The 72,089-nt window shown below is 41.9% G+C and overlaps 1 protein-coding gene across 4 annotated transcripts; it reads right to left on the bottom strand.

Moving 5' to 3' along the window:
• Positions 1 to 4,676: 4,676 nt before the first annotated feature.
• On the bottom strand, positions 4,677 to 49,326 carry LOC148038372 (CLP protease regulatory subunit CLPX1, mitochondrial-like). Of its 4 annotated transcripts, none has more exons than XM_087671230.1 (16): positions 48,976 to 49,326; positions 47,744 to 48,817; positions 46,632 to 46,711; positions 46,428 to 46,534; positions 46,251 to 46,330; positions 46,090 to 46,140; positions 45,756 to 45,830; positions 8,135 to 8,212; positions 7,003 to 7,059; positions 6,621 to 6,691; positions 6,426 to 6,525; positions 6,216 to 6,320; positions 6,063 to 6,125; positions 5,835 to 5,957; positions 5,565 to 5,723; positions 4,677 to 5,183 (listed from the first exon to the last, which is right to left on the bottom strand). In XM_087671230.1, exons 2-16 carry the CDS (start codon positions 48,665 to 48,667, stop codon positions 5,121 to 5,123), a joined length of 2,136 nt encoding a protein of 711 aa, XP_087527356.1. In that variant the 5' UTR covers positions 48,668 to 48,817; positions 48,976 to 49,326; the 3' UTR covers positions 4,677 to 5,120. The 4 variants fall into 4 exon arrangements, with proteins under 4 accessions (XP_087527356.1, XP_087527365.1, XP_087527340.1 ...); XM_087671239.1 differs by having other exon boundaries at positions 46,428 to 46,531; positions 47,744 to 48,822; XM_087671214.1 differs by having other exon boundaries at positions 47,744 to 48,822.
• Positions 49,327 to 72,089: the final 22,763 nt, after the last annotated feature.

A 72,089-nucleotide genomic window follows, 5' to 3' on the forward strand; every position in this document is an offset into this window, starting at 1 on the left:
ACACGAATATGATGATTTGTACTACTTCTCCTTGTTAGTACTTCGCTTTTCATAAGACACATTATCCTGCTTCACCATTGTCTTATGAAATGCAAATATGGTAACTTGCACCACTTTTGATTCTTTAGTGTTTCTCATTTCATAAGACACATTGTCCTTCCTCACCATTGTCTCATGAAACACAAATATGGTAGCTTACACCACTTTTACTTCTTTAGTATTTCACTTTTCATAAGACAGTGTAAAACAACAACCTTGAAACTTTATCCAAAGCTTAAATGGGTCATGTTTACAGTTGTTTTTAGGGTTTTTGGGCCTATTGAGCTCAAATGGGAACAAAATCACCAAATTCTTAAGTCTTAAGAATTTTCTGTATGGATTTGAATTTGTAAAGTAGTAATGGGATACTATAGATCCAAAAAAAATTTCCATCATTTACATTGCATTTTTGGCAGAGCAATCAATGAAAATGGATCTAATAAGAGCTTCCAACTTGTTTTAATTGTTTTATAAATCAATGTTAGCATGGTAGGACAAAATATAAATCATTTTTAGCATGGTAAGGACAAAATCAACTAATAGGAGATAAAGTATAATCCTAGATAACTATATTAGAATATTTATCATGCCTCAAAGCTGGCCAAACTTTCTAGGCCAAGCAATGTTATTTCATTAATTCGTTGAAGGAATCCCATGGAAATCTCAAGGTGTAAGTACAATGATTCAAGGCTTCTTTCATCATTTAAACTTTTGCTACTTGTAAAATAATTTAGATTTTTTAAGTTTTACTATCGAACCATATAGTTATCAATTGCATCCAACCACAACAAGAGAAAGATAATCAAGGCAAGAACAAGATTTAAAAAGATATTAAAAATGATGTTGACCAAAGAGATAAAGAGACCATGGAGAGTGTGAAAATGGAGAGCAACTGAATATTCTCAACACCTGTGGCAACTAAAGCACCAAAGAAAGCCTAAAGAACTCCTAAAAAGGATGTCTCTTTTAGGAAAATTCCTCATAAAAAGCAATAACTTTTTTGTATTACCTTGTAAATACTTTTGTATGTAATTATGATGAAAGCACAAAGATTTGCTTCAATATCAATACTTGAAAATGTATTGAAAGTAAAGAAAGATTTACTTCGATAAATTTATATTGTATACTCTTCTTCTCCTCTTCTTTGATACTTGCAAAAATTTTTAACACAAATGTTTGCCATTAAAGAAGTTAAATCAAATATGATTCCATTTCTCATCATTTTGAAATTAATTAAACACTAGTATGAGTGTGGTCTAAGAGCTTGGATGCCTTGTTGAACGTCGAACATCTTCATCCATGGCTGAGAGAGAGAGAGAGAGAGAGAGAGAGAGAGAGAGAGAGAGAGGGGGGGGGAGGGCGCGCAAGCCAAATAAGGAGGGAAAAGGGCAAATGGAAAGTTTAAAACACCCAACTTTTTGTGATTTGAATTTAGATTTAATATGATTATCCTGCAATCATGATCATGGCAGTAATGTGAAGTGGACAAGACCCTTTATATCTTTTAAGAAAATATTTTTTTTCTTTTTTAAAAATAGGGATTCTGTTATGGAGGCTTTACTCCTATTGGTCTAGAACACGCTCTCTCTACGTCCTAAAAGGAATTTTTGGGACCCCAAAACTCCCTAATGATAGGTTGGGTGCACTTTTAATGTATAGGGAATTCAAGGAAATGATCAATGTATTACTAATAATATTTGCGCCATGTAAGGGTGGGCTCACTCATAATCAAATTGTTGTGCATTTTGCACTTTGCTTAGGTGGATCTAACATATAGAATGCTACCTTTTGTGTTTACATAGTGCTATTAAGAGTACCCATGCAAAATGAAGCATCATGTTGTCATTAAAAAGAAATTTGTATATAATCACTCATTTTATAGTATGTTTACAAAACAGTAGACAATACACACACGCTAACCATAGTGCACACATCCAATAATCATAATACATATCTTACATCCATAAAATTTATACATAAGTAGTAAACTTCCCTAAATAACAAACTTGCAATATCTTAGCTATTAGTACACTAAGATATCTAATGAAATTTTGGGGGCTTTTTAAATGTGTTATAGGGTTAATTTGATGGGGGAGAGAGAGAGAGAGATGTGTTATAGGGCTAATAGAGAGGACTATTGTCTTGGAAATATGGTGCAAAAATAGAATGTGTTAATAGAAGACAAGAACAAGACTAGTTATTTCAGTTTCTCAAGTCAAATTGTGTACATGGAGAGAGAGACAAAGAGATTGTGTTGAATGTATGGCACAAACATGAAATGTGTCAAAAATAATGAGAACAAGAGAAGTTGTCAAATTGCATACATGTGGGTTGGGGGGGGGGGGAGGTAATTCATCTGCACCCGTCACTCACTCAGCACGGCACAAAAAGGTAACACGACATGTAAGAGCAAGGTATACTCTTGTATTATTCAATCAAAGAAATGGTACAACACAGGCACATCCCAAGACTACACCCTCGTAATGCCGCACATAAGAGGGTTCACCACTGGGTATAGGGAATCACACGTAGAGTGGAAACCAAGCAGGACTCATAGTCACTACTCCTTGTATAGGTGTTTCTGGTAGCAACACCATAGTATGGCTACAAAACCCCAAGAGGAAGTGAGGGAGATTTCAAATATTTCTTTGCATATATATCCTTTGGACATCATCATCATCATCAATTTTTGTATATTCCACCATAACAAAGAAGGTATCTTCATCTCATTTTGATAGATGGCAAGGTGCTAGTATAGAGAATCTATAATGCTTCACATGTGATAGGGGATTTCAAATATTGCATTCTCTCTTCTTTGCATATATATCATTTGTACATCATCATCGTCAACTTTTATATATTCCACCATAACAAAGAAGATATATTCATCTCATTTTGGTAAATGACAAGGTGCTAATGTAGAGAATCTATAGTGCTTTGCATGTATAATAACGTCTAACTCTATTTTCACCATATCGCACATGATATATTATTGGCATTTGCCTAGATTAAGAATCATCAACAGATTATACATATTACCACTCAAAGCACAATATCACCACATGCAAAGTGTCTCTATAAAGGGGATGAGTTGCATGTGGGGCAAACAATCTCCCACCAAATATCATTACCAAAGTGCAAAGAAGTTTATCAATTGACAAATATCCTATCGACACAACATAGGCATGTCGTGCTTTGGTGCACACACAAACACATTATACTTTGTAATTAACAAATACCCCACTTACACAAAACAAACACATTGTACTTTCATACACATTACAAGCTCATGTCTAGAAATAAACATAGTCATGTACATGACTTTGCAAGAGAGCCAAATAATTGACATACATTCATAAGAAAGAAAAAGATTGTTTCTAGGCCTTGACGAGGGTTTTTTGTGAATCAAATATTAACATTGGAGGAGGGAATAGTCTCTAACTTTGTGAAGGAAGAAGCTCTCTTTCGTTAGGATAATTTTATATACTTAAATCACCTTAAGTGAATCTTGATAAAGTATTGGAGTTATAAACGAAGTGGCTACATGTTTTTGCATTCTTAATATGCTTCAATACACCACCAACATAACAAAGAGAGATGTAGGCCTATCTTTGCTCTTCAAGAATGATCATTTATACCAATTGAATCATCATATGGACTAGTGTTTCAATTACAAACAATACAAGAGCATGAGCCACATATGCCCATACTATGTATTAACAAATGTTTTTGCATGCATCTCATCCCTCCCTTATGTGGGCTTTGTAACAATGTTTTAGTCTTTTATATTTTAATAATTGTCTAGAATAATCCATTTGCTATTTATTGATCTTTTAGTATGGTACATAACCATGACTATGTATTTCGCATATATAGTTCCTTCATTTCTGCTTTACATGTGGAGGTCTTGTTTCATCTTCTTGTAGTTTTACTAATTTCCTTCTTTCACTTAATACTTTATTGTGTTTCATATTACTTCCTCAAATTACCACATACAATCAAAATTAATTTAAACTCTATATTGAAACACTAAAAGATGAATCTTATGCTTATAGACGCAATCAATGAGAGGATATGCATCAAGTTCTGTAGATCCCAATCAAAATTAATGGAAAGACACCTTAATCTGCATAGGATTTGCAATCATGCTCAAACAAAGTATGTCTTAGCTAAGGATGTCAAAATCGTTTTTATAGTCAAAATAATCATTTTGATATTCCAGAGGTTCCTCTTGCATTTAGACCAAACAAGGCACCAAAAACAAATCAATGAGTTACACTAGTTACAAGATATGGTGGATTAGAATCAAACATACTCGTTTACAACTGTATGTGTAGGTGTTTTGGAGTTGGAGTCAGCGTGCACGGGATTGTGGCCATGCACAAGCACGTAATTGGGCATGCAGGAAGGCTCGAGTCAGGTGTGTGTCAATATCTATCTATTGAAATGGTGGTTTAAACTATCAAATTTAATTAAAGTTGAATAAGAAAACTTTTTTTCCTACTAGGTTACTAGTTTTTCTTAATTCCCCCCAACAAAAAGTAGCCATAAGCCTGCAGCATAACAAAAATTCCAAATACCACAGACACTTGTGGTGTGACTATCAATGTTGTGAGCTCAAAACCAAACTCAAGTACTTGTAACTTTAAAAAATAGCGTCTCTTTGAGTAATATTAATATGACATAGTTTCATCAAAAGCAAAGCTCATGTCAAGAACCAAGAAAACTGATGGTTTTACATGAAAGAATTGAAGCCCATGAAACAGGAAAGAGGAAAGAGCAAAAGAAGAATTTCTGTACATGATTAACGAGTTAATGTGCTACTTTAATGTACAGAAAGGGTAGGTGGCTTTCAACTCTATGAGGCTGCCACATATTATGAGGAATGAATCGACAATGAGTTCATTTAACTTTTGCACATGCTTTCGTGCAAATATAAAGCCTCAAAGGGCAAGCTTTGCCACCTCACCATGCTTTTAAGACTTTTGACTGTACAAGGTGTGCAATTAAGTGCCAAGCACCTAAAAATCGCTTGTATCGGGCCAAATTACACCTGGCTTAGGTACAATTCTTAGGACACATTACATGCTTGCAGCTCGTGCTGGAAGATCGGACTCAATCTCTGTGTCTGCATCTTCAGAAACCTGACCAGAAAACTAAAATAATTAATATGGGGCCACTTCCGTACCAGCACCATAAAGTGTATGCTTGGATGCTCTCTAAGCTGTCAAAATCCACTACTTTGGAAGTCATGGGCAGATAGTTGATTTTATTGACTTGATTTCAAGTTCCAAATCATAATGAAAGCGGCCCCTAACAGAAACCAAGAAATCGTACAAAACATACAAGCAAAATCCCAAAATGCATCCTGAACCATGTTCCAGCAAGAAAAGCATGAAATGAACTCTCAACAAGCGCATGGCTTTGAGGACTACTACAAGTTTCCGACCAAGAGGAGATACAGAAACAATAAAAAAGTTGTCATTTTGTTGTATGATTCACATTAGCATACATCTTGGACATACCTGCGCATTTTTCTGTCTCTGTGCGCACAGGTATCGTTCAAAGGCCCCATGCCCTCGCAAGATCTTCGCCCCCGTTCCTTGGCCATCTGGAGGCCCCACCGACTCCTCATCTACAACCACTGCATCTACTTTATCTACACCACTTGTCACATCAGGAACCTGTATCACCAAAATTTGAAGTCTCTTATGTCGCAAGCCTACAAGGTGCAAATACTTTAGACTTGCAAAAAAGTAGCCGAAATGCTTCAGGGCAAGCACTAAATAGATCACCTCATACATAGCCTCAATCAGAAGCTGTTCCAAAATCGAGCGAAGTCCTCTAGCACCAGTGCTCTTAGCCATTGCCTTCTGTGCTATTTTTCGTAGCGCTCCCTCAGTATAGTGTAGCTTTACCTGTGCACAACGTTCTTAAAACATTTACAATCGTCGAAAAAAAATATGCAATCCAATAATTCATGCAACCAAATGCTGTATATCTGAGTGCTCATGATGCCTCACATGGTTCATTGAGAACATCTTCTTGTACTGTTTGCCAAGAGCATTTCGAGGTTCTGTCAAAACCTGCATTTCATATAAGACAACTAGCATTAAATCACTTGACAATGTGCACAAGCAATACAAGATCCATTTGTATCTAAGTCATCTATATACCTGTACTAATTGATCTTCATTTAAGGCCGCCAGACTGACAAGAACAGGGAACCTGCCAATGAACTCTGGTATCAATCCATATGCAATTAGATCACCACTTTCGACCTGAAACAACCAGTAAACCATAATTAAAGGGAAGCAAACACAAACCCAAAGAAAGCAGGTACAGGGTCAAGCAACTGAATTAGGCTAAGGATAGATTTAGCACACCGATTCAAGCAATGAAGATGTTAATGCAGCATTTGTATGACCACTTGTCCTCATGTTAGCCCGTACAGGAGCTCCAAAACCAATTGAAGAAGCTTGTTTCCTGTTACACCATGAGGCAATTTAAGAAAAGCACAAAGTTCACATTCACATAATCCAAGCAGGGATGTGAAGGACATAAAACTTAAGAGTGTTTACCTTTCAGCAATAGTCTTTTCAAGATCTACAAAAGCTCCTCCACAAATGAAAAGAATGTCCTTTGTGTCTATCTGGATGAAAAAAAATGATGTCTCATCCATGACTCACATGACTTTCTTACAGGTAAAAGACTCGATAACTCTCTTGATATGTAGCCTACATTTGGATTATTAAACTATTCTGCATTGGTATTGTGCAGTGGACATTAACATTGTCTTGGCTTTATACTCATGAAATAGCTAGGTATTAAGAGCCTGATCCAAGTTACACACGAAACTAAACACTTGAAGAATTGTGATGCTACAGTGAGAAAACTGAGATGAAGGACAAGGCAACACGCATTTGATGTAATTACAGTTAAGGTGAAAAATGTTGCACAAACCTGAATATAGTCTCCCCTTGGATGTTTGCGCACCCCTTTCTCTGGCACATTTACAACCTGCATCATTCGCCACATCTCATCAATGCCAAGTAACAAAGCACATTCTGATCATTTGCACCAATCACTACTACCCAGAAAACAAGGTTAATCACATGACCAACCATGAGTTATTACCAACTTTCATATCTATCTACTGATTCCCTGTTTGTGATCCTTGTAATCTCACAGATGTAACTTCAGGATTCAACTTAGTCCTGACCACCCCCACTGAGCCAAAGAGCTTGTCCATACTTAAAGCCACCATCCACACTGGCAGAAACATAGAACAGAGCCAACGTGCTTGTCCAGGCACACATAGCTATCCACACTGGCAGGACCATATAATGGAACAACTCCGACACCATAAAAGACATCAATAGAGCCACAGACTGCAGCACCGTAGTATGAAATGTCTGGAGACTGGCATACTGAACCAAGGATCAAGAGAGATCTCTTCCTTGGAAGGGGTCCCATTGGAGCTCCTTTTTTGAACTTTTGGTCAAGGATTTTGAGTTAATGAATAGAAATATTTACGAAGGGCCGTCTGGCCAACCAGGCAATATCAAAGACAGGTCAGAAACAAAATACAAAGGGGTTTGCTTGTGGCCATTCTAGTGGGTGGCTCTAGCCCCTTTTCACTAACCATGATCTACTGCAGCTCTTGCCCAAGGGTCAAAAGTGTGTTGTTTGTGTATGGTGGTCCCCAGATCACATGCTCTCCACTCCCAAAAGTTACAAATCTGACCCAAGTGGCTGCTGTGCCCGCGTGCTCTAGTAAACCTTCATCTTGGTCCCTTTTTGTTGCAGCCAACTAGTCGCTCAAGCTCACAATGCCCAGTTCCCAACCTCAATAAGCACATGTGATGAACAAACAGGACTTGCACGCTCTAAGCATCTACTTCAGTCGAGGAACATGAAAGATAGGACGGATGAACCTTCACATTGGGAGGCAAGTCTAGCTTGTAAGCCTACCTCACTGACCCAATTCTTCAAAATCCTAAATTTTATTGAAGTCCTGAATACAACTAAATCCCATCACAGAAGTCAACTAGAAAGATTTCAAATACAGATAAAGCTTTCAAGTAGAACTTACCGTGCCCTCCAGCATTTTTAACAACGCTTGCTGAACACCTTCTCCAGAAACATCCCGACTGATATTGACACTTTCCGCCTAAACAAAATGAGAGACAAAAAAAGACACATTTCAACATCACAAGTGAAATCAAACTAAGAATCCAAATTCCACTTATGCATACTTCTATCCAGCCCTGGAACATGATAGACAATGCATGTTCCTTTGGCATTAGAATGAGACCCATAACAATAAACTCTCACATTTAGATCTATTTCAACAAGGACCCAAGCAAATGAAAGACAACATAATTTCAATATAATACACCTATGGTTACAAAGAGAGATTATAAAAAGACAATCCCAGCTTAGAATGCATACACTACAGAAACAACGGCCATTCAACTTTCCTAATTCCCCCAATCTCACATTTACCACATATACAAACCCCTGATTCTCATAATCCAATTGTTTGTTTAAACTCATAAACTGGCCAAAGGAGAGCTTTGTCAAATTTTATATGACATCTGGCACAACCTATCCCTTGAGCTACCTCAAGACCGATATGAACACATTCAATAAAACAGAGCTAGGGTTAGGTCTATCCAAAAGTGAGCATAAGCGTAATGTGTGAGAGAGAGTGTGTATTGTACTTAAAGCCTTGGATAATGTGAGCTATGGAATTTGTGTATTCTCTCTCTTTCCCTCCCCCTCCTCGATGTTGCAACAAATTCCTCCAACCTCACATGTTACACCTATATGAACTCCCAATTCTCATCATCCAATAGTTTGTATAAACTCATAAACTAGCCAACGGAGGGCTTTGTCAAATCTTGTATGACATTTCGCATAGCCTATCCCTTGAGTTGTCTCACAACAGACTGTAAGATCTTGATCTAAGTTCATTTGCTGTCAATTAGTCAAAGATCTTAATTGCCAACCACATGTGAAATGTGAATCAACATTTCACAAATTTTTAACCAATCACATATAGGACTTTTAATTAAAACACCTAAATTCTCATACCCCTAGCTCTAGGCATGGTGACTATTGTATTATCAGTGATGGACATGGGCATTGAACATGATAATGATGGACATGGGCATTGAACAAAGTATAGACCTTGAAGCAAAAACACAAGACCAAAAATTTGAGTTCAGAACCTTGGAAAAGGTAAATTTCTAGGGTAAGTTTGGCAGTGTGACCTTAACCTATTGAACTGTGTTTCAAGGCAGCCTAATACTTTTGATGCAGCTCGTGGGGATTTCTAGCCTCAAATGTATTCAAGAGGTTGAACGATGCCAATTTCAGCTCGCTTTTTTTTCATAATGGGTAATTTATACTAATTACGAAAAAAAGTACAAGAAAACAAGATTACAAAACGTAGTGTGGCACTAGGCCATCATATAGGAACCAAGTACAATGGATTCATAGGCACAAAATGACGAATGTGCAAGAGGCACCACAGGACCAGATACACAAACATGCTCAAGAGTGCTGACAAGATTTTGCTACATGGGCCAGGGCTTTTGCTGCTAGTGTCTCCAAAACAACATCTTCAAGGAAGTCTCCTAGCACCGCAAAAGGGTTAGGCCTCTAAGGTGCAGCTCATGAGCACGAAGGTTCATCTGCAGAGTGAGAAGTAGAACCTGCATATGTGCAGTCCCATGGAGTAATGACGCGACCAACAGCATCAAAAGCTAGCTAGGCTAGAGGGTCACAAGCATGCCGTTGCTGTTGCTGTCGTTTCGTGGGTGCAGATCCTTGGGGGTGGTAGGGACTCTAGTGATCGGTGCATCCAATGATTTATCTCAACGAGGTGATAAAGTACGAAGGAGGTTTGGCAATGAAGAAGGGTTTGCAAAAGCTGAAGGCACACAACTCTCCTTGGCTTTTCCTTTGTTGTGGTGGGCTTCCGTCCATCGCTATGTCTCTAGAAAGGAGGAGCCGCTACTTGGGTTTAGAATGGATAGGTTGAGTCATCTATTGCTTAGCAAGATGAGGGGGCACATTTTGATCTTGGTCCATAAGGCTAGTCCACCAAGGTACTATTTCAATCAGGACATTCTGCCAAGAAGTGAGCCAACTGACCACATGAAAAGCAAAAGCAATGTCCAGCAAAGGTACCCCACTTGAGCTATCACCCTCAACCTTGTGTATAGGTTGGGTCATGAGCCAATCGATGGAAGCCACTCTATAGAAATAATCGATCAATCCTCTGGTACCAAGCTCTAGGAGCCTACTTCAAACCATAGAGGGCATTCCATAATCTATGGACATGATCCTCCTTCCCCTACACAAGAAAACCTAGAGGTTGTATAACATAAATCTCCTCCTTAAGGACACCATTCAAAAATTCAAACTTTATGTCCAACTAATAAACAAGGCAATAGTGGTAGGCTACAATAGCCAAATAGCCCGAATAGTAGACATCCGAGCCATAGGTGCAAAAGTCTCAAAATAGTCCAAACCCTTCGCAACAAGCCTAGCTTTATCCTTGTCCAAGGAACCATTTGAAAGGTACTTAGTCTTATAACCCCACTTCACACCTACCACCTTCTGCTTCGGCAAAACGCAAGACCAATTTCCAAGTCTAGTTTTGCTCAATGGAATCAAGCTCCCCCTACATGGCCTGCCGCTAAATATCATAAGCAAAAGCCTCCTCAATCGTAGTAGACTAACTATCATGAAAAATCTGTAACATAAGCGCATAGTTCACATAGAGTAAGCTATTCCATTGGGCCCATAAGCGAGCTAATCTGCATGGACCAGTAGGAGAAGCAAGAAAGTGAAAAAAAACTTGAATCCTATATTAGTTGTTGGTACCAGAGAGGAATCCAAATAGGCACATCATGCTACAAGGGAGACTATGTAGCCTCCGCTACCTGCAATGCAACAGTTTGTGGAAGGGACTTGCCCTTGCCAAGGAAAGGTAAATCCTCCTCGTCTGAAGAAGGCTCCCCCTCTGACGGTTGAGCATCCCTTAAACGCTCCAAAGGGAAGGCTGAAATGGTGGAAGAACTCGATGACAAAGAAGTAGTCGATCCATCAAAGGTGGTAGGAAAGCTAGGATAGAGGGTGAAGATTCAAGGAGGAGGGGGAGGAGTCGAAGATAAAGAAGGGATACTATGAGGAAACCTAGAAGTGTTGGGAATAAAGGGTCATCGCGCCTTTTATGGTGTTCGGTGTACACGCACCCTTACAAATGTACTATATATATATATATGTGTGTGTGTGTGTGTATAATCAAAAACCTAAAGTGGTACACTTCAAGATTGTACCCACATCGAGTCTTGTGCTCTCCCTCCCTCCCTCCCTCCCTCCCTCCCTCTGTGCACTCACTCGCTCTCACTATGCAAACCATAGCATTGCATGTCTCGATCCTTGCACACACTGCTTATAAACTGGTATCAGAGCTACAACATAGGTATGCACAGTTCCCGAGGCATGTCATAGGTTAGATTGTGCAGAGAACAGCTTTTTAGCCCAGCTCGACAGTCCATTGCAACAGGTGTCCGTCAAACCACGCAAGCGCAAGTCATCGGCTAGTTGCACGTCACGTCTTCAACCGGTGTGAGTTGCGACAGTCAACTGTGATAGGCAGGCGATGGCTTGGACAGGCGACGAGATCTACAATTGACTACAAGCGTGAGCAGGCGATGAGTTGTTCAAGTGACGTGAACGACAGGCTAGACAGGTCAGGTGGCATGAGCGATGGGCTAGCGGAGATCACACCTGGTCAACGGCATCACGATTCAACAGTCCTTTTTCATCTTTTTTTTTTTCAAATTCCCACTGACAGGTGTTTGCATGTGAGCCCAATGTGAAATTTTGAGCCAAAATTTTGGGGCTTTCCTCGAACTTGGGAATTTCGATGCAAAACAAGACAATTTGATTCAAAAATTGCAAGTTTGGTACACATTTGCCCATGAAATTTGGGGCTTTCACATTTTAGTGAAATTTTATTAATTTTCACTTAAATTTGTGCACATTGGACCCAATAAAATTGGGGCTTTTGCAATTTCCTAGAATATGCACTTGGGTAAATGTATTGATGTAATTTGGGCAGATTTGCCTTTGAAAATTTGGGGCTTTTGATCGCAATCGTCAAATTTGTGCCCAAGAATGCATTTGGAGCAAAAATTGCAATAGAATTTTGGGGATTTCACATGCGATTGGTGCATTAGTCTATAAATCTTGCTATAATTGATTGTGAAGTGCAGTAGCAGATATTCTCTAATTTTGAAAATCAATTTGCAAATCTGCAATTTCTTGATTTTCATTGCTGGTTGGTACTTGCAGTGTACCGTGGTCATTTGTGTGACATTTGGGCTTGCATTTGCTGATGTTTGAGTCAATATAGTGCTGCGAATCATGGCTGGAAGGAGTGACAGCAGCAACCTTTTGCACATCAAGAAGCTTGAGGATGCACACAATTTTGCAATATGGCAAAAACGATGTTACAATATCTTGGTGCAAAAGAAACAGGTGAAGCCCATCAAAATGAAGGGAATAAGACCAGCAAGTATGGAACAAGAAAAGTGGGATGATTTGGATGGGCTTGCACGCTCTACCATAGAGCTCTCAGTGTCAGACAACTTGCTATTTAACACAGAAGCTGAATTTTGCATATGAAATGTGGCAATTGAGGAATTGTATGCTCAGAAAAGTGCAGCCAGCAAGGTTTATTGGCTAAAAAAGTTGATGGAATCTTGCCACTTTCTTTGGAGTCTGTGCCTGTTGTCAGTGGCCAGACAAACATAATACAGCAAGCTGTTGCTACACCATATGCACCTAAACAGCAGGGTGTTAATGATAGTTTGCCAAATGCAATGGAAGATGCAATATAGCATGAAAGGGCTATTGTAAATGCAGCAAAAACAGTCCTAAGATGGCCATTACAAACTCTCCGAGAGAGTAAATTGGATGCTCCTTTACCTCAATGCACTAGAAGGGCTATGCACCTAAACAACAGGGTGTTAATGATAGTTTGCCAAATGCAATGGAAGATGCAATATAGCATGAAAGGGCTGTTGTAAATGCAGCAAAAACAGTCCTGAGATGGCCATTACAAACTCTCCGAGAGAGTAAATTGGATGCTCCTTTACCTCAATGCACTAGAAGGGCTGCTAGACATGCAGCACACGATGCAGGGGGAGCCCATTTGGCTGATTTTACAAAAGTAGATGATTATGATGAGCATGTATTTATGAGCTCACTGTTGGATGATGATGAGCCTACTTCCTTGGACGAAGCTTAGCAAGATGTACATTGGATGTGTCACGGGGACGTGAAATTTTGAGATGCTTTAATCTTGCTAGTAACATTTGATTAAGTTATTAATCAAATGTGCAAGGTTGTTTAGCACATGTGATGCACATGGCAATTATTTCATAGGAACGAGCCAAGGATCCCGAGGATGCAGTGAGTGTTAAAGGCAAAAGTTGTGTTAAGTTATGCCAACTAGATTTTGGTGGTCAGTTGGTGCCAGGTTGGACCCTAGGACAATTGTTTGGCCATTAAGTGTCAATGGTGACACTAGGGACTAGCATTAATTAATTAATTAATGCTAGTCTAAGGGTCAACAGAGGTTGGGAACCACTCCAAGTTGCAAATGGCCTAGCCAATTTCATTATGGATGGGTATGTTTAATTTTGGGCAGGGTCAAAACTAAAATTAATTTCCAAAATTAATTAATTCTGAAAAATGAATTTAATGGCTGAAAATGCATTAGGAAAGTTGCCACTTGGCAAAACTTTCCCATGCAACTAGGGAGAAGGCTGTTAGAGGGTGGTGGAAGCTGAATTGCAGCCATTCTGAGCTTGGTGGAGGGAGAGGAGGTAATCAGATTTGGCTTTGAGAGGCAACGACGACTGATCGCGCACCGCAACAGGACAAGGAGCAGCAGGTTTTCTCTTCCGCCTCAAGAGAGGCGGCGGTAGGAGAGGAGGACTCGCCAGCCAAGCTAGTGTTTTACCCCCCTTTTGAAGCTGCTGGTGCCATCAGATTTGTTATCGGAGCTATGAACCAAAAGATACATTTCAGCTGATTTTCTCTCTCTCCATAGCATTCTCTCATCTCCTCCAGTCTATGCTCAAGCATTCTCAATAATTCTCAGCCATTGGTACCAAAGTACAGCCAAATTTAGTGGACAGCAGAGAGTTTACTGCTGTGAACCCTAAATTACAGCAGTAATTAGGGTTTAGCAGCCACCTTGGGACCCATGCCATCAATCAAAGGCATTGCACACTGAAATCAGCATCGGAAATTCATGGAATTGTGAGGATTTCAAATGCTAGCCCATCTATTGTGAATTTGGGGCAGCATTTCACCAGTTGGGATTCCATTAGAGCAAGTCCTGGGTGAAAATCAAGGGGCAATTTGCCCGAATGCTTTGCTGATTATTGGAACAGCAAGGGGCTTTTGAATCAGCCAAGGAGATTGTGAAATCTCGGCTTGTAATTTATCCATCAGCAATTGAAATTAAAGAAATACCGAAAGGGGCGCCAGTTTTGGGGCCAACAGGGTGTCCACTATCCAAGTTTATGAAAGTGAAGTGAGCATTTCAGTTTATGTTCATTTGCTAATTGCTGTAATTAAGTACTTAATCAGGTTAAACCACCCTATCCGAGAAGGAAGGCTAGTTTCAAGATGCAAGACATGCAGGATGAGTTAGACTTTATTGCCATTAACTCTACATGGGATCTTGTGGATTTACCACTTGGCAAGAAAGCCATTGGCACAAAATGGGTTTTTTAACTCAAATGCAAAGCTGATGGTACCATTGACAAGTACAAAGCATGATTGGTAGCAAAAGGCTATGCACTGAAGAAGGGCATAGATTATGAAGAGACTATTGCTCCTACATTTCATATGAGTACGGTGAGGTATGTAATTGCTATGGCTGCAAATTATGGTTGGAAGGTACATCAGTTGGGCATTAAGACAACATTCTCGAATGGAGATTTGCATAAGGATGTTTATGTGTCACAACATCCTTTGTGATTAAGGGGAAGGAGCATGTGGTATGCGAGCTAAACAAAGCTCTTTATGGTCTCAAACAAGCTCCTCATGCATGGTACTCTAAAACTGATGCACATTTGGCCAGAAAAGGATTCAAAAACAATCCAACTGCTCCCACTCTATACATTAAGAATGAAGGGGGGGCTTACTGATTATCATTCTTTATGTAGATAGCATGTTACTCACTAGACCTTCAAAAGCAAAAATTGCAGGTTTCAAGGCTGAATTAAAACATGCATTTGCTATGTCAGATATGGGCTGTCTACACTATTACTTGGGGATTCGGTTCACCAAAAATCAGCATGGTATCATCATGCCACAATCACAATATGTGGATAAACTATTACATAGGTCTAATATGCAAGATTGCAAATTATGTGCACTCCTATAGAGCCAGGCTTACAACTATCTATACATGATGGTGAAGAGACGTCTGATGTTGCAAATTACAGCCACACTGTTGGCTATCTTATTTATCTTTGCAACACATGCCCTAACATTCAGTATGCAGTATCTGAGGTGAGCAAGTATATCCACAGCCCACGGATTATGCATTGGCAAGCTATTAAGCAAACCTTCAAATACTTGCAACGTACTCAGTCACATGCATTATTATTTCCCAGGGGGGGAGACTTGCAATTACAAGCTTATAGTGATTCAGATTGGGTTGGTGATGCAGACACTAGGCAGTCTACTAGTGAACATTGTTTCTTTTTGGGCCATTAATGCATTTCATGGCTAAGCAAGAAACAACCTACAATGGTTACCTCGTCCTGTGAGGCTGATATAGGGCAGCCTTCACAACAACAGGGGAATGTGTATGGTCGTGTAGATTGTTGGCTGATCTACATTTACCATTGGAGGGTCCTACACCCATTCTTTCTGACAGTGAGAGTGCTATTGCAGTGGCACAAAATCCTATGTTTCATGCTTGCACAAAACATATTGAGGTGCATTACCGTTATGTCAAAGAGAGATGCTATGTAGGAGAGATCAGCTTGATGTATGTTCCTACATAGGAAAATGTTGCAAACATTTTCACCAAGGCACTACCTCGTGAGAAGTTTGAGGCTTTTCGCAAGTCCTTAACTTGCTACCCTTTGGTGATTGATCATTCATGTACTCAGCTTGATGTATATTCCTACACAGGAAAATGTTGTGAACATTTTCACCGAGGCACTATCTCGTGAGAAGTTTGAGGCTTTTCGCAAGTCCTTAAGCTTGCTACCCTTTGGTGATTGATCATTCCTATACTTTACCACATTGGCACTGCAAGGGGATGTTAGAACATGCCAATTCTATGGGCAATGCCCAATGTTTTAGTCTTTAGTTTTTTTTCAGTTCTTAGTGTGAACACAACTAAAGTTCAAGTTGTATCACCACTCTTAGAGTTAGAGTCAATTAACTCTAGTTGAGTTAGAGCTAGGTCTATCTTAAACCTATCTTGTACCTTTCATTCTCATTCTTTTAGTTCAGCAAGTACACTCTACTTTTTCACTCCAGCACACACTCACTATCTCTCTTTTCTCTTCTCCATAACTGGCTATCATTTTCCAATAGTGAGCGTGTAAAGCCTACCCTCTTGGAATCTTGTCCAAAGAATGGCATCTGTAGAAGCATCCTCAATTGGCACTACATCCTATGTAAAGACCACGCAGGTACCAAGCCATGTAAAACCATGAACAAACAAGAGGTTAAAACCTAAATTTGGTACATAGAGAACTTTGGCCAAAGAAGACTACTTGTCTAGCAATAAAGGAATAGTTCCCACTCCTCGAATAGAAACAATAGAGTTGTCACGAATAGTAACAGTGCACCCTCTCGCACTTAGATCCTAAAGCCAATCCTATCTATAGGTCATGTGACAAGAGGCCCCATTGTCCACGAGCCATTCTCCTGAGCAAAAGAAGCAAGAGTGGTATCCTCCTCGGCAAAGACCTACATGAAGACAGACTTTGTCATAATGGGGATGGCCTTTGTATTCTTCAAATCCTTCTCCTTTGTCTTCAAAGGGGGTTACTTTTGCCGACACTTCTCCTGATGCCCTTCCCAAAGCATGGACACTCCTCTCATAAGAGTGTCTCACAGGTCCTCGATGTAATAAGGCTAGTGTAGAAGACGTCGAATTGAGGATATGGTAGCTGAGTCAAAAGAATCATACCCGTGTCTTTAGAGGATATCGTCAAACCAAGAGAGGCAAGCTCACCCCTCATGTCCTCCATCTTAGTGATGTGCTCCTTCATAGAGGAGGAATCATCAAGATTGAGCATCCGTAACTTCTTCTCAAGGGAAATCTTATGAACAAACATCTTCTGTTAATACAAAGACACAAGCTTCTTCTACACTTCTGCCGCAGTCTTCAACCTACGAACATGCACAAGGACAAAATCTTGCAAACTTGTAAAGCGAAAGGAGCTGGCTTCGCAATTGAGTCGATCCCACAAGGCCTGCACACACGGTCCATAAAAGTCCCATCCACTGGATCCTCCTTAGGACGAGGGACAAAATCAAAAACAAGGGCCCAAAGATCGAAGGTGTCGAGTATGCACTCCACCTTACATGTACACAAGGAATAGATCGAACCATCCGGTTTGTCTTCTTTGGGTAATGAAGGTAAGACAGACACCTGCACTGAGGGTATCAAGGAGAGCATTTTCACTTCCAATGGAGCCCTTTGTGTTGACAGATGAATAAAAGAGGGACAGGTGCAAATGGGAGTCTTCGATCAAAAAGTGAAGGAGCACCTCCTCTAAGTCATCAAAGGCTGTAAACGAATAAGACATCTTTGATCCTGCAATCACCTAGAAAGCTGCATTTGGATAGAAACAGCATGATAAACAGAAAGCAATCAACTACAATGTCTGCAAATATGCTACTTGTTCTCTCGGAAGAAGGGGAAGCATCCAAAGAAGAAGAAGAAGGACAAATCCAAGAAGGACAAAGAAAAGGAATCAAATTGTCCTATCTATGGCAGGACAAGTCATTAGAAGAAGGATTGCCCCGACAAGGAGAAGAATGACAAAGAGAAGGAGGAGAAATCTTCGAAGGATTCCGCCTTAATGGCTACTCCCTCATTAGCTACTTTTCTCCACTTAGAGTTGGTTGAGGATTCGACCCTAACAACTTCTGATGCTGCACTGACAGCCCCATACACTCGGGAGTGAATTGTTGACAGTGGTTCCTCATGGCACATGACTCCTTCTTCATCAAGTATTGCTCATTTGCGGCCGTCGCATGGCCGGATTCTCATTGGCGATAGTTTGTCTATTTCTATATGGGGACGAGAAGACAAGCATCTTATTCCAAATGGGCGAGGTGGTGCCCATACACTCGAGTGCTTTATGTGCTAGCCTTGGGATACCATCTACTTTCGCTGCACAAGGTGCCCTTGGCCTCTTGGTCGAATTTGATGTGGATTCTTTTCCAATTCTTGATCGTGGATCGAGACAAGTCCTTTCTTCAAGTTATGAGGACAATGGAGTCTATAATTTGCGGTCTTCTTCTGCCTTGACTTCTCTTCTTCTTACCTCCCAAACTCAATCCGAGCTTTAGTATGCTCGATTTGGTCACCTCAACTATGATTACCTTCGGAAGGCATCAAAGGGGCAGCTTGTTCAAGGTTTGCCGAATATTGTGGTGAGCCAACAACCTTGTGTATCATGCATCCATGGGAAGTAGACTCGTGATGTTGTTCCCAACAAGGCTTCGAGGAGGTCTTCAGTAACCTCGGAGCTTGTTTCTACCAATCTTTTTGGACCGATGAGGACGGAGTCCCTTAGAGGGAGCTTGTATTTCATGCTCATTGTGGATGATTACAACAGAATGACATGGGCTTATTTCTTGAGGCTAAAGCCGAAGGATTTCTCCAACTTTAAAAATTGAATGATCTTTGAGGAAAACCGATCGGGCCGAAAACTGAAGACCTTACAATCAAATAAGGGCGGAGAATTTGTCTCTAAAGAGCTTGCTCGTTTTTGTGCAGAGCGTAGTATTCACCAAGAGTTTGCCAATACAAACACACCTTAGGAGAATGGCATATTGGAGCAGAAGAATCACAGTGTGATCGAGATGACCCGTACCATAATGGAGCACCGTCAGACACCTCAGTGCCTATGGGCTAAGACTGTGGCTACTGCACTTCGCATCCTTAATTAATCCCCTACTTTCGTTGTTGTTGGGATGACCCCTTATTTGGGTCTAAGCTATCATTTTGTGTCACTCAAGATTGTGTTTATGAGTCCAAGTTAATCTGTCTTAGAACCTAGTTCATTTGAGTTACAATTATTTATCTCAATCATGTTTTATGTTTATAACCTCCGTCCGCCATAGCTAGCATAGCTCTAGATCCATATTTCTCAACATGGTATTAGAGCCATGGCTGAGCTAGGTAGCTAGTGGTGTGATTTCTTCTTCTTTGCAAGCTCTACGATTTGTCCCTCTTTCATTCTTCTCCTTGTACAAGTCCACTTCCATTCCAATCTCTCAAGCCATCCAACATCAAGTGTGTATACGAAGCGAAGAAGCTCAAGGAAGGAGGTACTGTTGGACAAGCTCAAGGAAGAAGGTGCTACTCAAGGCAATCAAGAAGCTTTGTTTGGTCTTCACCTTGAAGATATTGAAATTTCTTATCATTTCCATTTTCCCAAGCTATCATTTGAAAGGAGTAGAAGAAGGATGCAGCTATTTAAGGTCAGTTCAAGGTTCTTGATAGTGTGTCCTTGAGGTTTGGCAAAAAGCAGCTTGGCTCATCTAGCAGGGGGCCTTCTTGTTCAAAGAAGCAAGGGGTCAGCTTTCTGGTCTGAGACAAAGAGAGAAGAGAAAAAACAAGCAGTTTTGGGAAGAGCTCAAGGCTCTAAGTTTCAATGCGTGGTAATCAAGTCTGAAGCATCTCTGAAACAAGCAGAGAAAAGAGAGGATACATGATATCTTCCAAGGTTCTTCGCATCTCTTGCGCTCGTAGCTCAGCAGTACACTTGTACAAAACCAACTTAGTTGCCTCTGTGGAAGCCTTTCCCTGACCATTGGTGGCAGCCTCTCTTGCTTCTGCCAGACTCTCTAGTTGTTGTTCGGCACATGCACAGAAGAGACGGGGATGGCTCTACAATATCTCTATGAGAAACTGACCATTGGGTGACTCGGGCCGCAAGGGAGCAATAGGTTTGCTACTGCCTTGGGTGGTGGAGTGGTAGAATAAGAGCTCAAAGCTCCAAGCTCCAAAACTATACGTCTGTTGTAAGAGGCGGTACCTGTGAAATCAGACCAAGAGGAGAAGACGAAAAAACGGCACAGCGTTGTTAACAAGGAGCTCACAATTAGTTAACTAATAAACCTTAGTACTAAGGTTTTAATAAGCCTCTACTAAAATATCCCCTTTCACATTGCTTCTCTATCTTATAAACCCTTTCACGCCTATTTCACTCAAACTGGTTTAATTTCCAAAGCTAAGTTCATTGTGCACATCCTCATAAGCATTCCCTTGATCAAATCCAATGCCAATATAATGTCAAGCCATGAGCCAAAGTCACATGAAATCCCAAAATTCTATGTATCCAAGGCTAATGTAGTGGTGTGCTATCAAGTCATGTATTTTAGAAAGCCAAAAAGATATTCAAAAGAAAAATGCATCCATCTTATATGCTCAAAGCTATGTAATGACCTCACAAGACCAAATGGGATTCCAAAAACTATGTATCCCAAGTATCTTATCAAAGAAGTAAAGAGTTTCCAGAATGAAGAACAAAACAAAGATAAGGAGCATGAAGACCAACAAAGAATGAAGACTGGAGCAAAAGGCCGAGGCCGAGGATTCAACTCCAACAACAAAGATCGGATGATATGTCATTATTGTGGTAAGACTAGCCATATAGCCAATGAATGTTTTCACAAGAAAAGTGCCCAACAGATGCAAGATAATCACCATCGGAATCCGTTCATGAATGAAAGAGAAGAAGAAAAAGATGCTTCCGCCATCAATAACAACTCTGGCAAATTGTTTTGAAGAAATTATCTTTCCCATAATGGATTTTCTTTCCCTTAGTGGATTTGGTTTGTAGAATAAAACCCTTGCCAAAGATGTAAAGTTTCAAGCTTTAACTTAACTAGGCTGCCTATGAGCTAGTCTCTCGGGCCATGTCATCATGCAGGGGGAGCAAAAGCCAACAAGTGTAGGAACTCATCGTTTGAGAGGGGGTGTTGAGAATAGCAAATGATGCCTAATAGAGACTGGATGTGTGCCCAAAAGAGACTTGTCCATAAGTGGCTTTGTATGGAAGATAGACATATGATGTATGCATGTACTATCCAAAAAGCTATATAAGCATGTACTTAACACACATTTCAAAAATATAGTACTATCATTCTATGTCACTCAAGATTGTGTTTATGAGTCCAAGTTAATCTATCTTGGAACCTAATTCACTTGAGTTACAATTCTTTATCTCAATCATGTTTTATGTTTATAATCTCCGCCCGCCATAGCTAGCATAGCTCTAGATCCGTGTTCCTCAACATTGAGGACTCTTTAGATGAGGAGCTTGGTTCTCAACCACCACTTTCACCGATTGCTCCCCCGCCAATGGTGGACCGTCCAAAACCTTTAGCAGATGGAAAAAGACGAGACAAGATCCGGCCTCCTCATTGGGCTCATAATACTTTTCATGATGCAAGGATTGAAGGGGTCCCTAAGGAGTGGCAACCGCACAAGATGGCCCGCAACGTTCTCAAAAAAATCAAGCACATCACATTTAGCTTGTTTATACTAATTACTATTTGATGACTCGAATCATGCAAGATTGGGAACCCACCTCCGTAAAGGAGGCTTTACAGCATGATCATTGGCAAAAAGCGATGGCGCAATAGCTAGAGTCGATTGAAAGGAATGGCACTTGGTATCTTCTGTCAAAGCCTCCCCATAAAAAGATCATTGGAGTTAAAATGGGTCTTCAAGACCAAGAACTGCAGTGATGGCACGTTGGACAAGCACAAGACCCGGCTTATTTCTAAAGATTTTGCACAACGCCCAAGCATTGATTTCCATGATACTTTTGCCCCTAAAACTCTGATGGCTACTATTCGTGCAGTTATTGCTTTGGCTAACCATAGGAGATCGCCGTTCTATCAACTCAATGCAAAGTCTGCCTTCTTAAATGGGAAGTTGAAGGGGGAGATCTATGTTGAGCAGCCTCCAAGCTTCGATTCTTCTGATGGTAAGGTGTATAGGTTGAGAAAGGGTCTCTATGGCCTTAAGTAGGCTCCTCGTGCTTGGAATGAGAAAATTGACTCGTTCGTTCGGGAAAATTTGGGGTATCGGCATTTGAAAGCCAACCTCCAGCTTTATGTCCACACCTTAGGTGGAGGTCGTATGTTGTTTGTCCTTTATGTGGACGACTTGATTGTGACTCAGATAGTCGAGCAAATAAAGGCAGCACTTCATGAGAAGTTTAAGATGACAGATATGGGGCTTCTTCACTTTTTTCTAGGCCACGAGATCTATCAGACTCCAAGGGGAATCTTTATTTCCTAGCAGCAATATGTACAGGAGCTCTTGACTATGTGTTAGATGGAGGGATGCAAGTCACTTATGACTCCAATGGACCCGATTTGAAAGTCTACCGCTCATTTTGATTCTCCCCTAGCGGATGCTACCCATTATAGACAATTGGTTGGCTTCTTAATTTGTCTTATTAATACTCATGTTCACTTATGTTATATTGTAGGTATGCTGGCTGGTTTCATGAGTGAACCCAAGATGGTGAATTGGCAAGCTGCTCACAGGATTTTGTGGTTCCTACGAGGAACTCCATATCTTGGGATCTATTATTGAATAGGTTCTAGTGCTACAAACTTGGTCTTTACAGGATGAAGTGATTTCAATTGGGTTGGCGATGTGGATCATTGAAGGTCCACAACAGGTTATTGCCTTACCTTGGGTACTGGCGATGTTTCATGGAGCAGCAAGAAACAACCCACGGTTGCCCTATCTTCGATTGAGGCACAATATCGTGTGGCGTCTTCTACTACATGTGAGATAGTGTGGCTTCGCAAGCTCTTGGAGGAGCTTGGTTGCCCGCAGAGAGGTTCTATTGTTCTACAGTGCGACAATGAGAGTTGCATTGCCTTGGCCAAGAACCCTATGATTCATGCTCAAACGAAGCATATTGAGATCCAATACCATTTCATTCAAGAGAAGATTCTGGATGAGACTATTTCCCTGGACTATTGCAAGACAAAGGACAATCTTGCAAACTTGTTTACCAAGGCACTTCTCAAGCTTTACTTCACCAGATCTCTTAGCCTTTTTCCATGTCTAAGATCTAAGAGGGGGTGTTAAAGCTAGACATTTCCTGGACAAGCAAGAGCATCAAGAGTAACAGGTATAGCATGCGACAAGTACAACAGGAAAGTGACACATGGCAGCTCATGTGGCAGGCAACGTGTGACAGCTAACGTGGCAGGTTGGAGTCGATCAATTTTGCTGACCAATCGGCTGCATTTAATGCACTTGACCTACTATTTTTGCTATTTTTTATGGCCTATTTATTAGCCTCGTTTTTTGCAATCTTGGTCAGTTGTGCTCCTAGTTTTCAGGCTACAGACCATGGAGACTACCCTGGGGTTCACAAAGATTGAGATCTTCGAGGTGGAGACATACGCAAACATTCTCTCTACACTCATGTATATTTCTACATCCTTATACAACATGCTTCACTACAGATTTTTTGCCTCTCTCTCTCTCTCTCTCTCTCTCTCTCCCCACTCTTTGTCCTGGTCATTCACTTCTGCATTGCTTCACTTTGACAATTCTAAGCATTAAATGTTTAATTTCTCTAGCCCCAATAACACCACAAGTCACCCATAGACACCTATCTACCATAACTAATCAAAACTTCAACCAATGTCCCTATTGCCCAAGCGAGGGTTTTTTACTGTCACTATATCCCACTCACATGTGCGTAACTTAATTGTGTCGAAGCAAGAAGTTAAAAATTAGCGTCCCTATGACATTTGCCCATGCTGAAGGTGGTTGTCACAAACAAGCCCTTCCCTCACCCACGATGTCTTGTTGAGTTGGATACGCACATTGATAGCACCAATCGCTTGCCCATGAACCTTGTGCCTTGCGCCTTACACCCTGTGTTATGCTTGCAAGCCTTTGTTCTGCCTTGTAATATACTCTCGCGCCCTCAAGAGGGGCCCTTCGTTTTTAGCCCCTTGTCACTTGTTTCCTCGTGCCGTATCATGATACGCTTCCGCATGCTTGTGGGCACACCGATATGTGGGTGATTCCCCTTGACGCGGGCTTCACAAGGTGGGTCTCCCCTGTTGTACTAAGAATTGCTCTTAACAACTTAAACAGCCCCAAAACATGCTTATTTTAGCCAAAACCCTAAAACGGGAAGCAGATCGAGAGAGTTAAGTGGGAGAGTGTTGGGTGTAAAGGCCCTTCGCTACACTTCCCGTGTATATATTTTACTTGTACATGTGACCGCACTCTTGCGGGTATAAATGTACCGTACCCTAAAACATAAATACATTCTTTCATTCTTTGTGTGTGCCACACTGGTACACACCCAACTCAAGTCTCTACTCTCTCTGCACTCTCTACTGCTGAACACACTCCATTCTCGCTGCGCACACCACTTGGGCATTTTCGCTTTCCTTCAAACTAGTATCAGAGCTTCAGCTAAGGTGTGCGCGCTTCCCTGAGCCTGTGCGAGACATCGCCAACGCTTCGCTCGTGAGAAATCAGCAAGTCGTCATCTCTATTGGTCAGGCGAGAGCACACGCGAAACAAGCGACAGCGCTGCATGCTCGTTTTTGCTCAATCTGTAACCAGACAGGTCAGGCGCAGCCATTCCAGGTCAGCACAGGTCAGGTCGTCATCTTTCCAGGTCACGTTTCTGTTTAGGATAGTCAGGCGACAGTGTTTAGGTCACATTTTACACAGGCGACAGTTGGACAGACAGTCGCTAGGTCAGAAACAGGTCAGCGTGGACAGGCGACAGCCAAATCTGCTCAGCGACAGTCAGGCGACAGCTGACATGGTCAACATTGACAGGCGGCAGTTTGTTTCTGATCAGCGTGATCAATCGACAGATCACGACAATCATTTTTGCAATTTTTTGTCACTAGTCACATTAAAACAGGCCCCAATTCGCGCGCGCAAGCACAATTCTCAGATTTGTGCAGATTTGAGCCAGAAAATTTGGGGCTTTTCCAGATTTAGTGCTGTTCATGCATAATACTGACATCTGCGTCAAAATTGCAGACATTGTGCGCTTTTGAGTAAAATTTCTCAACATTGGACCCATAAAATTTGGGCCTTTTGCTGTATTGGTGAAATTTTGCTCAGCTAAGTCAGATTGGTTGACATACGTGCACACTTGGACCCGGAAAATTTGGGGCTTTTGCAAAATTTTATGAAATTTTGCTGAATTTGCCCGTTTTATGCTTCGGGAACATGTATTAATGCAATTGGGGCAGATTTATTGCAGAAAATTTGGGGCTTTTCACATTAGTGATGTATTTTGAGCCAATTTGTGCTTTGACGGTGGAATTACAGCAAATTCACTGCTAAGTGGGAGAAATTTGGACTTGGGATGTATCAAATGTTATGAAAAGGCAGCTTCTCTTGGTACATGTATTGCTAAATGCTCATTTTGCAGTGAAACAGTGGCACATACAGCACTCGGGTTATTGCATTTGGGCATTACGGTGATGTATTATTGAAGTGGGAGCTGTCTTGTATGCATATGTATCAAATTTGCTTTGTGTATATGCTGTAATCAGCCCTTTGGACTGAAATTATCTGCTTCTTGGGCACACTTTGAAGTGCAAGTTTGTGTATTTGCTGTTATATACAGCAACCTTGCTATTGGCTGATTGCATTCAGCATTCTATTGTAGAAATTTATTGCTGAAAAATGGCTGGAACTGCATCCACTATTGACACAAAGAATCTTTTTGAGATTCGCAAATTTGATGGCAATGGCTTTGATCTTTGGAAAGATCGTATACAGGGTATCCTTTTTCTGAAGGATTGTGAAGATGCTTTGGCACAACAAAAACCTGCTGCTTTGTCAGATGAAGATTGGGCTAAAATGAATAAAAAGGCCATTACTTACATCAAAATAGCAGTTACTGATGATATCTTGGTTGATATCAAGGGACTCAACAATGCATATGCAGTTTGGGAGAAACTCAAGGCTACGTATGAGAATACTACTCCTGTTAATCAGATCCATCTCATGCGAAAGTTAGTCAACTTAAAACTTGATGAGTTTAAGCCCACCTCAGAGCATTTGGCTGCATTTACAGGTATTTTGAGTCAGTTACAGGATGCAGGCTTCAAAAGGATGCAGGCTTGCCGGCTTTTGATCCTAAGCTAAATGCTATCTTCTTGCTCATGACTTTGCCAGATTCATGGGAAGCATTGGTTGTGTCATTGAGCAACAACCCCAACTTGACATTTGATGGTGTACGTGGTTCTATCCTCAATGAGGAGATTAGACACAAGTCTAGTGGGGAAAACAGTGGATCAGCCTATAATGTTAGAGGACGGACTGAAAAGAAGTCAAATGCTGCAAATAAGAATAAAATCACAGCAAAAGCAAAGAAAAACAGCAGGATGTCACTTGCTATCAGTATGGACGCAAAGGGCATAAAAAACCCGATTGCAGGTACTAAAAGAAGGAGCAAGAACGCAAAAAGCAGGCTAATGCAAAAGGCAAAAAGAATGAGAAGGATAGCAGCTCTACCCCTAAAGAAACAGAAAAGACAAATATAGTATCTAGTGTTGTCATTGAAGAGATAGAAGAAGATAAAGATGCTGATTTGCTAGTTGCATCTTCAAATCCACATGCTATGACAGTGGAAGACATGTATATCACTAAAAGGAATGTGATAGATGCCTTGTTATCTGCTCATGATGGTTTGTCACAATCGTGGATTGTTGACAGTGGTGCCTCATTTCATGTAACTCCATCTCTGGAGTGTTTTTCTACTTATGTAGCAGGTAACCTTGGGAAAGTTTACCTAGGGAATAATCATGCATGTGATATTGAAGGAGTGGGCACCATACACCTGGCTCTTGAAAATGGCCAGGAATTGATTCTTCATGATGTTAGGTATGTACCTGGCATTAAGAAGAGCTTGCTTTCTGTTGATCAATTAGATAGCAAGGGTTTTACTACACTACCTTTGGTGGTGGAATGTGAAAAATACAGAAAGGATCTATGCTAGTCACTAGAGGTGGTAAAAAGGGAACTTTGTATTATCTTCATTGCAAGGCACTTCCTGGAAAGTTTGTTGCAGTTGCAGAAGTACAGTCACACATGGAGCTATGGCATAAGCGTTTTGGACACACGAGCCAAAAGGGTTTGGATGCACTTTCTTCACTTGGAAGAATTGATGTGAAAAACTCAAAGCTTGACTTTTGTGATGACTGTGTCTTTGGAAAACATGTAAAGAGTTCATACTCTCATGGAGCCTCTAGGAAGGCATGTATATTGGATTTAGTCCATTCCGATGTATGTACCATGTCAATAAAAACTCATAGTGGTTTCCGTTATTTTGTGTCTTTTATTGATGACCACTCTAGAAAGCTATGGGTTTATTTGCTTAAGCAGAAAAGTGAGGCATTGGATGCTTTTAAAAGGTTTTATGCATTTGTTAGTACTCAAAAGGGCTTAAAACTGAAATGCATAAGAACAAATAATGGGGGAGAGTACGTATCTAAACAATTTAATAGTTTTTGTGATGAAAATGGGATTAAATGAGAGCTTATAGCCCCTTATAATCCATCATCTAATGGTGTGGCTAAGCGAATGAATCGCACTTTATGTGAGAAGATTCGGTACATGCTGTCCACATCTAATCTCCCGCAATTGTTTTGGGGAGAGGCACTTAAAACCGCGATGCATATTTGCAACCGATCTCCACATCGTGCACTTGATAATGGCACCCCTAAAGAGGTTTGGTCTGGCAAACCTGCTTCATATGACCACTTAAGGGTTTTTGGTTGCGAATGCTATGTACATGTGCCTACTGATAGCAGAACCAAACTTGACATGAAATCCCTCAAAGGCATTTTCATGGGTTATGGAGATGATGGTGAAATGGGTTATAGAGTTTGGGTTCCAAGCATGAAAAAGGTGCTACGCAGCCGAGATGTGGTATTTAATGAATCAAAGCTGCTGAAAAATGCCACGTCTAGTGATATAGACAAAAGGAAAGTGAAATTTCAGCATGATCAGCCACTTAAACAGCCATCAGCCACTGAAAATTCAGCTCCATTTGAAGCTGGTTATGATAATCAGCGTGTCATTATTGAGCCAGATGCAAATGGGCAGCAAAGGGATACCGAAAATCAGTTTGGGCAACAAAATCAACATGCTGAACATCAATTACAGCAGCCTGAAAATTTATTACAGCAACCTGAAAATGCAGTTCAACAGCCAAATAATGAGGTCATTGACATTCCTTTGGATGTAGATCCATTGCCTGATAACACAGATCATTGGGCGAGAAGGTCTACATGTGTCAGGAGACCCATACAGAGGTTTGATCCCTCTTTGGACTGCATTTTACTCACAGATGAGGGTGAGCCTCTTACATATAAAGAGGCATTGTCATGTGAGTTAAAGAAAAAGTGGAAGCAAGCTACGCAGGAAGAAATGAAGTCATTGTATCAGAATGATACTTGGGATTTGGCTTCATTGCCCAAAGATAGAAAAGCTATTCCTAACAAGTGGGTCTACAAAATCAAATGAGTGGATGGCAAACCCAAATACAAAGCCAAGCTTGTGGCTAAGGGTTATACTCAGAAAGAGGGGATTGACTTTCAAGAAGTCTTTTCACCTATTGTCAAAATGACCACTCTTCGGGTATTGTTTGCTATTGTTGCATCTATGGATCTTGAACTTGATCAGATGGATGTTAGAACTGCATTCCTGCATGGTGATTTAGAAGAAGAGCTGTATATGAAACAGACAAAGGGCTTTGTTATGCCAAGAAAGGAGCATTTGGTGTGCAAGCTTAAGAGAAGCTTGTATGGTTTAAAACAGGCTCCTAGACAGTGGTATAAGAAGTTTGATGCCTTCATAGTCTCACATGGGTTTAAAAGAAGCAATGCAGATCGACTTATTTTAGCCAAAACCCTAAAACGGGGAGCGGATCGAGAGAGGTAAGTGGGAGAGTGTTGGGTGTAAAGGCCCTTCGCTACACTTCCCGTGTATATATTTTACTTGTACATGTGACCGCACTCTTGCGGGTGTAAATGTACCGTACCCTAAAACATAAATACATTCTTTCATTCTTTGTGTGTGCCACACTGGTACACACCCAACTCAAGTCTCTACTCTCTCTGCACTCTCTACTGCTGAACACACTCCATTCTTGCTGCGCACACCACTTGGGCATTTTCGCTTTCCTTCAGAGAGGATCTAGAACCCTAATTTTCTATAAATTGGCAGCCAGCCCTGCAACTCGTTTTTGCAAGTTTCAAGTGTTATCAGCTTGCTGCCCACACCCCGTTCGCGGAGGACATCTCAGCCCTTACTGTCCATCACTATTCCCTATAGTCTAGCGCCTGTTTCCAGCCCTCCACATGCTGATTACTGCTGTTTCTGCCTGGTGACTTACTGCTGATTATCTGCATTGCTGTTGTACAGCCTGCCACGTCAGCAAACTACTGCGTTTGCAGGCCCCAGCTGCCGCCTTGACAGTTTTCTCTCTCCTACTTCAGTCGCTGCAGTTTTTCTCTCTCCTGCAGGCTGTCCTGCCTGCGTTTTTAGTCTTTCTCTCTCCTGCAAGCTGTCTTGCCTGCGTTTTTAGTCTTTCTCTCACCTGCTGCCTGCGTTTTTAGTCTTTCTCTCTCCTCACTATTGTCTGCATCAGATCCAGCTTCTCACTACTGCGTTTGCTGGTGTTCGACATCCGGAGGCTGCCTTGCTGTGTTTCGGGATCCGTTCGGAGTACGACACACTCTCCAGCTCATTACCCCTGCCCTAATCCTTGAGATACAGGAGTTCGAGGTTCAGTATTCATTCACTGCATAGTGTGCTTGCTGCATGAGCATCGTATTATTAGTAGTCATATCATTTCATTTATTCACTGTGTTCATTGTCTCTGAGTTACCCTAACCCTAACCCTAACTGTGTTCTTTTATCAATCTGTGCTTTGTCGTACGGTTTCTGTTTATGCTTCTGTGTTAGGGTATTTTCTTTATATGGTATCAGAGCCTAGTGCTCTCTGAGAAACCTAGGCCTTTGATCTGAGAGCTCTTCGCAAGAAGCAAGAACAATAGTAGGTTCAAATGACTTCGAACATATCAACACCGATTCTATCTCCAGAACAGCCTATGCCGATAACCGAGCAAGAGTGGGCCGATCAGGTTGCTCCACAAAGTTTCGACATGGTGGAAAACACATCTAAGTACATGGAAGAAAAGATAGGCAAGCTGACCTCTGAAGAATATAAACTGATCATAGCGTATGGACAAAAGAAGATTGAGGAGCCCTACCAAAGGATTGCCCTTCAAGAAAAGCTTCTGAATGAAGGTATGCATGATTTTCATTCTTCAGATGTTGCGCGTAAGTCTGATGATATTGCAAGGCCGTCAAGACCTCCATCAGGGATGGGTCCCCCTCTTGGAAAGTAAGATCCGGAGTATTTTCCATTTTTTCAGACTCTTCCGTCCTCTCTGGTGCAAGGTACTTTTGATTCATCTTTTGTGCCTTCTTCTTTTACCTCTTTTGTTTTGCAATATACTAATAGAGATCATGTGGAAAAAAGAGTCCAGTCTGTTGACTACGAAAAAGGTCCTCTTGAGGACCAATTCTTGTATGTTAACACACGTCGCGGGGATTATAAGAAAAAGTCAGGTACCTCTTATTCTACCCTTCCTTCTTTTCCGTCTACTTCACATAATCAGAATGAATTTGGTGTTTCTTTCACTTCATTACATGGTCATCATCACCTTACAGTTTCATTTTCAATCTTTAAATTATAAAAATGAGCAAAAAAAATATGCACCTCATACACCTCACTTTCAAAACCCACCCATCCCACCACATTCTTCCGCTGCTTCACCACTTCCATTTACACCATTTACATTTCCATTTCAGACACCTCATGTCGCACTGCACATCACATCGGGGAGTTATGAAAACATAGGCACATCCTTTAGGACCTCATTCTTCCCTCAACCGAGTGGTATTCCACCTCTCTTATACACACTTTCGGGATCATTGCAGCCTGGGTATCCCACTCAGTCTCTCCCGAGTGTGGATCAGTTGCCTCCACAATTTGCCTCCATGGCATTGCCTAGTGGACCTTCTGGTTAAACTGCTGTGTCCTAGCCTCACTTTGGACAAGGCTACCGTGTCCCAATGTCTCCACCTACACCGGCACCTTATGGAAACATTCATGTTCCAGTGTCTCCGCATCAATCAACACTCATTGGACACTCACAGCCTACTTCTGCCTACCCACCTCTCCCCCCTCCCTCTTACTCTTATCAGATACACCCACCTCCACCATCTTTCCCACCATCATCTTACACCACCTACTCGACACCTCATGGTTCTAGCTCATCTTCTGCCAAGAATTCATTTAATGACAAGACTCGTTTTAACAGGTCAAATTTTACTACTTGGTCGAATTTGATGAGACACGTACTTGACTCACAGAACCTATGGGATCTTGTACAGGGGTTGGAACCCCAACCCGATCCTGCATTTGTTCCATACGAGGTCATCAGCTCAGGGAAGGCTAGGAATGTCTCCGCTATTGTCGAGCTTATGCAGGGCTTATTGCCTGAGTTTCATTCTCAGCTTTAGCATTTTGACTTAGCGTCACGGCAATGGGCACGCTTGACTGACCGCTATGCGGCTAGCAATAGAACCCGTCGTATTAATCTTGATCATGAGCTTCAGCTTTTCAAAATCACTGACTGGGATAACTTGAAAGTCAAGTTGGCTGAGTATTAGCATCTCCTCGCTGAATTCTCCACTACGGGGACTTCCAAGTCCTCTGACGATCAGGTCACATTGTTCCTAAATAAACTCCCCAAGAAATACTTCAATTTGGTGGAAGGAATAGTTTCAAAGCCTACCATCCCTACATTCTATGAATTTGAGTGTCAATTGTTGCATTACCACGGTTGTTTGATCAGTTTCATATGAATTCCTCTTCAGAGGAGGCTCTTATTGCTCGTTCTCAGAAAGGGCAACAAGGGAAGGGCAAACCCAACCAAACCTCCACTCAAAATCAAAATCAAACTCAATAGCTAAATCAATCTGAGGTTTCTCAAGGAAACTCCCAGTCACAACTTAAACCAGGGTCGCAGAATGTACCTAAAAAGAATAGGTATTGTAAACATTGTCAAAAGACTGGCCATTTTGACGAGAAGTGTCGATCAAAGGCACGATGCATAGCACCAAAACCTAAGTCTTAGACCCCCGCCCCTCAGTCGGGCAACCCCCAACAGGGGAGGCAAGGTGATGGCAAGGGGCAGTTTAAAGGTCAGACTCACACTGGCACCGCACAGCCATCTCAACCGACAACATTCTCAACTCCAGAGGGCTTATCTGACTGGTCTGCAGATGCCCACATCGTCTCCGTAGAGGCATCCGATGCGAGTCTCATTCACATCTGTGAGTTGCCTCCTGACGAGGTTACTGCAGAGACCCACTCGTCACAGCGAGCACTTCAGCTCCAGTTTGGATTGTGGACAGTGTAGCTACACATCACATGACTCCTATAGAGGACGTTTTCCGTACCCAAGCCCCTGCAGCTGGGCGGGTCTATGTAGGAAACAACTCCTTGGTCAAGATTCAGACTCAAGGTTGCGTCAATTTTGCCACTGAGAAGGGTCCGGATCTGGCTTCGCTGGACAATGTATATCATGTCCCTCAGCTTGGGGTGAACTTGTTATCTGTTCAGCAGCTTTGCCAGTTGGGGCGAGCAGTTTTCTTTACAACGACAACAATCGAGGTCCTTGACTCTCACACTAGTTTAGTGATTGCTCACAGTAAGGCACAGCCTAATGGCCCATATCACATGTCTCACTTTCTCACCGAGCCAACTCCAAGGGCTCTGTGTTCCATAGCTTCCAGGCCTTAGCTACATCTCAGGAGCCTATGCACAATGAGCATCTTTGGCATTTTCGCTTAGGGGCGGGCCAACATCCACTGTCGCCTTGAACGGCACGCTATACTTCCTTTTTATAGTGGATGATCATTCTCAATACATGTGGATGTACTTCCTTAATCATAAGTCAGATGCTTTCACATATTTTTCTGCTTAGGTGTTGCTGGTTCATAACCAGACTGGTTGTCGTGTCGGGTGCATGAGGAGAGATAGTGGTGGTGAGATTATCTCCCACGAGTTTTTCGGATTTCTACAGAAGCATAGCATTTCTCGCCAGCTCACCTCTACTAACTCCCCCTCTCAAAATGGAGTCGTAGAGCGCAGGAACCGCACAGTCATGGAAATGGCACGCTCTATGTTGTTCACAACAGAGCTTCCTACGCGCCTTTGGGTCAAGGTTGTTAACACTTCGGTATACATCCTCAACCAATGCCCGACTGCGGCTCTTCCTCAGAAGACCCCGTATGAAGCATTTTTTGACTCTCGGCCTGTTATTTCCCATTTCAGAGTCTTCGGGTGTCGTGCGTAAATACGCACGCCTGATGACAAGATAGGTAAGCTTACCCCTTCAGATTAGACACGGCCAGTGACCACGCCTCTTGATCCTATTGTCCACTTGTCGAAGGATACCCTAGGACAGCCCTTCGATGCACACACCTATCGTTCTGTTGTAGGAAAACTTCTTTGGTTAATTCACACTAGGCCAAATTTAGCTTACTCAGTTAGCATACTCAGTCAGTATTTCACAACACCTAGGATGTCACATTGGATTGCATGTCTTCGTGTGTTGCATTATTTGCAGTGTACTTTTTCTTATGGCTTGACGTATGGTTCTAGTTTATGTTTGCAGGGATACACTGATTATGATTGGGCAGGAGATCCTGACACCTGGCATTCCCATGGCGGCTACCTCTTTACCTTGGGCATGGACTCCATTTCTTGGTCCAGCCGTAAGCAAGAGACAGTGGCGGCTTCCACGACCAAGACTGAGTACCGAGGTCTCTTCGATGGCACCACTGAGGCCATCTATCTGAGGAGTTTACTGGCGGCGCTTCATTTTCCATGTGACTCTCCCACAGTTGTCTACTGCGATAACCAAAGTGCCATTGCCCTTGCGGGCAATCCGATCATCATGCCACGAACACGACATGTGAAAGTCCACTTCCACTTTTCCAAATAGCAAGTTAAGCTAGGCACTATTCGCCTAGAGTTTGTGCCTTCATTAAATAATTTTGCTGATATCTTGACCAAAGCAGTCAACTGGCCAGTTCTTCAATACTTATTACCCAGGATCGGCTTGGGTATACCCTCCCCTACTTCTTCAGCTTGACAGGGAGAGGGTGCTTCTCTCTTGCTTTCCCTTCTAGTTTGAGAGGGGGCAGCTTCTACTCTTGATCGTGACAGTGATGATGCTTACAGTTTTTAGACATTACATTCACTTATTCTTTTGTATTGTATTATGGGCATTTATAACTTTATCCGCACTGTCAAGATAACCTGATTGTAAAAGGACACTTGAACAAGTGAACAATTCCCCTGCGAGGGCACTGTCCCAGTGGTACCATTGCATAGCATATTACATGAGCATAACATCTTGCATCTCCCTTTGCATTACCCCATGCATTGGCATTCTATTCATGTAAACATGCATCTATGCGCATTTATCCCTTTACTGTCTTTTGGAGTGGTCGACTCTAGGATCCACCATATTCGTAGCATAACACATGGCAGTTCTCCTAACGGCAGTTTCCATACCCTTGCTTGCTTGCTTGTTTTGCTTGTCTTGCTAAGCCCACCATCCTCTTTTTTGCCTTTCCACATATTCACCACATAATTGGCACATACACACACTTGTTCTCATCCTTAGGCACTTATCCTAGTCAGTGCGAGGGATTGGTCTGCTAGTTTTGTGCTTGACTTGGGTTTAAAACTCTCTTTATCTTTTCCTATCTGTCACTTAATCGGCTGTTGCCCCTATATTACTTATGTATTTTCAAAACATTTTTTTTTTAATCCATTGATTCCATCCGTCTTTGTAGGACTTTGTAGGCCCTTGGGCAGCCGCCAAGCACCCTTGGTCCGATGCCCTGGCCTCTCTGGGGTGATCACTTGGGCTCCCTTGGTAAGATAACCATCGCCTCTGTAGTCTTGGTAGGCCACTGGGCAGCCGACATGCACCCTTTGTCCGATGCCCTGGCTACTTTGGGGTGGGACGCCATGGGGTAAATCAAAATTTAGGCTGGCCTCCTTTTCTCGCCCTATTTTGGGTCTAAGAGGGGGTGTTGTGCTAAGATTTACTCTTAGCCACTTAAACAACCCCAAAGCATGCTTATTTTAGGCTTATTTTAGCCAAAACCCTAACACGGGGAGCGGATCGAGAGAGTTAAGTAGGAGAGAATCTAGAACCCTAATTTTCTATAAATTGGCAGCCAACCCTCCACTCTTCCCCCAATCTCGTTTTTGCAGGTTTCAAGTGTTATCAACTTGCTGCCCACATCCCATTCGCAGAGGACATCTCAGCCCTTGATGTCCATCACTGATCCCTACAGTCTGGTGCCTATTTCCAACCCTCCACACGCTGATTGCTATTGTTTCTGCCTGATGGCTGACTATTGATCATCTGCACTGCCGTCATACAATCTACCACATCAGCAAACTGCTGCATTTGCAAGCCCCAGCTGCCGCCCTAACAGTTTTCTCTCTCCTGCTGCAATCGTTGTAGTTTTTCTCTCCTACAGGCTGTCCTGCCTGCGTTTTTAGTCTTTCTCTCTCCTACAGGCTCTCTTGCCTGCGTTTTTAGTCTCTCTCACCTGCTGCCTGCATTTTGTCTTTCTCTCCTCACTGTTGTTTCTACATCAAATCCAACTTCTCACTGCTGCATTTGCTGGTGTTCGACATCCGGAGGCTGCCTTGCTGCGATTCGGGATCTGTTCGGAGTACGACACACTCTCCAGCTCATTTACCCTATCCTGATCCTTGAGATACAGGAGTTTGATGTTCAGTATTCATTCACTGCATAGTGTGCTTGCTGCATGAGCATCGTATTATTAGTAATCATATCATTTCATTTATTCTATGTTTATTGTCCCTGACTTACCCTAACCCTAACTGTGTTCTTTTATTGCTTTGTCGTATAGTTTCTGTTTATGCTTCTCTGTTAGGGTATTTTCTTTACATCCCCTACCCCAAGACGGACCGAGGTGGGTTCCAAACATCCTAGCTAGACCTTGGTTGAGACTCACGAGCAACAAATGAATAAAAAAGAAGATGAGAAAAAAGAGGCTCAAAAACAACAGATGAACATAAAAGAAGACAACAAAAACATGTATGTTGACCACACCTCTCTGATCCTAGGTGTGGCTTGAGGCCAAAGAAATAGAGAAGATAGTGTCAAGAAATACTTGAGCAAAGAAGATAAACACAAAGTGTATGATAAACCACAATTATAAATTTAAAGGTGTAGAGAAACTTAGAGTAAAAGAGAGTGAATTCTGAAAACACACTATGCAAAGTGAATGCAAAAACCTTGAACCTCTATGTCTCAAAGTGGACCGGGCAAAGATGCATTGGAAACTCTGTCGTACTCAAAACAAATCCCAAATCATAGTAGGCAGCCTCTAGCTAAGAGACCAGCTGCTGTAAATGGAGAAAGGCAGCTAGGCAGCCTGCTCTGTCCCAAAAACGCAGGGCTGAACCTTAAGTACACAGATCTGATATAGAATGCAGCAGTCTCAAGGCAGGCGATAGCTCCTGATGATGTGGACTGACAGCAAATGCAAGCTGGAATAGCGCAGCGGACAGATCAGATGCTGACATCAGTTGTTGTACGTGCCAATGGGAGTGGAGTGGCCTCAAAAGGGTCACATTTTTAGGCCACACAACAGGTATCCAGTTCAGAAAGGATGAGCCAAATCACTAGCCCATACTAGATGATGATAATAAGGGCTACTAAAGGTATTGAAAATGACTCCTTACAAGAAAGGACATGAATGACCAAAGGGCATGGGATGGGAGGTACTAGCTACCCAGGACTTCTTCTCCAATTTGACCCTTGGCTGGCCAAATGCTACCCCAAATCAATTCGGGATGGGCTGGCTCCTGAAATCCCTTGATAATCTTCAATTATCAGCTGCTGATTTCAATCCCTTGAGCCTTCAATCTCTGGCACGGATCCCAAGGTGGCTGCTAAACACTAAATTCTACTGTGAATTAGGGTTTACTGCAAAAATTACAAATCAGCCTACCAAAAATGGCTGAGATCTCCTCCGAATGGCTGAGAATTGCTGAGAATGGCTGAACGTAGGCTGAAGGAGATGAGAGAATGCTGTAGAGAGAGAAAATTTTGAGATTTGTTGCGAAGAACTAATCAAAATCAGTTGCTGCCCTGCTGTACCAGCCCCAAACGGATGCACCAACAACAATAGGAGCATCAGAGACTGTGATCTTCAAGAGAAAGTGCATCAGCAGCAATTGTCAGCTTCCCAAGGTCAAGAATATGCAATCTCCATCACCAAAATGTCTCCAATGGCTGGGAATTAGCCCCAAAAGCTGGCAGCAACAGTCCAACACCTCTTTCCAAGAGCTCCAAAATGAAATAACGAGATTTCCCTCTCCCTTCAGCCCTATTTAGCCTTTCCCCCGCTTGCATGGGAAAATTTTGCCAAGTGGCAGCTTTCAGCAATTTCCAGTCATTTAATTAATTTTCAGAATTAATTAATTCGAAAAATTAATTCAACCCTTAATCCATGCCCAGAAAATTGACCTTGCCCATCCAAAAATTAATTGGCTAGGCCATTTGCAACCCAAAGTGGTCCCATGCATTAATTGACCCTTGGACAAGCATTAATCCATTAGTTAATGCCTGGTCCCTAGTGTCACCACACTAACACTTAATGGCCAATTAATGGTCCTAGGGGCAACCTAACACCAAAATTCACCTAGAATCTAACAAGTGTAACTTGTTACAACTTTTGCCTTTAACACCCATCTTTTTCACAGGGTCCTTCGGTCTTCAACTGTGAGAAAGTAGCTTGCACCTCACATGTGCAACATATGTGCATCTTTTAATTGCACATTTGATTAATCCTTTAATCAAATGTCAATTAAACATAAGCAAAGTATCAAATTTTCACGTCCTCGTGACAGACCACCCCCTTGAAATCCTTGCAATCGATCCTGGATTGCACTGTAATGTGTCAAAGCAAACGATACTGCACTGGAATTTTCACAAGGCATCATAGTCAACACAACATTGGCCACTGCTGACTAACTATCTCATATGCCCATCATTTGCTGAAAATTTCCAGCCAGCATAAAGCTCAACAATAGTCCAGAACTGTTGCTAGAAACTCATTGGATGCATCCCAAACTCTTGTTTCTCAACAGTGCTGACTACACAACCATAGTAAAGCATAAACCGAGCTGAAACTATGGCTGAATTGTCAATGATATTCGTTTACATGCGGCTGTCCATGGAATCAGCTGTAAATTATTAAAAACCGAGCATGACCTGATCATAAACTGATCATGGACTGATATGAGAACTGATCACAAATGGCTGCAAATGTGACTCCAAGCTGATCTCAAGCTGATGGTAAAAAAAACTAACCAAAAACTGATGCAAAAGCTGATCCAAAACTGATCCCAAAGTGATCATAAACCGTTCTCAAACTGATCAAAAACTGAGCTGACACTAATCAGAAATTGATCTCAAAACTGAGGCAAAAACTCATGCCAAACTCCTCCAAAAACTCATGCCAAACTAGTCCAAAAACTCATTCATAAGTATAGTCTCAGAGCCGCGGTGACAACCATACTCATATACATGTATCTCACAGTGACTAGTACACCGAGTAGTGACCTCATGGCAGACATACTGTCAGCAAAGTACTTTGGATGCATGCTGAATACATCCAAGATCCACTACATACGAGAGATGTCCAAAACCGGTGGAGTGGAAGTGCTACCTCCCCCTTGAGCATCGGGCAAGCTGCCAGCTTTGGGGCCAATTCCCAGCCATTGGAGACCATTTTGGTGATGGAGATTGCATATTCTTGACCTTGGGAAGCTGACAATTGCTGCTGATGCACTTTCTCTTGAAGATCACAATCTCTGATGCTCCTATTGTTGTTGGTGCATCCGTTTGGGGCTAGTACGGCAGGGCAGCAACTAATTTTGATCAGTTCTTCGCGACAAATCTCAAAATTTTCTCTCTCTACAGCATTCTCTCATCTCCTTCAGCCTATGCTCAGCCATTCTCAGCAATTCTCAGCCATTCGAAGGAGATCTCAGTCATTTTTGGTGGGCCGATCTGTAATTTCTGCAGTAAACCCTAATTCACAGCAGAAATTAGGGTTTAGCAGCCACCTTGGGATCCGTGTCAGAGATTGAAGGCTCAAGGGACTAAAATCAGCAGTTGATAATTGAAGATTATCAAGGGATTTCAGGAGCCAGCCCATCCCGAATTGATTTGGGGCAGCATTTGGCCAGCCAAGGGTCAAATTGGAGAAGAAGTCCTGGGTGAATCAAGGGGCAAATGACCCAAAAGGCTTGCTGGTCATTTATGACAGCAAGAGCAATTGGTTAGCAGGAGGAGATTGAAGAATCTGAAGTTTACTCCTTCCAATTGAATGAAAGCTAAAGAAGTACCGCAAGGGGCGCCAATTTTGGCACCAACAGGGTGTCTACTGTCCAAGAATGTTATGGTGAAGTGTGCATTTCATTGTATGTGCATTTATTTATTGCTGTAATTAACTCTTAAATCAGGTTATCACCACCCATTCCAAGAAGGAAGGCTGGTTTCATCGTTCCATTGCCGGGAATTGGCCCCAAAAGCTAGCAACAACAATCCAACAGCTCCAAAATGAAAAAATGAGATTTCCCTCTCCCTTCAGCCCTGTTTAGCCTTTCCCCCACTTGCATGGGAAAGTTTTGCCAAGTGGCAGCTTTCTTAATATTTTCAGCAATTTTCAGCCATTTAATTAATTTTCAGAATTAACTAATTCTGACAATTAATTCAGCCCTTAATCCATGCCCAGAAAATTGACCTTGCCCATCCAAAAATTAATTGGCTAGGCCATTTGCAACCCAAAGTGGTCCCATGCATTAATTGACCCTTGGACAGGCATTAATCCATTAATTAATGCCTAGTCCCTAATGTCACCACTGACACTTAATGGCCAATTAATAGTCCTAGGGGCAAACTGACACCAAAATTCTCCTAGAATCTAACGAGTGTAACTTGTTACAACTTTTGCCTTTGACACCCATCTTTTCCACAGGATCCTTCGGTCTTAAACTGTGAGAAAGTAGCTTGCACCTCACATGTGCAACACATGTGCATCTTTCAATTGCACATTTGATTAATTCTTTAATCAAATGTCAATTAAACATAAGCAAAGCATCAAATTTTCACATCCTCGTGACACATGGTCCCAAGAATCCCCCTTTAAAATTGATAGAAGGGCCAAGGACTCCAAAACCATATCACTAATATCATGTATCTCCCTCTGAAAGCAATTAGGGTGTTTGAGGAAACCACCAAAGGAGATAGGGGAGATGGGATAGAACTTGAGTAACTTGCGTAATGGATCATGGATGGTAGCTTAATGGGAATAGGTGAGGCAAAGGAAAGACACCGAGGAGAATCCTACTCAAAAGAAGAGGAATGGAGTGATAAAGTCCATGCTTCTAACAACTTGTCCAAAGGATAGCTCCTAAGGAAGCATCCTTGGACCTTCACATGCCAAATCTCAAGCATGGACAACTTCCACTACATAGCTCAAATGTGGACACTGGAGGAATGGCATGGTGCCTGCATCACTAATAGGCACAACCCAAGCTCACGACCATGATCCCTATCATGCTAGCTCCAGTCCAGAAGTCATAAAGCACTACCTTGGACACACGATTGATTGGTTACCAGCTTAAAATCAGATTTGCATCATGTTTACATTTCTCACTAGCTCACGACTAAACCCACGTCCCAAAAAAGAGAACGCTTGCTTTCTTCTATCAGTATGCCACTAATCCAGCATATGATTGTTCTCATTTTTAGCCCACGATTCCAACAAGGAAAAAAGCAAACGATCATTTTTCCACATACTGCAATCCAAAGCCCACGACTACCATAATTAGCATCAATTAGCACAATCCATGTGGTCATGTTGTCACTACAAGAATGATCTTAATGATGGGCATGAAAATATATGCTTTCTAACTCATTTTAACGACTCCAATCTTTTTCCAACTAGTGCCTTACATTGGTCACGTTCTCCTAGATTGTTTCATCTAAAGCTTTACAATTCCAAAGCAACTCAAGTTTTTGAGGGGCCCAAAAACCCATAAAAATGGCTCCTACAATAGAGCCTTGCAAGACATAGCTTGTCATCAATATTACAATATCAAGGAGCCATTGTTAATGAGATACAAAGAAGAGAAAGTTAGGGGAATAAGAGAAAGATGCACTTGGATGAACAGCCCAGCACCAAGAGTCCAACAATTCCAGCAACAAAAAAAAGAGCACTTCAGACAAGAGAGGAATAGATATGAAGAGATTATAGTGATAGAAGCACGACAACCAACACATATGATCCATCCATTGTGTGTCGAAGCAGGCTGAAGAAGCTAAGGCCTGCAAAAAAACACGATGAGAGATGATTGCATAGAACAGCAAAATGTCAACAGCTGATGTGAAGACAATGGCTGGACAGCAAAAATGCAAGTTCCGCATTGACATAATAGGCAGCCCTGATGCTGAAAACTACCCCTGTTGAGAAACCTTTTACCCGTAGTTTGTGTTTTTGCGTTTCTGCGTTTTGCATTTAGGGTTTGCAGCCCCAAAAAGGGGGGCCACCCCAAACTAACTAACTATGCCTATTTATAGGCCACTCTCTTACTCATTCTTTACGGCTAATTCATTCAATCCATCACCTCTTCTCTCCCGCCTCTCCACTATCCTCACCCCCCTTCAGGAGAACATTGCAGTTGGTGGTTCGTGGCTGTCTTCATCACGTTCCTTGTGCTACAACACCCTTGTTCCCTTGTATCACATTCACTCCATGATTTAGATCTTCATCATTCCATTCATCAAAGTTTCTTCTCTCTTCTCTTCTCTTCTCCATGTTTGTGGAGTTCACTCTGTGTTCCTCCCCGCAAACCCTACTGTCTCGCTGATATGTCATCTTTTGACATGGTATCAAAGCCATATCTGCTCAAACAGTGGCAAGGATCCTTCACTCCAATGACGGCAAAGACCGGTGGCAGGTTCGGCATCCACTTCTCTTCTTCTTCCGCTGCATCAAAATCTCATTTTTGCAGGTTTCAGGTGTTTTCAGCTTGCTGCCCACACCCCTTTTGCGGAGGACATCGCAGTCTCAGTTGTCCCTTGCTGTCATCTACAGTCTGGCACCTATTTCCAGCCTTCCACCTGCAGTTTGCAGCTGTTTACAGCAGAGCAACTGTTGCTGATCGCTCTCCATTCAGAAAACAATCTCGTTTTTGCAGATTTCAGATATTTCAGCTTGCTACCCACACCCCACACACGGAGGACATCGCGGTCCAAGCTGGCCATTGTTGTCTACAACAGTTTGGCGTCTATTTCCAGCCTACCACACACTATTCAGAGCTGATTTCAGCATGTTGACTGCTACTGCTGGTTTTTCCTGCGTTTTTAGCCTTTCTCTCTCCTCACCTGCATTTTTCTACCGGTTGCAACCTCTTACTGCTAGTAGCATCCTCGTCCCACTGGCAGCTCACTTCCAGCCTTTCCACTACCCTCCCACCCCTTTCGGAGGACATTGTAGTTCGTGCTTCACACTGCCCTCACACCCCTTGAGGCGAACATTGCAGTTCGTGGTTCATGGCTAACCTCTTCCTTCTTCAGCAAGGCACACTAGTACCCTTGGCTTCTTTACTAACAGATGACCAAACTACTAGGTGCTTCTACTGTGGCATCACCGGATACACCACCGATGCTTACCGACTTCGACCTTTGCTCCCCACCCCCCGGGAGTATATGCATCTTTCACCAGGCACTCCTTGTGCCACCTCTCCTTTCTGGGCCATAGAGATCATTCTACATCGGCTATCAGAGTACTATGCTCAAGGCAATAAGGTTCCGATATGCACTAAGTCCTTTTGAGCACATGGAGGATCAATTGGCGCTACAACCTCCTGGAGATGATTGCAATACCAACGGCAGTCTTCTTCCACCTATTTTCGGGTACAGTGGCTACCACGCCCCACGATTCTGCAATCCGCTCCATCGAGAGACAGTGATTGTTTAATACCATCTCCTCGTCAGTCCGCTCCTTCGAGAGAGAGTGGTTGCTCGACTCCTTCCTCTTCTTCGGCTTCCCGGTCTGCTGCATTAAGAAGCAACGATTGTTGCCCACTCATTGCTCAATCTGATCCCCACCCTTCACCCTCGCCTACTCAGGTTCGAGAGGCCAACTTTGGGCATTCTTCACCACCCCATATACCTTCTTCAGCACGACTAGCGGCATTTCCTTCACCCTCAAACATTTTGGAGTCCATGATCCATGAGTTTTTTAATTCCCTATCTACCTCAGAGGGGGATTTAAAGGGGGATAATCTTTCTTTGGCCTCAGAGGGGACCCCTATTCCTCCGGTTTCAAAGGGAATCCCCACCCACCATTCAATCCTTCGCACACCCTAGCGGAGGCCTTTTACCTTCTTATTCTACCCTTGGATGGGTAGCTTCCTTCCAGCGGTCATCTCACCTATTGATACCCAGGATCTTGAGAATCTACCTAGATTATGGCCTTGGAGGTTCGGCCACGACTTGGTGATGAGACCTTCGTATTCCTTCTTGCATGGATCCACAAAGCTAGTGGCTTCTCTCCCGAGGTTGAGTTTCAAGTTCTCCAGTTCACTCTGTCTACTGTTCTTTACTGCAAGTTACCTTTCACGTGGAAATCTTGGATCTTAGGGATCCTCTACATCTTCTTCCTTCTCTTCTTCTTGCCTTGGTCACTTGGTCAACATGGAGCCAACTCCCGAGATCGAGTATGGGCATATCCTTACGGTTCTCGGCACCACACAAAGTCTGACATTCCTCCTTTGCATTGCAGATTTCCATCATCTTTGTAGTAGGGCCCTTGGACAAGTGAACAATTTCCCCACGAGGGACATTGTCCAAGAGGCACCTACTGCATGAGCATTCTTCAACATATAGCATTCCATCTCCATCTCACTCCTCTTGTTCCCCTTTTTGGGCCTAAGAGGGGGTGTTGAGAAACCCTTCACCCACAATTTGCATTTTTGTGTTTCTGTGTTTTGCATTTAGGGTTTGCAGCCCCAAAAAGGGGTGCTACCCTAGACTGACTGTGCCTATTTATAGGCCACTCACACTCATTCTTTACGACTGATTCATTCAATCCGTCACCTCTTCTCTACAACCTCTCCACTATCCTCACACCCCTTCAGGAGGACATTGCGGTTCGTGGTTCGTGGCTGTCTTCATCATCTTCCTTGTGCTACTGCACCCTTGTTCCCTTGTATCACATTCACTCCATGATTCAGATCTTCATCATTCCATTCATCAGAGTTTCTTCTCTTCTCTTCTCTTCTCTTCTCCATGTTTGTCGAGTTCACTCCATGTTCCTCCCCGCAAACCCTATTGTCTCGCTGATACGTCATCTTGACACCCCCTTGCAGTAGAAATTGATGCCCATGCCTGCCAGATCAGGACAGGAACAAAATGCAAATTCTAGAGCAGTGTCCATGTGCGATCCTGAAACAGCAGTCACACACGGCAACTAGCGACAGAACCAAGAGATTTGGGCTTCGATACCATGTAAGAATGGTGTACCAAGGCTTAAGACTGTGTACAAAGGCACCGACTGTGCACAACCAGCATGTGTGTTGCAGTCTTCCTCTCTCCAGCAAGCAGCAATGTGCGTGTATCACTGAGATGAAATGTAAAGGAGACAAGCAGCCTATAAATAGGCTGAATAAATACGTAATAATAACATGAACATCAACCGCAAAAGCCTGATAGAAGTTGGTGAACTGCAAGTTGAACTAAGGTTTTATAGGTTAGAGCTGCAAAGAGACTTAGTTTACATAATCTGACTATCTCAGGAGTCCAGGGTTGGACAGTGTTGATGGTCCATTCCAAAAACTGTACAGTTAGGCGAGCCAACAATTGGTGTGGTTCACAATGGTTATGTTCTAAAACAGTCTTACGCTGTAGTTCAGGTCTGGCAGGTTAGCTAAGGTTTTGCTGAAAATTTGTGCACCTAACAGCATACAATAGAATGTTTCTTCTTCACATAGTCAATTGAATTTATCGAAAAAACTTGCAATTGTTAATTCAAGTATGCCAGATTTCAGATACCTGCTTCCACATTATTAAAGCATGCATGACTCCTTAAGTCCCCCTCTCCCCCACAAAAAGGAAAAAACTGAACAGAAATGACAAAAGTGAAATCAACACGAAAGATCTACCTTTTTTGTTATTTTGTCAACTTCATCAATGTACACAATTCCCTGTTGAGCAGCTGCAACATTGAACTCTGCCACCTGCTCATGAACCAAACATGACTTTCATAAAATCATTCAACATGCAAAAATGAAGAATCTATGTTGATAAAGACACCAAAATCAAGATGGAAAACAAATAGACTACTACATCTCCGTCCAGGAGAGCCATCCTGTGCACATATGTAAGAACGCTACCCAAAGAAAGAGGCATAACCTATTTTTTAAATCATTAGGGAATCGCTTGCAGTGGAACATGAAACTAAGTTGTTTACATTGGTAGTGGCATGATTAAGCTTACCATGAGTAATTTGTACAAGATGGATTCCACATCCTCACCAACATAACCGGCCTGTCAAACAGAGAAAGGACTAGTCTAAGCATGGTCCAATCTGAATGTTGATTTACAGAGCAATTCTTTCCTGAATGACAAATGCAGCTGATTGTAGGCAAGTATTATACCTGTGTTAAAGTTGTGGCATCAGCAATAACAAATGGCACATTTACAAATTTCGCCAATGTCTTAGCAAGCAATGTTTTCCCTGAGAAAGTGGCCGGATCTCGTTCCAGTTATGATCCATCATGTACATGCTAAAAAGAGTGTAACACTCTAAACTTATAAAGAGGGACGAATCTCACCAGATCCAGTTGGCCCCATGAGCAACACATTACTTTTCTCAAGCTCCACCATATCTCCATCTTCATCATCTTCATCAGAAAGACTCATAGCTAGGCCACTTCCCCTACTAAACCATCATGAAGAATTGGATATAAGAGCTCTGTTCAACTTCTCGAAACTGCAAATCCATAAAAAGAGACGAAGTACAAAGTTTTCATAATTACCCATCAGCCTTATAGTTGTTTTTTGATGAGGACTCATAATAGATTCTTTTATAGTGATTGTAAACAGCAACTGACAGAACCTGTAAAACCCATGGATACTCTCATAAATACAACAGTATCCAGAGTTGCCTAACACATAAACAAATAAACAAGAGATGGAAGGGTAAAGCTTTCACAAAGCATAACAATGCAATCTCCTTATCATTGTCAAAAAGAAACAGAGGATTGGGAAACCCCCGATAATGATGATTGCACTTTCTTTCAATCAAAAGCAATAGTAAAGTAGACCACAGTGGCTGTAACAAATTTTGAAGGAAAAACAAAAGGCTGAAAGTCACAGCTGCCAACAAAGCAGGATTGCAGGCTATCCATCATGCCCATCTAAGCGAAGGACTGGACACGGTCATTTTGACTGCTTGGATATCTTCCAAAGAACCACAATAGCTTCCCAAATTTGTGCTCAGGAAACTACCTCCCAATTGACTGCTCAGTGTTTGAAGCAGACAGTGCATCTCTTGGCAGTACGACAATAAATGTACACACTCTCTTCATTTGGCAGAGTTACTGTTGTGCCTTTAATTAAAATACAAGAGAAGCCAACATCAAGGTGATCACAACCATAAAAATATCAGAAAAACATATAGTATGTGGGGGAGACAGAATATTGATTGTTATCAATCATCAAAAAGCCTGCGGTTGCATTGATCTTCTTAAGAATGCATATGGCTAAAAAGAATGGTCGCCACATGCACATATATATACACAAGGGAGGGAGAAACCATAACAAATACAGTGGGCAAATCCAAATATATTCAGTCATTAAAGTCTGCTATATGCTCACTCATTAACTTCTGACATCGTGCCACAAAGTCGTTAAGTATGTCAAATAACCTATGACAGTTTGTCATAAAAGTACCCCAGAAGAAAGAACTTTGGCAACTATGTACAGCTGTAGGATGGGCACAAAAAAAAACTGTATAAGACTGCTATATTTTTATGTTTGCCTTTCCCGACATTCAAGCAATTGAGTAGCATACAGAACACCTAACATTTCATAAGATATTCAAAACAACAAGAAGTACCATAATTACTTCAACAAGAATACAACATACCTTCTTTGCTCGGTCCTGCCCAATAACAAATTTGTCAAGAGCAGCACGAATTTCCTTGGGTGTAGGGAGATCCTTTCCAAGATTTGAACCACCCCATGCATCCTTTGAACCTCCAGAGCCACTTGATCCACCACCACCTGGGCCATTATGCGAGCGTACATAGTTTGTACCAGGTACAAATGGAGGGTTAGGTGCCTGCTGAACTGAAACCGCAGGTGGAAGCGAACCAGGGCTACCCTGTTGCCACTGTTGTGTGCCATACCATCTTCCAGAATCCATATGCTCCTGTCGCCTAATCGAAATTGCACAGGACTCTGATCGGTCACCATCAACCACTACCAAAGCCCTTGCCAAGTCCTTGCTATCAGTTCTGCAAGGAGCCTCAATACTTTTCGGAAGGTAGGACAAGAGCGAGGGACTGCCAGAGCCAGAGGACAGTGAAGGTTTACAGTAGGGACAGATAAATCTTCTGTGTAGAAAGGATGCCTTTCGTGAGCTTGAGCCAGGAAGAGCAAGAAGAGGTGAAAAGGGGAGTACCAACTGTGAGTCGCACGAAGGGCACCTGACCCACCCCCACTTGTCCCCAGCATCCAGCCTTTCCTGTTCATACCTGTCCTTATGAGGAGTTCGCACATCCAAGATTCGAGCAGAATCAAGAGTGCCAACAAAGTCTATGTTCCCCTTTGTAGACAGCAAGTCAAGTCTCGCAGCTTTCCCTAGAGAAGGAATTGAGGGGATTGAGGACGATGGACCTATGGTGGCGGAGCCTCCACCATTACCGCCACTGGATGATGAAATGGACATGAGAAAGGGTTTCCAGCAGGCTGATATATTCCTCATAACATCAGACGAAGTGCTGGACTGCATTGAAGATGCCCTCCCACCTGCGACATCCGTGACCCTTCTGAGGCGGGCGGCTGCCATTGGCTATCGGCAGTAAACTCTCTTCCTCCAATAAAAAGAATGTGGCACAAGTGTCCACTGTGATCCGTAGAGAGGCAAACAGATAAAGGCACTATTTATTTGACCCGTAGAGCGAACCGCAATCTGTCCTGTATTATGCAAGCCGTAATTCTGTCCTGTATGGCATGCTAATCTATTAGCATGAATGATGCCGTGGAGTGAAAAAATGGATCGGCATGAATATATCATTGGAGGGTGAATTGATGCCGGACTAAATGTATCGAGCAAATGAACTGTACGACAAAACAAACAGGGATTCATTAGAGTACCTGAGGGTGTTTCATGATAAGTGATGGCAAGCGGTTCGCGACAGCAAGCACGGACTAGGGAAGGAGATTCTTCAACTGCACTTCGTCCAGGTTCCGGAAAAACGCAGGCGAAATCCCAAGAGAGATTGCGTGTGTGTGTGTGTGTGTGTGTGTGTGTGTGTGTTAGAAATACGTGGCACAGAGCAATCGCGCTACCATAGCCGTGAGCAATATCCTGTGCATCCGTGTGCGCGAGTACGTGCGTGCTTGTGTTCCTCCCCCCCACCTCTGTCTCTCTCTCTGTATGCGTTCTTTACGCAATTGAAGAGAGGAGAAAGAGCCTTTAGATGGAATGAATCGTCTAGCCGACCCCGTTCGCTTTTCCCTTACACTCCTCCCCACATGTTTTAACCTCTTAAGACCCACATTCATACAATGGAATTCATACAATGGAAATCAATGGGCCATTTTTCATGATTACGATCTTCGGATCCCATTTTAATTTTTACATGAGCAGCTAATAATTGTCTTTTCTTTATTTTTTGCTTACTTTTTCCAATGATTCAAATTATTATGATCATTTTGTCTTTTTCTTGATTTATTCAAATTATTAGCACCATTCAAATTGAATGCAACGCTTAATAAAAGTGAACTATGACAAAAGCAACAATGAACACATGGAACGCGAGCACTACATTTTGATGAGTGTGATTTTTTGAGTTAATGTGTTGTCATCCTCATAGAGGATGCCAGCTAGAGAGTAGGAGGTGAGACGATCACACGGTTTGTTACGGTCACTCTCGGTGATGCGTCACAGCTCCACCTCCTCATCCGCACAATACATTTGTCTGTTGGGTTTTGAATTTATGCATCTTAAGGAAAGCAAGAAGTAAAGTGTCTTTTATGCTCATTTGAAAGCACAAGCTTCACCCAAGTAGTTCTTCTTTACTCCATGCATAAGCCCGATCCTTTAATGTCTTTTTATATTTATGAGCCTAAGTGTAGTTATCATGTTTGTTAGATATCAATGTTGTCAACTATTGTGAGCAATTGCATAGAGACCACTTCTGCTCAAGGCTAATGCTTGGTATTTTCCATTGTTTGGCTCCAAATGTATGCAACCGGACAACTACTCAAATCCTTCCTCCCTAGTCACCTCCATTTGGACCCTTTTCTTCTTCCTCACAAATCAAGTGTACATTCCCCAATCACCTCCATCTGGACCCTTTTCTTCTTTCTCACAAATCAAGTGTACATTCGAATATCAAGACTTGGCCATTGCAACTAGTGGCTTTGCAAAGTCCAACCTTGTAAGAGAAGGTGAACTTGGAAGTGTTTGTGAGGCTTTCTACCAGGAGTGAAGGTTGTACGTTCAAATATCAAGACTTGGCCATTGCAAGTAGTGGCTTTGCAAAGTCCAACCTTATAGGAGAAGGTGAATTTGGAAGTGTTCATGAGGGCTTTCTACCAGGAGCAAAGGTTGCAACAATCAAGTAGATCAAGGTTGGAGGGAGGATGGACAAAGAAATTTATCCAGAATTGGAAATCATCAAGAAGGTTCATCATTGACATCTTGTTTCTCTAATAGGTTATTGTGTTGTAGATACTTGGTGATTGCTTGTGTAGGATCACATCCCCAATGCCAATTTGAATTATCATTTACATGGCATGTGTACCTTCCATTTAGCTCATCAAATATTGATTGGGGGACTACTTTTTCTCAAGTTATCTTTAATTTCTGTAAGTGTTACACATAATTTGCTCAAGAATGAGACCAACAATTTTAGATTGGTCTACTTGTGTGAAGATTACATATGGAGCTACACATGGTTTGGCATATCTCCATGACCATTGTAAGATTCTAATTAGTTCTCATCAACCAAGGACTTATCATTATGCTTTCTTCATCCTTACTAAAGGTTTTCTATTTTTACATGTTAGGTCACCCTCAAATGATTCACTATGGCATCAAGTCATTAAATATTCTACTAGATAAGGACTTTGATGCCAAAGTAGCTTCTCAATCTTGCTCTTTGCTAGGTTGCTTTACCTTGCAATCTTGATCAATTAATTATGGAGCTCGCTCCTTTGCAATAAAAACACGACTTTGATTTTGGGTTGGTAATGCTTATTCTAGATATGGACACCCATCTAGCCACAAGGATAGTAGGAACCCTTGGATAAGTTGTTCCCTTTGAGGTCCTATGAATTATTAATGGAAGATAAGCATAAGATGTACTTTGATGACTTAGTTTAATGGTTTCCAAAATATTAGGTATGTGCCTCCCAAATATGCTTCAAGTGGGAAGTTGATAGACAAATCTAAAGTATGTTCATTTGGGATTGTGCTTTTGGAGTTAGCAATTGGGTGGAAACTTATAGATCCTGTACAATCAATGGAAGAAGAAAGTTTGCTAAATTGGGTGTGCTCAAGTTACATGAAGTTCTATAGGCTAATTTGTGATTGTGAGTAGTGAGACCCCAGTGGGGAATAGTCAATGATTCATGAAGTCAAAGCTCTATTTGCTTGTCACTATTGTTGAAGGCACAACCCTTGTCCAAATAGATGATATATGGAAGAGAATTTGGAGCTTTTGGTAGACACGTTCTTGAATTGTGCATACAATTGCAAGCAAATGATGCAAATGATGGAGACGATAGCGATATGCATCTGCTATTCTGTTGTGTTGAGCAACCAACAATGAGCCAAGTGGGAGTTCTATTGCCTTCTTGTAAATTTGAATATTATACAAAGTTTCTATGACCAACATGGACAATTTTGTCTCTACTATTGAAGGGCCTTTTAAGCATTTAACTTAAAATCAACCCCACTTTTATTGAGTACAAAGAAACCATTGAGAAGTAGATTAACATCACTTAGATGAAGCACAACATGAACAGAAACTTTGCAAAATCACTTCAAAACAATCAAAGCTGTCGATCTTACTACAAAGGATGCTTTTACCAATATGCGCCTACTATCCTTACACATATAGGTAAGAGTGGAGGCAATAGAACTAGTAGAGTGATGGCACATGAACAATGAGCACAATTAGGGTAGTGGGAAATGTCTCGTGAAATAGTCATGGTAGTGATGATGGGTCTGGACTCTTGAATCAATTCTAGTGATGAGCTTGGCATTAAAACACCAATAGGAATAGATCGATACATGCAAGAAAACAACCAACGAGCAGATAGTTGACTTGTGGATAGAGTAGGTCCCAAATGTCATGAACGGGTTGCGTTTATACTAGTTCAATCTCTCCTTATTGCACCCTTTGTAAGAGGGATGACGAAACCATTTGCTCGTCTCTTTTGGAATTGTTCTTGTGTCAAACTTGTCTTTAGGAAAGTTCAAGCATGGATGAAGGCCACCAACCAAATGGATTCTAAAACTACTTTATTTGGTGACAAGGAGCCTCTTGATAAACAAACATTATTGAGGGAAATTTTTTTTAAATGTGTATGGAAAATTGTGAACGAGGTGGCATTTGAAAGGAGCAACGTTAACTCCAATGGATAGGTGTAGTGATCTTTTGGATTCTCACAATACTTTGACTAGGAAGGTAATATCTAAGCAGCACTAGATATTCAATCTTTTCTATAAGAAACTTGCTATGTGTTGTCTTTAAGTTATGCCTTGATGCATTACATTTGGTAATGCTTGTACATTTCCTACACACTTGATTATACAATATAGCATTATTTAAAACCACGGCATTGGTAGGAATCTTTTAATGCAAAATAACAACAAGTATTTGAGAAGTAATAAGAGCATGTTCAAACCCCATCAGACAACAAAAGTGGCTATTATTATGTCCGGTTATGTAGGATTCATATCAAAAGGAAGTCAAGATCACATCATGAGTAGTCTTCTTAGCAAAGGATTTGCTAATTGGCAATAAATACATCAATGGTGATTCAAATCCCACCACCTTTGATTATTTACACAATGATCCTAGCTTGTCCAACTCATAACTCCCTGAAAAGCAATTTTTGTCAGAAATGAACATATGCACAACCATTGCCTTTTTTCCCCTTCCCTTTGCTAGGTCAAAACTAGCCCTGAATATAGCCCTACATTGTAGCTAAAAACTCTCCACATGGATAAATATTTAAAAAAGATCACACAATCATTATATTTACAAAATATTGGCTTCAAAGCCTTAAGAACCCACTATCACAAGGAGAGGCCATCAACCAAGGGATAGCTCTAAACACAACTTAATTCCTAGCCTTCCATATGGTCAATAAAGTGAGATCTCTAATCATGTGGATAGGTTGAGGAGTTGCTCACATGTCTATTCTATGTGCCCTACTAGGTATTTGTAAGAAATCATCCTAATCTTTTCACCCAAAATGGTACCTCAATGTCTAATCCATTTTGTCTCACCACATCATGAAGCTTGATAACCAAGGTATTTGATTCGATGACCTCTTCAGTTGAGCTAATGCCAATTTGCTAGAATTAATCGATATTCCTCCCAAATGTATGAGCTTCGTACTAGACCTAACACATCATACACATCATTTTATTAGCAACTCCCATAATGGCATCATATTGTATAAACTACTTATTAGGCCTAACAGAGCATACATATAATTTTATCAACACTTCCTATTAAGGGCATCATATTATATTGGCTACATTCTTTGGGTAGAGGAATTTAACTATGTCAAAGTAACTCAAGTGCACCAACACACACATGCGCGCGCGCGCACGCACGCGCACACACACACACACACACACACACACACACACACACACACACACACAGAGTGTGTGTGTGTGTGTTTCCACAAAAGCATTTACATGCTAAGAGTGAGTGAAGAAAACTAGACCATCTTACCAAGTTTGTGATGTATGCTTGCAAAAAGCTAGCAAGATTAACCTATTCTAGGCAATTTAAACGAGGCACTTTGCACCGCTTGCCCTCCTAGCGTGAAGGCAAGCAAGCACATGGGCAGGGGCCCCTTTGCAAGCACGTGGGTTGTGGGGGGGGGGGGGGGGGGGGGGGGGGGGGGGGCGGCCTTTGCAATAGCGCGAGTGGCGGCCCCTTGAAAGGTTTTGCAAGGGTGGCTTCGTGTGCACCACGTGGCCCCTCCGCAATACCTTTCCTTAATAGATAGTACATGTAAACCTCCAAATTGTGCTAATTATGTCCTCTTTTAATTTTTACCTTAACCTTTCACTTTATCCATGGAGTATCCCTTACACTATTCATTTTGTATTTTGGTTAACATGTTTCTTTACAAACATGTTGATAATGAGATTTTAAAAAAAAAAACCATTAGTCCACAAAGTTGAACCTACAATATTTTTCCAATTATGATCGACATTGTTTATCAAAAGAGAATCATATTTACAAAAATCTAAAGGTTTGTATTTAACCATTTTTTATAATCTTAGCAACAAATGTTGAAGCTTGCCTAACCATTTTGGTTTCTATGAGTTTCTTACATGTATAGGTTTTAATTTAAGTAAGCATTGACTACAATGTGTCCCAAAACGATTCACTTCTCCTTCTTCTTCTTCTTATTATTATTATTATTATTATTATTATTATTATTATTCAAGAGTGACGAATAATGAGAGGAGATCAAGTTACACACATGATCTTTTAGATCTAGCATATAATTGAAGGCTTACAAGTATTGATGTAGTATAAATAACAAAAAAGACACAATATGTATTTCATACTTCACCTTGTAGATCATATGAGCAATTTATGTGAAAAGTGATAGCCTTGGATTTTGGCCACATAAAAGCACTCTATTATTGTTTTTCTCAAGCTAAAGTTGAAAAGGATGCTCTAACCCATATATTTTATTAGAGAACATTTTATGGATTTGGTTGGTCAATAACAAATGTTGCATTCTAGAGACATGATAACGGTATTCTCATGTGAAGAGTTGACATTCTTTATATGCATATAAGTTATTGTCAATGTCAACCTATCTAGGCATCTACAATTGGAACGTTTCATTTATGTATCATGTGACTTAAGCTATATTACATGTCTATGATGGAAAATCTTATTATCAAGGTTCTAGGATCAAAACTTTTTTTTAAATCTATAATTTCTAGTGCTAGTAATCATTTAGTTATTGTACAACTTTATAGTCTAATGGAAATGCAAAATTCACTATTTAAGGAAGGTCAAATGACTGAATGCTCAATTGATTAAATGGCCATATAGTTAAACTATACTTTTGTAGTTTTTCAATACTTTTGCATTGGTCTTTAGTTCCAACAAAATTACTTTGTAAACTACACACACACACACACACACACACACACACACACACACACACACACACACACACACACACACACACACACACACACACACACACACACACACACACACACACACACACACACACACACACACACACACACACACACACACACACACACACACACACACACACACACATCCAAATATGTATGTATACGTGTGTTTACCTATATATAGCTCAATTAGTCATAATGTTGTTGTATTAGGATTATAACAAAAGTACCATTCTTTGCATGAAGTTTTGTTGAGTATATAACATAAGTCTACACATCTAGAGGGCTTACATGGCTAAACACATATTTGTTCCTTTAGATGAAAGCTTTTACAAAGCATTCCCAAAACATTGATAAACCAATGGAAACATGTTACTTATAGCATAAATCACTAGTTTAAAAATAACTTAAACATCTAAAATGTATCTTCATCATCACTATGGTAGTTTTCAAATTGGCGGGTGCTCTTGTCTACAAAGGCTATGGTAGTTAACTTGGCTAACAAAAAAATCCCATTTTGTCCCATCATTGATTTTCCAACTGAGCATTGCTCTCATTGCTATTGTAGCATCTATTGAAAGATTGTGTGACACAAGCGAGACGAGTCAAGAATTCACGAAAAAAAGTCACGTGCTTCCCACACTTATAACTTTTCATGTCTTCTAGCATTGCAAGGAGGTAACTTGGAAGATGCAAGGATTGTATGTACATGTGAATCACTTGTTTCTTGTTTTATACAACTTTGGCATTTAATGTTATAAACAAAACAATATGTCAATAGAGGACAAGCTTCAAGGATAGCCTCGCTCCTTCTTTAGAGCTTTATGAAAGACCTTGTAGACTTTGTCCTTACTAACAAAAGCTTTGAGAGATATTAAGATATCACTACGAAAGTGAGACCATCTATTTATGGGAACAATAGGGTGCGGGGTCCACTTGAACACCATGTCATTCTTGCACTTCCAAATCCCTAACAAAATGATAGCCCTAATTGTGTCCCACAACTTTATAGTTACTTTGTCCTTCCCACCTCTATCCCCAAATAGTGCTAGCAATCAAGACTCTTAGCAAACCCTATTTTACCTATCCATTCCTTAAGTTTCCTCCATATATTGGGACAAGAAACATAGCCAATAAGCTTATGGTGAGACTTTGAGTTATGTAGCATCAGTCTCTTACACTTATTGCAAGCAGAACTACATGTAGCACAAACAATTTGCAAAGTCCTCTAGTGTTGGCCTAGGTGATATGAGTTCCTCTTTGAAGGCCTAGAAGGTAGATGATGGGATGCATATGGATTTTGCAATTCTTGTGAGTAACAAGCAATGAGACATAGTTGAGATGGAAAAAGCTTTATAGTCAGACTATCGCATGTGCAATGAGTGGTGTTGGGTAAAGGCTAATAGCCAAAGGGACTAGGCACCCCTTGTACTAGTATACATTGTACAATCATATTTAAGTGAAGATAATGAAGAATAAGGGTAATTAAGTACCGACCAAAACTTTTACATGTGCTCTCTCTCTCTCTCTCTCTCTCTCTCTCTCTCTCTCTCTCTCTCTCTCTCTCTCTCTCTCTCTCTCTCTCTCTCTCTCTCTCTCTCTCTCTCTCTCTCTCTCTCTCTCTCTCTCTCTCTCTCTCTCTCTCTCTCACATTGCATCAAGTCTAAATTCCATCATCACTTCCTCTCAATTAGCAGAGTTGCTTTTATGGGAGCTTTGTGGTTTGAGTGAGGAGCACAAGGAATCAAGCCTCTTCATGAGAGCATTGTGGAATGTACCTAGCTTGAGATTCCCACCCGAAGTGGGCAACATATTAGGTAGTCATCCTAAAGGGCACTTCCCACTTGCCACCTCACAAAAATCATGGAACTCTTGAGATTAGGCAAATGGGGCATTCCTAGGTCTGCTTTTCAAGGGGAGCACTTGGCCTAGCCCACATGAGTAATGACTACAATGTGTAAGGATACTATAGGCCTCCTAAATAACAACATTCTAGCATTGAGTAAGAGAGTACACTTCGGAACAATACCCACCGCAAAGGGTATTTGGGATTTCTTCAACAATACCTATGAACACATAGATATTGTTTATCAAATGACCATGTTCAAAAAACTATATATTGCCACTATGCATGAAGATCAATTTGCAACGAAGCTCTTAGAACAGCGGCAATCCCTGCTAGATTAAACCATAAAATTTGGTTTAGTCATCTTTGAAGAACTACAAGCTATGTTTCTCCTCTCCTCTTTGCCTCTATCCCGGAGAGCTTTTATTGCCACTCAAACCTCCATTGATAAACTCAAGCTTTAGCCTCTACTGATCAATAGAATCAAGCAAGAGCAAGTCATGAGAGATACTCTTTCCACTTCTTCTACTCGAGATTCCAAAGCCCTAACTTTAACTACCTACAACCCAAAACATCTTCATAAAAGAGCTCACTTCCTTCACCAAAAGCCCAAGTTTTCTCCTTAGTCTAACTTCAAAGGAATCCTTGGTAATCCTCATTACAAGCCCAACTCTCATCAATCATTTCAATCCTTATCTATCTCAAGAACCTCGCTATCATCTCATAAGTAATGTTTGCGAATGACAAGGTCATATAAAAAAGGATTGTCAACAAAAAAATAGATTCAACAAACATCACTCGAAGGGGCAAGCTCATTTTGTTAGCATTGGCAATTATGATACACAAGGTCAACTAAAAACTATCATAATCCTAGCCACGTGTTTGGGTACCTCATTCAAACTTCAAAGAAGAATATACATGGTTCCTAGAATCTGGAGCTACTCATCATATGAATTTTCATAAAGAATGGTTGGTCAATGTCAAAGAGGTATCCATCCAGTGTTGCCATGGGGGACAACAGCATTCAACAAGCTCAAGGCCATGGCACCCAATCTCAAGAAAAAATCTTTAAAGTATCAGTGAGCTCACTTCTCAATCCTCTCTCATTGCTCCCATCTACAAAGACCACTGCATCTTGCAGCTACTTTCACCTTCTCTCACACTCACTTGCCGAAAACTAGGTCGGCTTTACACACTTGGCTATTCACTTCTCTAACCCTTTGCAAATGCTTTTGCTAACTCCACCTCACTCACCAGTATGCCACAACATACTCTTCTATGGCACTCTCGACTTGGTCATGCCTCTCAACATGTCCTCCAACAACTTATCCTTGGCATTCCACCTTTTCTCTCTCAACTTCCATTTTTTCAAGCTTGTGCTGTCAGCAAAGCCACAAATATTCCTTACTCCAAATCCTACTTCATTACAACCCAACCCCTTCAATTAGTACACTCCAATATTTATTGTCCCATCAATCTTGTTTCTCTCACTGGAGCAAAATACTTCATGGTGCTAATTGATGATTACTCTAGATATACTATGGTATATTTTCACAAGGAAGTCACAAGTCTTTTCTAAGTTCCAAATACAAGGAAGCAATTGAAAATAAGCACCAGTTACAACTCAAAGCTCTTTAGACAAACAATGGAGGAGAGTACACATCAAATGAGTTCAAAGACTATTGCAAGTCTTCAACATGAGCTTACCATACCGTATCATCCACAACCAAATGGAGTTGTTAAACATAAAAATTGTACTCTACTAAACATTGCAAGAGCTATGATGTCACTAGCATGCCTTGGAAAAGAATATTGGGAGGAAGCAATTGCTATACCAACATATCTTCAAAACAAGTTGTACTCTACCTCTCTACACAATCACACTCCCTATGAACTATGGTTTGGCCACCCTCCTAACTTCTCACATTTGAAGGTATTTGGATCCACTACTTTTCTTGTCAATATAGATCATAAGTCCAAATTCTCTCTTCGAGCCACACAACTTATCTTTATGGGATATGGTGAGCCCTATGGTCACAAAGCTTATCAATTTTATGACCCACACAACAAGGTCTTCCTTTATGGTAGGAGTGCTATATTTAATGAACTCAATAATCTCTTCCCAGAAAGTTCCACCATCGCACAAACTCAATCCCTAACCCTTTATCCAATTGCCCCATTTGCCACCACATCTTCACATTTATCATCTAGAAAATCTCATGAAGGGCCCACTATATCCACTGCCACACAATCATCTCTTCCTATTACTTCCCTTGGACATTCCCGAGTATGCAACTATCACTTATCTAGTCAAAAACCTTCCTCACCACTTGCTACATGTGAACAAGCCCTACAACCAAACAAAATTAATTATTCCATCTTAACTAAATCCTTAAAGCTCCCCTCCAACTCACGTGCTTGACTTAACTCGACGGCCATTTGGTACCATTCTCAACATAATCTTTAGCTCCAATCATGCCTACTCCACTCAATAACTTGCCTAAAACAACAACTTTGCCTTCCACATTGCCCTTCAAGCATACGCTAGATTCTAGCGAGCATAGTATGGCACCCAATCTACCTCATCAACTATCCACATAGGAAACCAATGCCATAACTCCTTCTCCAGCACCTATTACAACAACTAATGAAGCTCCTCATCCATTTGAATCACACAATCCAAGCTCTCCAGCTGCCTCCTCACAACTATATCCATCTCGACTTCCCCATGCTACCATCACTGCATCTCTAAAAGCCCAAACTACTATAGCAAATCCAGAATGCTTAAATAGTTGCCTCATCTCCTTAGCAATCTTCTCTCTTATCCCCTGATTAGTTCCCATTAGCAAATCCCACAAGAAAAGCACACTCGAATTTCATTCCCACTCTTCAAAGGTATGCCTAAATAGCTACAATGTCTTTCACTTCTAGCAACTCCTTCCTACTGCTCTCATTGTAACTACCCTTACACCTTCATCTCCAAATTTCCCTTCCATGCCCATCACTCTCTTCAGCTCTTCTGACTCGAACAATGATGAAGCCATCTCACTACCAAATCCATGTTACAAGAACTAGAATGACCTTCATATCCAAGCCAACATTGCCATTGGACAAGCTCGACATCCACCTCCAAACAACATTCCCAAGCCACCCAATTGCCCTTCTGTCAATCAAGCACTTTGGAGTCATGAAGCCTCTCAGTGTGTAACAAGCGGGATACACACCAACTAGGGTTTAGACACCCCGTCATACTGACCGGGGCATTTAAGGTGTAAGAGCCCCAGATTAGGGCAACCAGTTATTATCAAGATCACACTCTTCACCTTCATCTCCAGCTTCCATGGCTTCCTTCTCCTTTCTCTCCTCTTTCCTCTCTTTCTTCACCTTCATCTCCAACTTCCATGGCTTCCTTCTCCTTCTCCTTTCTCTCCTCTTTCCTCTCTTTCTCTCTTCTCTTCTAGTCTTCTTCCTTCTTCTTCTTGTTCTCTTTCTCTCTCCTCAACTCTCCTTCTCTCTCCCCTCAGCTTCTTTCATTACAAGTGGTATCAGAGCTTCAGGCTTTGGTCCTTTTCCTCTTTTCCCTTTCTCCCTTTTCAAATCCCCAAAACCCTAGTTACTCAGCTTATAGGTACAGGTACAGCAAGAAGGATTGCAATTAACTTCAGCTTTTTGGAGCAAGCAGGAGCTATGGCTGGAGACTCAGACATATCTGGAGGTAAAACGGTTAAAATAGCAAGTCGTCACTTCTTTCCATGCAATTTTTAAGGGTTTCAGGCCAAGTTTAGAGTCCCAGGAGTTGGAAGAGAGCAAAACCTCAGTCACTTTTTGCCTCAGCTCTCTTTCTCTCTCTTCTCCTGCAAGCTGCCATGGCTGCCAGCCCAAAGAAACCCTAAGAAATCTAAACTAAGGGTGCTCCCCGACATAAACCAGGCTTGGGACTTCTTCCCTGACCTCCCAAGCTCTTGATCAAGGGGTGGACTGGGGGGATTTGCTGTCCAGGAGGCCTACAGGATAGCCCCGCAATTGTCGGCGCATTTTGTGCTGGCTGTCCTACTCCTCCCCAGCCCTCCTGCCACTCTCCTCTTGTTGCCCTCCCCTCCTTGCCACTCCAGGGCATTGCCCCCTTTGCTCCCGGGAATCAACTCCCATGGTGGATAGCAGTTGGGGCTGTTTGAAATGGTTTGGGGCAGCCATAGATTCTCCTAACTGGAGCTTTCTCTGACCTGGAGAGCTCAACCCCACAACCCCTTCAGCTCGTGAAGGATTCCTCTTTTTCGGATGAAGCCATTGAGCTCAGCATGCATGGGAGCTTTGTGGGCAGCCATGGAAGCTTCACTTGAAGCTTCCTATTCTTGAAGCTCAAGCTCGGGGATAAGCTTGGGAGCCTTCTTCATCAGCAAGAGCACTCAAATGCTGAAGCACTCTTCCACGGATGCCCAACCAACAACCGGACTTGATCAATGGAGCAAGTGGCATCATGATGATTCGGGCTTCAATGGTCATCACAAGCATTAAAGAGGTATGCCATTCTGATATTAATCTCTCAATTTAGCCACTTGCTGAGCTTAATCCATTGTTGGAGAGATTCAAGATTGCATACAAGCATCATACCTCTTCCTGAATTTCATTGTAATGGCTGACATTAGCCCTACCTTGTCTTATGATCTTGGATGAATATTAGCCTTTGTAAATTGGGTAAGTAGCAGCCAGTGAGTCACTGGACTGCCAAGGTAACCCCTACCCCAACCTTCATCATTCCTTGCATCTCATCATGCTGATTGCTAATAAAAAATGTCTACCATGTATACTCTGGTTGAGGAAAAATGCTGATGCCAGGGGAGGTGGTAAGACAAAAGAGAGGTGACCCTCCCTTACCACTTAAGACCCTGAAGGGGTGCACAACCTGGCTCGGGGGAAACTTTGCCCACCTCTTGGTGGTTCGGAGCCTAATACTTGTTTGCAGGTGCAGGTACTTCCATAAGCCCCACTTCCCTGCCCCAATGATCCCTCTTGGATACCCCACAATGCTAATGGCACCCATGTATGCCACTTGAGGTACATATAGTCAATGGAAATGTATGGCAGTGAATGTACTTATGCATGAATGGCTGAGTTTATGGGTATGCAATGATGCTCAGGATTATGTTTAGTATGCTCAAGATGCTATTGATGTGGTAGATCAGGCCCCTTGATCTATGCTCTATCCATGTAAGACATTGGCACTAAGGGACAGGCAGTGTTTTTGGTCACAGTCCTGCAGGACTGTCACAAAGATCCCATTGTAGAAAATTCTTTCCTAAACTTGGGGGTGAATCCTATAGCTCATCTCGAAGAGGGCTTTGTCCCCTCCGATTTGAATCAGAAATCTCCCCAATCGGAGTTACAGTGTGAAAGTTATGCCCATTTTTGTGCACTAGGGTCACTATGGACAGGTTGCAGACCGCTCTAGGACATGCACTATAAAACCCCCACAGAAAATTTTGATAATATTCTATCATAAATCTTAATATCTCATCTCGAAGAGGCCGTCGTCCCCTCCAACTTGAGCCCAAAATCTCAGCAATCGGAGTTTCCTACTAAGAGTTACGCCCTTTTTACTAACAGTAGGTCCTGTGGACTGCATCTAGATGGCTGGCCAGAAAGGCAAAAGCAAGGCCCAAGATGAACTCCAGAGGGAGATTAGAGACTCCCGGACCTCCATGAATGAGGAACCAAGCTCAGTGCAAGATTATTATGGTGACATACAGGAGGAAATGCCAAAAACAGACCCGTATGCCCTTCTTAATCACACCCTCTGTCAACATAAGCTCCATCATATCGAACGCCACAATGATATGGTCACCAACCACCACCAAATGATGTCCAAGTTTGATGAAGCGATCGAGCACATGGATATCTCAAACTCAAAGACCCAACAGACCTTGGAACAACTCACTGCTCTTGTTGCTCAGTTAGCGACCGCTTCATCCCAAGAGAAGACCAATGACTCTAGACATGAGTCTAGACGCCCTCCACATCAGGAACTGTCACATGGCCCATAGGGTATACTTGGCGCTAAGGGAATTTCCCCTTCTACTTATGAGATCGAGGAACCCTCTTATACGCATGATGAGCCCCTATTGAATTCACCCATCAACCATGCTGGCAACATTCACTTGAGGCCTTCTCCCACCTTGGGTTGAATTTCACCCGCTCTACCTAGGAGCCCCCATGCGCCACACATGAATCAGCCCCATCAAGGACAATATGGTACAAATGGCCAGCCTGGCAATCATGGATAGCATGGCTATAATGGACAACATGGGCTAAATGCACCACAAGGGATGTATGGATAGCAAGGCATGTATGGCCACCATGGGATACATGGACAGCAAGGATTTCATGGGCAGCATGGCCCCTATGATCTGTGTGACAAGGTCATTCTCACAAAGTACAATGGGCAATCCCCCTCACCATCTGACCTAGAAGAATGGATGTCCAAGTTGGACTCCTACTTCAACATCTACCCCCGCACTGATGATCAGAAAATACTTTTTGCTTCTCTCCATTTGGAAGGTTTTGCCCACACTTGGTGGCGCTATATCAATTGGGAGAATCAACAGTTCATTGATTGGGAAGATTTCAAAATGCATATGGTCCAAGTTTTTGTGTCCCCTATGGAAAAAGAACGTTTGACAAGACGACGGTACGCTCTTGACCAATGTAATCTCACTGTACGTGACTACACCAATCAGTTCATGAACTTGACCATGTATGTGGAAAGCATCAGTGGCAATGCTAAATTGCACAAGTACATTTATGGGTTGGAACCAAGTCTATCGGCTGATGTCATGGCCCAAAAACCCACTACACTGTTTGATGCAATCGAACTGGCTGAAAGATATGCAAGAAAGTACCATAAAAATGAGCATTTTCAGCAAGGTGTTGGACCTCCTCGCATCCCTTCACGATCAGCCCCATATACAGAGGCGGTTTTCGAGGCTCTTCTATGCCTAATAACAGCCCCAAAGTACCCACTTACCCCGCCTTCCATGCTGAAAGAAAAATGGGCACTTTTGGGACAGCATCGGGCTCTATTGCTGAAAATAAGTATGCTGAAAATAAACAGTCCATTGCATCACCTTCCCATGGATCCAGTAGTCAGTGGTTCATCTCCCTAGATGTTGTGAAGGAATGGAAAGAAAAGGGCCTATGCTTTAAATGTGGAGATAAGTACACTGCTAATCATGCCTCCAAATGCCCGTACAAGACAGCTAAGGTCAAAGTTCACAGCATGTATATCATGGAAGATTGGCACAATGAAGAGGATGACTTGCCCATTGATCAGACTGAGCCCACGGAGGATGTTGATCATGAGTAGTTCTATGACCTGGAGGATGGGTTTCCCTTTGACCCGGGCGGTGCTCCCTCATAGATACTTGATTTAACATCCCACCCACCTTCCACTTCCCTTTGCTCGATCTCCTTGGATGCTTGGACGGGTTCCCGCAACCCCAATACCCTTCGCATTCAAGGCAGTATCAATGGGAAGCATGTTTTTATCCTTGTGGATAGTGGAAGCACTCACAATTTTGTCAATAAATCAGCCATTGATCGGTTGAAATGTATTCTTATGGCATTACACCACCCCTTGAAGGTCCAAGTAGCAAATAGAGAAGAAGAAATCAGCACACATGTATGTCCTGCAGTTCCCTTATGCTTGGCTAAAAATTATGTGGCACTAGTTGATCAGATTGCCCTAGATATGGGCCCCATTGATGTTGTCTTGGGCTGTGATTGGCTAAAACAATTGGGGAAAATTTCTATGGACTTCTCTCAGCTTTACTAGAGGAATACAATGACTTATTTCAGATGCCTACATCCCTCCCTTCAAAGAGACAAGTGGACCACCCACTTGACCTAGAGCCCCATTTTAAGTCAATGGACAAACCCCCTTATAGACTCTCCAAGTGTGAGCATGAAGAGGTTGCGAAGCAAATCAAGGAGTTGTTGGAGATGGTTTTCATTGAACCGATTTCTTCCCCTTATGCATCCCTTGTCCTCTTAGTCAAAAAGAAAGATGGCTCCTTTCGCATGTGTATTGACTACAGAGATTTGAACAAAATTACACTGAAGAACTGCTACCCCATCCCACGGATTGATGATTTGCTGGATGAGTTAAAAGGGGCATGCTTTTTCACTAAGATTGACTTGCGCTCTGGCTACCATCAGATTTGTAGTTGGGCAGGAGATGAGGTCAAAACGGCCTTCAGGACTGATTGTGGCCTTTACCATTTTCTCTTGATGCCTTTTGGGTTGACTAACGCCACTGCCACCTTTCAAAGCCTCATGAACAAAATCCTACAGCCCTTTCTATTCAAGTTCGTGCTTGTCTTCTTTGATGACATCTTCATTTACAGCAAGTCATCTAGGGAGCACTTGACACATGTTCGGAGGGTGTTTAACATATTGAGAGAGCATCGACTCTTTGCTAAGGAGAGCAAATGTATATTCATACACACATCTGTGGAGTACTTGGGACACATTGTGAGCAAAAATGGTATACAGGCTGACCCCAAAAAGGTGCAATGTGTTAAGGATTGGCCCACTCCTTCCACCACCACTTCCTTGCATGCCTTCCTTGGTCTCTCTTCATTCTATAGAAGCTTCATTAAGGACTATGCCACCATTGCAGCACCTTTGAGTGATCGCTTGAAAAAAGAGTCATTCTTTTGGGATGCCACTGCAGGTCATAACTTCAAACAGTTAAAGGACGCGCTTACTTCAGCCCCCATCCTTGTTTGCCCTGACTTCTCTAAGCTCTTTACCATTCATTGTGATGCTGGTGGCCAGGGTATTGGTGTAGTATTGTTGCAAGAGCATGGCGTGATTGCATTTGAAAGCTGCAAGCTTGATAAGAAGGAGATGCAAATGAATGTATACGACCAAGAGATGTTGGCCATCCTCCATGCCATCAAGAAATGGCACCACTATTTGTATGGCTGCCGCTTCCAAGTGAAAAGCGATCACCGAGTCCTCCAATACTACCTGACTCAGTCTACTTTGACTCCTACGCAAAGGCGATGGGTGGCAACCTTACAGAACTATGACTTTGACATTTCTCTCATGTAGGGTAAGGATAATATTGTGGTTGATTCTCCCTCTTGAATGTGGGCATGCAGAGTGTCATCTATCTCAGAATTGCAGAGTGATTGGGTTGAAGAGCTCCAAGAGGCTTACTTGTTAGATGATCATTTCGGCCACATATTTCGGAAATTACAGCATGGGGTTATGGCTAAAAACTCCCAATATTAGCTCAAGCATGGTCTTATTTGGTCCCATGGCAAGATTGTCATCCCACACACTTCCCCCTTCATGTAGAAGATCATGGAAGAAATGCATTCTTGCCCCACTGTCGGTCATTTGGGTGTTTTCAAAACATATGACACGATTGCCAAGAGCTTTCATTGGAAAGGCTTATGGAGGGACATCAAGGACTTTGTGACCAAATGTGTTCCATGCCAACAGAACAAGGATAGTACAGTCAGGCCCACTGGCCTCTTGTAGCCTCTCCCTATCCTTGAAGGGAAATGAACTCACATCACAATGGACTTTATCACTGGCCTTCCCATGACTAAGAAAGGGTGGAACAATATCTATGTGGTAGTTGATCACCTCACCAAAGCTACCCACTTTATCCCCACTAAGGTCCAATACACTGCCTCTCAGGTGGCCACTACTCAGTTTATGGAAAATGTCTTCAAGTTGCATGGCTTGCCACAAGTCATAGTACATGATCGGGATGCAAAGTTTATGAGCAACTTTTGGCAGACAGTTTTCACCTCCATGGGACCAAGCTTGCTCCATCCACTGCATACCATCCTCAGATTGATGGCCAAACTGAGAGAGTGAACAAATGGCTTGAGACATATTTGAGGCACTTTTGCCATGATGTACATCACAGTTGGGATACGTGGCTTCACTTGGCTGAGTTTGCATATAATAACTCCACACACTCTAGCATTGGAGTTTTCCCTAGTCTTGTTTACTGATAAGATCAATCCTCAGAGTCAAGCTGAATTGGATCACATTCAAGCTTTACTTCAACAATGCAAAATGAATCTTTAGAAGGCCCAAACACACATGAACCTCTATGCTGATGAAAAACGCAAGCATTTGGAATTCCAAGAGGGAGAATTGGTCCTTTTGAAAGTGCCTAAGTCCCGCTACTCCACTCTCAAAGAGGGCAGCAGTAACAAGCTAGCCCATCGCTTCTATGGCCCATACCGCATCCTGAAGAGAGTTGGCGACTTGGCCTACCGCTTAGAACTCCCCCCTACCACCAAAATCCACAATGCATTTCATGTCAATCAGCTGAAACCCTTTGTAGGCTCCTCAGTGGACTATGTGGAAGAACTTCCCCCCATAGATGAAGAGGGCATCACTCAATATGTTCCTAAAGCAATCATTGGGCAGCAAGCTAAGCACTTACGATCCCGATCCATCAAAGAATACCTCATCAAATGGCAAGGCCTACCCTTGGAAGAAGCCTCTTGGTGCCCAACAACCATCCTTGATGAATTTCCCTACCTTCATGAACCCCAAACGGCTGGAAGACTAACTGGTCATGCCCCAAATTGCCCACTTCCCGCCTGCAGACTGCACACTTTTTTAGAACAATTTTGTATTTACTCAAATCACATGCATGTGCATTCTACATAGGCTGAAAGTACTCGTCATAAGCTCCGTTTTGACATATAATACGCCCTATTTGGAGCAGCCTATCAAAAGTTATGACCAGTTTACTTCAGCAGACCGATTCAGGATTGTATGCTGTCCCTAGTCTCTCTACACCTATTCTTCATTGTTGAGGGGCTCTGAGTAGTTTTTGCAACCCTCCCTTAGCCCACCCATCACTCCCCTCTATTTCTCCTTGTTTTTTAGGGCAAAAACCTTTCGAGTGGGGATGGATTGTAACAAGCCGGATACACACCGACTAGGGTTTAGACACACCGTCACACTGACTGGGGTATTTAAGGTGTAAGACCCAGATTAGGGCAACCAGTTATTATCAAGATCACACTCTTTACCTTCATCTCCAGCTTCCATGGCTTCCTTCTCCTTTCTCTCCTCTTTCCTCTCTTTCTCTCTCCTCTTCTAGTTTTCTTCCTTCTTCTTCTTGTTCTCTTTCTCTCTCCTTAGCTCTCCTTCTCTCTCCCCTCAGCTTCTTTCATTAAACAGTGGCAAGCTACAATGCTCAATGAATACAAGGCTCTTCTTCAAAACCATACCTAGACATTAGTCCCACTTCCTCCTAGAGAATCATCAATCAATTGTAAATGGGTGCTTCATAGAAAACTCAAACCGAATGGCACTATTGACAAGTACAGAGCTTGACTTGTAGCTCATGGTTTCAAAGAAATTGAAGGCCTCCACTATGAAAGTACATTCTCTCCCGTATTATCTATGACATCCTTACAGGTATTAGTTTCCATAGTTGCTCATTTCAAATTTATTCTACTTCATGTCAATGTTAAAACTGCCTTCTTGCATGGTCACTTAGATGAGCAAATTTATATGTCCCAATCTCCCAAACTTTGTCGATCCTAAATTTCCTACCCATATTTGTCTATTACATAAACCCCTCTACGGCTTGAAACAAGCACCAAGGCAATGGTACATGCATTCATTCTCACTTAATACACCATGGCTTTAAAAGGCTAGATACTGATCATAACATCTATATTCTTCTTCAAGGCAACATAGTCATTATCCTAGGTCTATGTTGATGACATCTCAATCCTCACTAACTCTCATCATGCCATGTCCAAGGCCAAATCTATTATATCCTCCCAATTTGCTATAACAGATTCTGGTCCTATGCATTACTGTATTGGCATTAAAATTGAACAGACACCCACATCCATAAAAATGCATCAACACACCTACATTATGTGTATTCTCTCACGTTATTCTGTGCTCCAATGTAACACCATGGTCACTCCTCTTGCCTAAAATCTCCAACTCAATCCATCTTCATCTCACTCTCTTTCTAATGAGCAGGCCCGTGAAATGGAAACTATATGGAAGCACTCAGATATCTCAGGTACCTAATTACTTGTACCCACCATCCAAACTTGTCTTATGCAGGATAAATTCTTTCGAAGGCCATGCATCAACCCACATATGAACATTGGAAGTAGTTGAAATGTGTCTTAAGATACCTCAACGCCATATCTCATGTGTGGGGCTATGTTTTTCTAAAGACGGCAATGACTTTCTTTTAAAGGCATATTTGAATCCAGATTGGAGGTGGTGGCCTTACTACCTGAAGATCTCTCATAGGTTTTATTGTTACTCTAGCAAGTGGTCCTATCTCATGGAACACCAAACATTAACACTTAGTGGCACTTTCTACTACGAAAGCTGAATATGTGACATGCAACATGGTTGCCCAAGAAGTTATTTGCCTTAAGAAACTCTTAGAGGATATCAGCTTTGGATATCAACCTAAGCAAATTCCCATATTCACTGACAACAAAACATGTATCTCTATGGTTCAAGGCCCTAAATTAAGTCTTAAAATCCACCATATTGATATGAGATATCATTTTGTATGCAAATTAGTTTAAAATTTCCATATCACCCTTGAATATGTACCATCATGTGATAATGCTGCTGATATTCTCACCAAATTAGTTTCCCACTTGAAGCACAAAATTGCAATGCAATCCTTTGCATGCTCTCACAGGGAGGGGAAAATATTCTAGATGGATGTAAATAATGATCTTCAGTGGTACTCTCTTATTTTTTCTTTGCAGTTATATTCAGTTAAATTTCATATGGAATCCTTTTGAGGGGGGCTGTTAGGATAAAAGTCTAGATAAGATAAGGATAGGCAAACATGTGGACAAAAAGATCTCATAGTATCCTCTTTGTAAATATCTCATATATTTTAAAGTAGAAGCTCACCTACCTCATTTAATGTACCATGTATATATACATATAGTAGCAATGATATCAACGACTGCAGTTCACTCTATTTTCCACATTGTCCCTATCTCTTTCTTTGATTGTGCATAGTGTACTCTCATCTACTAATCCTCTAATTCCTGTTTTCACTACAAAAGAATGATGCATGAGCCACAAAATTTCTCTGGAAGCAAGTCATTTCATGCTTTGGATGGCCCATTGAAGTCTTGAGTGATCAAGGGATCCACTTCATTAATGAAGTGATTCAACACCTCTTGTCTACCTTCTTGGTGATCCATAGGAAGTCTAGTCCTTACTACCCTTAGGCAAATGGCCAGATAGAGGCTACAAACAAAGTCCTTATTAATGTCTTTCCAAAAACTATCTTGGAATCACACTTAGATTGGGATCATAAAATCATGGTAGCTCTTTGGGCTTATTGCACAACTTATAAGACTATCATAGGCCAAACTCCATTCCAACTTACCTACGGCATTGATGCCATCATGCCAATAGAATTGTTGATTCCTAGTTGACAAATCACTATCCAAGAATGGTGGGAAGGCACTAAGGCATGACGACATTGCCTAGTAGAGCTAGAGTGCTTAACAAAACTCGATAACTAGCTACTCACACCCTACTTACAAAGAAAGCTCGACATAAGGCCTAGTTTGACAAGCATGTCACACAAAGATCCTTTGATCATGGGGATATTATAAAACTCTATTCAATTTAAGGCCATAAGCAGAAAGTTAAGAGGCCTCAAACCATTCTGCATCCGTTTCATTAGTAGGACATGGAATGTTGAGCTAGAAATGTTGGACAACTAACCCATTGGCCATTTTAATGGCATCAACAATATTAAGAAATACTATCCATCTAGGCATCCCTTGCATGAACCATCCATGGGAAATATAGACAATCACTTGTTAGGAATAGAACAAACATTTCATGAGCAGTTTGAGTAATAGCAACATTTCCCTTCCTTACCACTTTCCAGACCTTCCCCCACTACCATCCATGTCAGAGGTGTTACCATTAGCAGCCTCACTACTGTTAAAACCCTTATTCCTTCTACATACCTTCATTTTCACCTCACCCCAATGAAAATCCTTATAGCTAATGCATTGATAGATGAGGGTTTCAATTACAATATTATTCCATACTATTAATAGAGTAGCCTAGGGCAATTATAATTGTAGGCAACACATGCAAAGCTAGACCCACATGGGGGATGCCCTTATTCCTTGATGGGTAAATGTAAGTTGATGGTCATCATTGAGACAAAAAGCATCCCACTTATTTTCTATGGTCTCCCCAATATGGAGAGCATTTACATCAAAATCCTCCTAGGCCAAACATTCAAGTTTATCACCAACTGCAATGTCAACTATGTTGACAAATGTATCCACCTCCAATTTTTAGACACTCATGTGATAATGACTTTTTGCTCCAAGAAGGCACATGCTCAAACCACCTTTACCCCACAAAACAGCCCACCCCTTGTAACCACAGTGCTCGTGATCCAACTCTTGACAAATGCAGCCTATTAAAAACCCCATATTAGTGTACCACCATAATGGTTGTGGAGACCAAAGGCCTATCCACATGCTTCTTAGCATTGCACCCCCCTGGAGACCCAAGTGAAGACAATCATGCTAACATTGCTAGCCATGACAGAACCTGTGTGTTACACAACATTGGGTTCCTGAAAACTTACTGGCGGCACAAGGGTATTATGAGGGTTATTACATGCTTTGGCTACCTAAATTACCCATGTGCATCCCTAGAGCAAGAGCTCTTGCACCATCCATGATCCCCTCTAAATTGGTCCCATCTCATGCATCGTCTAGTCCAATTCGAGTGGAGCCCTTGTAGTATGCTCCTATCAAGAATTAGGGTTTCCCCTGTGTCTCTTTTCACCCTCACCTTCCTCTCACAATCTTCCTAGAAGGACCCAACCCATCAATCTTTGGCATTGTCAAAACTGACTCCTCCTATACGAGCTTGAAAAATTGATCCATTACCTTTAGAAGAGGATGT

The sequence above is a fragment of the Lygodium microphyllum genome, chromosome 3, assembly GCF_053477565.2.
Source record: "Lygodium microphyllum isolate KBCC chromosome 3, Lygodium_microphyllum_v1.1.10, whole genome shotgun sequence".
NCBI lineage: Eukaryota > Viridiplantae > Streptophyta > Polypodiopsida > Schizaeales > Lygodiaceae > Lygodium > Lygodium microphyllum.

Bases quoted from the DNA above. Each gene is read 5' to 3' on its own strand.
- LOC148038372 (XM_087671230.1), bottom strand. From the start codon at position 48,667: ATGGCAGCCGCCCGCCTCAGAAGGGTCACGGATGTCGCAGGTGGGAGG. The intron at 46,535-46,631 runs GTAATTATGAAA...ATGATGGTTTAG, and splicing joins AACAACTATAAGGCTGATGG to TAGGGGAAGTGGCCTAGCTA. The intron at 6,692-7,002 runs GTTTGTGCAACA...TTTTTCATCCAG, and splicing joins CAAGGGGAGACTATATTCAG to ATAGACACAAAGGACATTCT.